General features: G+C 37.5%; 2 protein-coding genes across 2 annotated transcripts; both read right to left on the bottom strand.

Moving 5' to 3' along the window:
* Positions 1–229: 229 nt before the first annotated feature.
* On the bottom strand, positions 230–15,000 carry C2H8orf88 (chromosome 2 C8orf88 homolog). Its single transcript, XM_062568362.1, has 5 exons — positions 14,922–15,000; positions 14,009–14,079; positions 5,852–5,936; positions 3,104–3,210; positions 230–362 (listed from the first exon to the last, which is right to left on the bottom strand). Exons 1-5 carry the CDS (start codon positions 14,998–15,000, stop codon positions 324–326), a joined length of 381 nt encoding a protein of 126 aa, XP_062424346.1. The 3' UTR covers positions 230–323.
* Positions 15,001–34,321: 19,321 nt separating this feature from the next.
* PIP4P2 (phosphatidylinositol-4,5-bisphosphate 4-phosphatase 2) lies at positions 34,322–58,371 on the bottom strand. The gene is made up of 7 exons (XM_062570526.1): positions 58,224–58,371; positions 52,170–52,318; positions 50,695–50,801; positions 48,823–48,946; positions 42,554–42,606; positions 36,956–37,046; positions 34,322–35,922 (listed from the first exon to the last, which is right to left on the bottom strand). Exons 1-7 carry the CDS (start codon positions 58,327–58,329, stop codon positions 35,779–35,781), a joined length of 774 nt encoding a protein of 257 aa, XP_062426510.1. The 5' UTR covers positions 58,330–58,371; the 3' UTR covers positions 34,322–35,778.
* Positions 58,372–60,948: the final 2,577 nt, after the last annotated feature.

Raw genomic sequence — 60,948 nt, 5'->3', positions numbered from 1 at the left:
AAGTTAATTCAAGTACTGGTTTAAAGTTTACAGGCAAACAAACTATATGTTTAGATAACACAGCTGATTCAAGGAAAAGTCTGTCACAGAAAAGAGTAAAATTATTTACTTTTACTATAATTGCATTACTATCTCAGAGATTACAAATTAAAGCTTTGACTTTCAAAACATTCAGGCTATTACAGATAGAAATAGGCATTTCCGTAGATTTCGTGAAGTTGTATGTTCATCTGTAGGCATTCAAGTACCTTCAAAAATCTTCTGTAAAAATGTTTCATGTGTAGGTCCTTCACTGATGGATCACTCATCTTCCAAACAACCTATCACTTCTTGCATAAATCAATGAAATTGTTGCTGTTCTCCTGCAAGATAAACAAACCCTCAAATCACTTCAGTTATACGGTCATTTAAACAAAGTTTCCACACATCTCCTTATAAAACTCCATGTAAATTTAGTGATTTGATGTATTTCAGATTAATCCAAACAGTTAGTGAACACACTGAGTGAGCACAACAGCAACAGCTTAGTACAAATGCTGAGCTACTCCCCATATCTCCCCCCCTAAAAGACAACATCATATGGGACAAATGCAACCCACAGGTCACTAACTGTAACAACTTCTCTCATGTTAAAAGCACTTATTACTCCTAGAAGCTTTCTCCATCTGAAAATACGGTTTTCAGCAATGGATGGGCATAAAAATTTTATTATTCACTTCAAAACTTTGGTACTAGGGAATTCTTAAAAACAGAAAAGAACTTTTTTTAATAATCCACTCAGCAAATTGGTAACAACCACCTATTCCTGAAATACAACATCACTGCAAGTTTGCATGCTTCCCATTAGACACTGAGAGCGGGTTTTTTTGATGTGTTTTTTAAGCACCATTTATTATAGGTGCATCTCATTGACTCCTCTGGCTTGTATGTGTGGGTGGCACAGGATCAGGTAACTCTGGAATTTTCTGGTATAACTATAGGATCTACATCATGAAAGAAACTAAAGTGCAGAGGAAAGAGGGTGGAAAATGAAATAATAGATGACCACTTAACACTTGTTCAGGTAAGTGAATTAAGTTCTTTTGCATACTCCATGAAAAATCCTGAATAAGGATATAATCTGGATACAAACATTCCACTAGCAATTTAGCAGTACTCTACCAGAGAGCATCTTCTGTAGAACACTTACCAGGATGTCATAAGCAAGGAAACCCACCTCAACAGTTATATTGAAAAATCTTACAATAGTAATATTCATTCATATACACTCCCACAATGGGCAAGACCTCAAAAACTGTGCTTGAACCAAAACTAAAGCTATGTAATTGTCCTACAGGCTTTCTGCTATTAGTTATGTTCTCTATTTCACTGAAGAATACTCAAACTCTGGACATTTGATCTCAATACCAAGGCATCACAATAGTAGACTGCTGCAGCATTCTGATGTCTGTGCATTGCCCCAGAAGGAGCCTGAAGTCATTACCTTCTCCAGTGAAATTAGTTTTGAACCTACTTTGCTTTTTCTTGTTTGATTCTAGGTACATTATCAGGTTGCATCATCAAGAATTACGAAATGCTTTTCCTTCTGTCTATGTATTTTAAGAATTAAGAACAGAACAGTAACAGGCTACAACTTTTTACAGGGCATTATGCTCGAACAACTATTCTCGTTTGGCTCTCTGCTGGATAGAGAATTTGCTTATTCAGTGCCAGTGTTTTAAGACGACTTGTACACTGATAAGTTCTGCATTCTGAACAAAAGTACCTTCTTTATGTTGACTCATGTGTTCTGTATTTAATTAAAATCTCACCATCAGCCTTTTCAAGAGAGACAGTTATCTCAGAAAAGGAAGTTATTGTCTTTGTCTATCCTATGAAGTGTCTGCAGTTACTGGGTTCCCCCCCACCACCATTTCAAAACATGTTTATCACTCCTCTTGAAATTCACCAAATATATTTTCATACTAATGCATGAGCCCTGAAAGCAGCAGGTATCAGTTGCCAGGTCAAGTCAAGCTTAAGAAATTCCTAGGACCAGATTCAGCTTCTATTCTATTTACAGAGTCTTTTAGCTGGATTCCCATATAGAATAACTTAACATCTCAAGGTTTTTTTTCAATGCTTTCTCTAGGAAATGACTGGTTGGGTAGCATACACATGTCCCCTGAATAAAAATTTTGTTTCAGAGTATGACAACAGGAATTCTAACAAGGAATTCAATCCTCAGACTGCTTCCTTAACTCAAATTGTAGCAAAATAGTTTTTTATCCAGATTAATTGAACACAATATAAAATGCATTTAGAAAAACTGCCTCAAATTGCAGCTAACACAGTACTCATTTGGAAATACTTGTCTTGATAGAGATGCTATTTCTAGAAGGAATATACCATGACCTCAAAAGCAGGCTAGTATAAAGCCCGATCTGATACTGTAACATTTATACCCTGGAATGATTCCCCATATGTGACCTATGAACTATAATAATTTTCTTCCTAGCACATAAAGTATTTTCAGATTATTTCGCCTCCATGTTTAAGGTACCACTCCTAGACTTCCAGCAAAATCATCATTCATTTCTCCCCAACAAATACAGAAATGCATTTTGCAGAAACACTGACTACAGACAACAGTAACGCTAAATTGCATTAACATGTCCTTTACAGTGGACACTAACCACAGGCAACTAATAAAGTAAAATACAAAACAAACCACAATACACTGGGATTAAGCTTTTACTAAACCTGAAATTTATCAAGATTGTAGATTTGACATTCTATGTTAACTCCAGCTCTGTTCCTTTAAAGTAAACAACATACTGTCATTTCATACAGATCCTAGACTTGGGAACACATAACTCTTTTTTCTTGACAACAAAGAAAAACACCCTTTTTCCTTTGTGTAATTCTTTACCACAGTAAAATCCCAAATAATGCTTGGGGAAGCTATGTACAACAGCAACAGAGCTACAACTACACAGTAAGTCTTTTCAAGGTTATATCAACTTGGCAGACTGGTTTGAAGAAATATTTTTCTTATCAAATGTGTAGTCAAAACCTCCATGATCACTTTCACAATGTAATTTCATATGTAAAATTCACTCACTGGTTTTTCAAGTACAATTGGATGATCAGGAAGAAACTTTGGCTTCTCTTGAGAGAGTGAAACACTTGAAAGCTTTAAAAGGAAGTCTCTGCTATATTTGATTCTTTCTGCAAATACATAAAATCAGTTATTTCAACATAAATGCTTAAAGCACTCAAGCCAGAAATAAGAGATTTGATTTCTTATAACAGGGTAGAACTGCATATGAAAACAGCAGGTATTCATGTCAGCTTCAAACAGGGTACATGCAGTAAATTACATATTTTAATTTTATTCTATAAAACTAGCTCAGCAAATATGCAGGACTATTCTAAACTAAAAGAGTTTTGTTGTTTTAATACAAATGAACACAACCAAAAGTGAATCCCACCTTATACCACACATAGACTCCCTGCACCTTGCTCTAATAAACAGAAACATCACAAACTGGTCTTGAAATCCTAAAAGGAATTCCCTCTGAATTAGTAATAATTCACACCATCAAGGTGGCATATGTTTATGGGAAAGGTAATATGAACACAAATTGAGTCTCTTTTCTTGGTGCTGTTGATGTCTTCCAATCACTAAAAATAATCAAGTCTGTTACACATAAACTGGCAAACACTAATACCAATGAACTAACTTGAAAGGTTTTACATGGATTTAACAAAAGTTGAGGTCTATGCTTGGAATGTGCATGTCAGAACATCTATCTCTTCTACTCTAGCCTCAAATATAACATATCCACTCAATACAGGATCAGATATGCTAAAAAGAAGAACAAAAACAAAACAAAACAACACACACACATCCCACACCTCCCCCCCAAACCAGATCAAAACAAAAACACATGCAGATGCAAGAAGAAATGAATGGGGCAAGAAGGGACAAACCTTATTTCTTTACGAACTGTAATTTAGTTACTTGTTTCCTTCTTAGCTGTATTCTGTTGATAGGCAAGGCCTTGAAATCAAGTATGAGTGGGATTTTTCCTGCCTTTGACCACAAGTGATTGCAATAATTGCTGAACCTAAGTGAGGGAAATAGTTAACCTTAACAATAGTTTAAAGAAAGTGAGTAAATATGAGAAATCATGGATTGGTGGTTTTCCCCTTGTTCCATGAAATGTGAACAGCAGAAACAAAATGCAAAGATATAACTAAGGTAGCAACAGAAAGCCTTTAAGAAAAACGGCAGAATACGTGTAATTGGAGGCATACGTATATCACCACTGAATTGACATCAAATGGAGATTATTAGCTAGCATGAGAAGTACAGCTGCAGATAAAATGAAGTTTGAAAGGAAATTTCACAATATGACAAAAGAGGAAAAGAGATTATGATTTATAGGCAGCAGCTGAACAAGGACCTCTGAAGTTGTTTTACTGTGAAACAAACAACTACAATAATTAGCAAACAAGCAGAAAACCTTTGAAAGCATGCATAGGAACAAGTCTGCCCTATCGACAAACGTAGAGGAGACTCAGGAAGGCGTCACAAAGCAGTTAAGCATGACAGAAGGTCCAAAGTGGTAACTAATACAAGAGATCAGAACCTGACGAGGAAAAGCAAATTCAGATTTTGTAGAACAGAACAGGTTCTACACAGCAAAAGCAGAGTAGATGAGAAAGGATCAGAAAGCCATCACCAACAGAGACAGAAATTGACAAGCCTGCCACAAACTGCAGCCAGAGAAGGTGGTCTGTCCACCGGGATCAAGAACAAGAGGCAGGAACCCGACCCTAAAAAGGGAATACAAAAAAAGACTCACCTTCCAAGTCAGTAATGAATGACAGCATAAGACGATAGCATCCTCAAAAACCTGGGGATGGTAACCTCTCAGGCTGAGGAAAAATAAGGAAGTCTCAAATAAAATTTAACAGAATTCTTTCGATTCTTAGGTGGTAAGAGCAACAAAACAAACTATCTCCAGAAATTGATTGCAGATTACAGAAAAGTATCTCAGATGCCTGATTACAGGAATAAATTCATAAAAAAACCTATCTCTGAATGAACAAATCAACTAATCTGGAGTACTGTCACAGTTCCTATGACACAGTTAAGGATGAAGAACTAGGCAGGAATTGATGCAGAGAAGGATTTTAAAATAATTTTGGAAACTGAGAACGTACATTAATGAAAAAATTAGTAAAAGTTCGGTTGATTTAACCTATCAAAGAATGACAGAAAATATGATTGTACTTTATGACTGAATTATGAGCACTACAGAAACGATCCCTGTAAGTGATCCATGTCAAAAAACACGAGGAACAAACCTTATAAACAATGCTGGCACAAGAACAACTGTCCTGCAAGTATGCTGTAACTAAAGTAAAGGATTGACTTAGAATGGACTAGAGGATGCAACTCAGACCTGTATTCCCACACACAGAAGCAACATGCATATGTATACAGAAGTAGGATTGTATGAAGGAAGCGCTCATTCTTGAGTTCTACCACTACAAGACAAGTACACAAAAAACACTGCCCAAACACATCCTTACACAAAAACAATGTTACCAGTGGACGTTTCCCACCTCAGTTAAGGCCAAATTTTACACTTACTCTGCAATGTTAATTTGGGGGGAGAGGGGGAAGACCACAGTGGTTTCATTTCCCTCACAAACTATGGTTTAGAAGGTTGCAACTTCTAAAAACAAGGGCTAATTAGGAGGAAAAAAAAAAAAAAAAAAAAAACAGTAGTCCCCATGTCAACCATCTTCCACCAGAAGATACAATTCTGACATAGATCCGCATGCAACATGTTACCTTTCTTTACTTCTAGTTCATTCGGTTTTGGTTGACTGGGTATCACAGTTTGAGTTAAGATCTTCATTCCAGTCATTTCGGACCACTAAAACAAGGAGAAAAATATTATTTAAACAGTATTTTATATATTTCACAAAATTAAGTGATGAAACTTGCAATTTCCTTTAAACAATGAGATATATTTCTGAGGGTTTTGTTTGTATGCTTGTTTTTTAAATAACCGCTATTAGCAGAGCTTCAACAGTCAATTTTGTTTTCAAAGCCACCAAGATAACAGGAAACTTACCCTTCTTGCACACAATTTGGTATTTTTTCTGCTCTTTTTAAGTTAAATCACTACCTTCCTTACCCTACAAGAACAATCTGAAAAGAAACAGACTTGCACAAGTCAAAATATTGATGGTCAAAATGGTAGCTATGTATAGTAGTTGATGCATCTCTAACTTAGAAGATGAAGGCCCTGCCCATATACACAAAAGAACAACTGAAAAAATATTTATATAGGTGATGTAAAATGCCTGAAAGATTTAATCTGATCATGTAAAAAATTTTGTTACTACTGATTATGCATAACAAGGCAACAACTCAACTATCTACAAAGCAGCACAAGCCAAGTATTAGAAGGAATGATCACGTTTTAGACACTAATCTTTTAGATGGATTTTTTACAGTGCTGTTGCTACTTTTAAAAAGAGAAGTACAGTTACCCTCCCCCTTTTCATTTTTACGCCAAAACACAGCTAGAAACAGTTATACTGGTGAACAATAATAATTGTACACACACACAGACTTCTGTTAAGAACAGGAGAGAGACTTGGATTCAACAAAGCAAAAAGTTGCAGAGGTATCAAGACCCAGCATCTGCAGTTGGGCTCCTTATAGGCCCTATAAAAACCTTGAAATGAGTGTTTTGGAAAGGAGGGAAGCAGCTTTCCCCTCAGCAGTTTATCTTGGCTCCTGAAAGGAAAGGCTCTGCAGGTCTGGCTGAGGAATTTTAACCTCATTCTGAGACACATGGGGAATGGGGCTGGTGGGAGCAAAGAGTCTGGAAAGCGAAGGGTTTTTTTTTGTTTGTTTTTTAAAAAAAGTCTTTAATACTTAACAGGTTGTATGTCTTATACTTCATCACACTGGCTATGCATCCTCAAATAGACAATCAATGACTCTTTCATCTTCTCTCAGACAACTGAAACTGTCAAATGTAGAAAAGATCCTATTTCCTGAACAAAGACAACCGACAACCCTAGCTGAGGTAGCTTTACTAGTATGCTGAGCATGATGCAGTCAGAGAATAGGAATTGAGAAACTGTGGAACATTTATAGCATATTTCTCATCTCACTCCTACTTCTATTCTTTGTGGCTGAAATTTAGTTATCTTGATTTGTTTAAAGTTTCTGGAGGAAGAAAAAAAAAAAAAAAAAAAAAAAAGAAGAAAACCCCCAAACCATCTTGAGATTTCTGATGATTAAATTAACGGTAAGTCACACTGCTAATTCTAACTCCTTTATGATGTTTGACTAGTCTTCATAAATCTTAGCTATTCAAAGGCTCTTTCACAGTAGGGACTAGGAAGAAGACAGTATTGACACTTTTCAAGCCCATGAGAAAGAGGCACACACAACAATGTAGAATTTAAGTGTAGTAAGTCAGGCAATATCACAACACTTGCATTTTTTCCTGCACCACCTCCCATTACACCATCCTTTCAATTGCTTGATGTCAAGAGCTCTGGTAGGCTTGGTTTTAATCCAAAATTCAACATTGGAGTATCACTGTCCACAGGGCTACTGCATTTTCGAGTCTGAAATCCTCTTACAAAAGAAGTTGTGCTAGAACTGGACAGGTATTTCTGAAGCTCAACAACACTTTTAAATGGTGGTTAACTGCTTGTAAATTAAAACTGATACTGACTGATGGAAACTTTTCAAGTGAAGTCTACAATAGATCTGAGGTAGTTGATCCAATACTCTGATATTTTCTCTGGAAAATTCATATCATCGAAGAGTAGGAATTAAGGATTTTGCTTGCTTTAAACTAGTCACTGTGCAAAATCCAGTAGAACCCCAATCTGCATGCTTGGGAACTTACACTCACTGAACTCCAATTTGGCTGACAAAACTAACCAAGGGAAAAATACTTCCACAGCTAGTATTTTTTTGTAAGTACCACCTGTAGAGAAGGCTCGGATTTCTATATTACCATGTGCCTTTTGACTCATGAACTCCTGGAAATTTTCCATAGGAGATATACCTCATTGAAAACCAGTTTAATTGTTGTTAGATTTAAATCAACTTGTTCATAACTATTTGTTCTGGACTCCTCGAAAAGCAGACTATAGGGTCCCAGGTAAAAAAATGCGGGCATACTAGAACCCAGCCACCTACCGTAGTTTGACTCTCTTACTCCTGGCAAAGGATCACAGAATCAGTAAGGTTGGAAGAGACCTCTGGAGATCATCTAGTCCAAACTCCCTGTTCAAGAAGGGTCACCTAGAGCATGTTAGACAGGGTTGCATCCAGGTGGGTCTTGAAGATCTCCAGAGGAGGAGACTCCACAACCTCTCTGGGCAACCTGTTCCAGTGCTCTGTCACTGTCACAGGGAAGAAACTCCCCCTCACATTCAGGTGAAACTTCCTGTGGTTCAGTTTCTGCCCATTGCCTCTTGTCCTGTCACATGGCACTACTGAAAAGAGTTTAGCCCCATCCCCTTGACACCCTCCCTTCAGGTACTTGTAGACATTGATAAGATCCCCTCTCAGTCTTCTCCTCTCCCGGCTAGACAGGTCTAACTCTCACAGCTGTTCCTCACAGGGCAAATGCTCCAGCCCTCTGATCATCTTGGTAGCCTTACACTGGACCCTCTCCAGCAGCTCCATGTCTCCCCTGTACTCGACACAGTACTTGAGATGTGGCCTCACCAGGGCTGAGTAGAGCAGCAGGATCACCCCCCTTGACCTGCTGGCAATACACTTCCTAATGCACCCTAAGCAGAAAGATTATTTATTTCCTGTGAATAAAGGTCCTCCAGTGCTAAGAGAGTGACTGGAACCGCGGCTAACATTTCAGATACGACTGCTATCGCTATGCTCTTTATTATAAGCAAATCTTTTCTGCCTCCTCCAAAATATAGACTATTTTAGACTGTAATTTAGACTATAGTCTAGAACTACAGTCTAAGAACTTGCTACGATTTACTGGTTCTTTCTCAGTGTTAAATTTAACACATCGCAGCTCTCCTGCACTCTCTCTGAAGTGCCGTAAGGATACTTCTTTCTCCTTGCAGAAGTCTTAGATGCTTTATCTGTGCATATCTAGATATCCTAAGGTAAAGCCACTTGGAGAACTTTGTTACTAAATTCTTCTTCAATTCCTTTACTGCTTTAAAAACTTGGTGAGGTTCTCAATAATTGCCTTGTACTAGAAGGCTCTGTAATATCTGTTGCTATTCATCTTCACCAGGTCATTCCCATACTTATAACATCTTTCTAATAAAGATATTTAGTTGATGTTTATATCCTTAAAACATAATACCTTGAGCACTTAGGGTACTAAACAACAATCTCCTTATGAAGACCTGTAAAATTACATTTCTGATGATTCTACACAATCAGCTCTTGGTCAGTTATGCACAGACATATCTCATCCATATTCCTTTCTCTTTGCCTAAGAGACAACCCCTTTCCCATTACTGGGCTTGTTGTTCTAAGCTCATGTTTTAATCTGTTTTAGTGATAGTGATTCAATTATAGTAATGTCCCACAAACTTTTATAGCTAGAGAGGACACAGCAGAGGTAACAAACATCCTAAGATGGCAGGAGAGGAGTGAAAGAGGTAGGGCTCACTTAAGCAATCTTTGCAACCAAGAAGTACACAGAAGTTCACCATCAGATATACAAACCTACTTTATTCACATGCTCTTACATGACCCATAGCAACTTCCTACAGAGATGCTGTTAGTCCACTGCAGAAAGCCAGATGCCTTTTATTACTTAGGAACTTATTAACAGAAAACTATTACCGAAAATCTAAAGCTCAGTATCTTACTCCTCTATGACAGCCTGTTTATAGGCAAGTATGTTTGCTCTTCATACACTGGGCTGAATGCAGTATTTAAGTTAGTGACAGCTTTCACTAAATTCATACTTGCTATAGTTTCGGTTCCACTTCCCAGACTACTGTAAAGACAACTCATGTCCAAAGCAGGAATGGAATTTTTAATGACACACAAATTTCCACATATATCAGCTGCAAAGAATGTCATCCTTCCATCCTAAAATCCACATTCTTAGTAACTTGCTTGTAATTGCCAGTACAGGTCAGTATGTGCATGTGTAAGTCAAGTTCATTTTTCTCATTCAACACAAGATGTACAGAATGAATTACTGCATAGTTAAGATCAGCTATATTAAGAAGTGCCAACTGACAGACAAGTAAATGTTTTGATGCATCTGTCTTTCATACACAATACAGCTTATTACTTCACAGAATAGTATTATCTATTTTCTTTGCTAAAATAGCTTTTACATTGTGTTGCTCAGCTCAAAATGTGCTAATGAATAGTCTACTGCTACTTCTACAGGATCAATTAAATGATAGAAGTTCCAGTGTCTACTATGAGCGAGTATGAAACAAAATTCAGAAGTTAGTTCACAACATACCTGCCACTGTTTTGTTAGTTCCATGATTCTGAGTTACTCATCTCATTCAGTGCAATTTTGCTGGCACTTGAACTCCTGTTGAAAAATAGATTAAGACACAGGAAATGCATCTCAAAACTGAAGAGCCAGAGAAATGGAAATTCAGAGTTTGTATCAGGTTTGGATTGGTTGGTTGGGGCTTTTATTTTTGTTGTTTTTATAAAAATTTTTTTTTTTAAAAAAAGAATTACTTATAAGTTAGTGGCATATACAATCTGTTTTAATTTTAAAAATCTTTATTCACTAGTTTTCCAAAAAGCAACTTGCATTTCCTGTATCCTAACCTATATCAACTTCAATATTTATTCTCTCTTTGATCTTCAATATATCATCACCACATGAGACCCTGACAGATATAAAGCTGTAACATGCCAATTTTATTTTAGTGGTATTAAGTGTTATGTCAATGACTATTCCTCTTTTTCACCTTCTAGCGTGCTTAGTATTGTTCTCATTTATCTTCTGTAGAAGAAAAATGTATTGCAGAGGGAAGAAAGAGGAACAGGACAACTGAAGATTTACGATTGTATATACAAAGCACCATTACGGTCCTACCAAAAGAGGTGATATGATTTAGAACATCTGAAATATGATTACCATTTTGACAGACAGATTCTTGAAGTAAAATACATGTTTTTTTCTTCCTATGAATGGCAACTGTATTCCACCATGTCAGGGAACAAAGAGTAAACAGATAACAACGTACAACTTTCTCAAATAATCACTGACATTCTTTAAAAGTAGCTACTAATGTTCCTGGTTAGAAAAACACTCTGTGAAGTTGCTATGCACACCTCTTGGCCAATGTCATCAATCAACTAAAACAGACAAGTTCACAGTGTACAAATCAGCTGATATTTGGAAGTATTCATGAAACACCTGACAGTGAGAACATTAAAAAGTCTCACTATCGTACACCAAAGAAAAGTTTAAAAAAGAATACAGCTATACTAACATCAAAGAAATGCAGTATGTAGCCACCTATAGCCAAGTACTGATGAAATTCAGAGTATTACAGCATTGCTGCCTACAGGACTATTCCAAAAAGAAATACAGACTTTGTTCTCCTAAATTGTATTTCCTTACATGTTAGTTAAAATAAATACGTTGCAGTAGTCATCATCTTACAGCTGGTAGGACAGGCTGCTGACAGCTCTACTCATCTAATCCTTCCCTCCCTTTTTTTTTTTTTTTTTTAATAGTTAAAGGTAAAAATAGTGTTCTGTAAGCTTCATACAATAAATGAAGACCTACAGGATTATTAGACTGATACATTAGAAAGATGAAGAAACAGATATTTGATACTTGTCCTAAAATTTCTATAAATACTTTTTTTTCCCCCTCTCTTTTCAGTCTGAAAAGTTTGACCAAGGAAGCTAGCCAAACTTGGTTGTGGAATAGTCATGCCACAACAAGATGGAGTAGCTCACTTTCCTCTTCAAGGTGTGCGTGCAAGGAAAGGCAACAGCAGATTACCCATCTATACACATAGGGTTAGTTCCTTTTTGCTGTTGGCAACATTATCCCACCATACTTTACCACTGCTGTTTGTTACTGATTAAAAAAAAAAAATCCCCAAACAGTCATGAAATACTGTAAAAAGAATATTTAAAAATATATAGGAGCATTTTTAGGTAATGTGCAGGTGAATCTACCTGCACACTTGCACAATTACACAGATCTACTGCAAAGAAACTAAAGCAATTGATCTCAGGTACAGACCCTATCAAGAAAAGAATTAAATATTTACTTTGTTTTTTGAGAATAGACTATAAATATGGATTCTTAAGTATTACATGAAGACGCATTTCCTCAGCCATAAAAAAAGTAAATGAATTTAGTTCATGTTAAACAAAAAGAGCAGATGATCTAGAAACAAATAAAAGAAACCTGAGTATGTGAAGGGAAAGTAAAGATTATTGATCAATCTATCTTTAAAATACTTACAAACTGGAAATAACTGTCAACAATACTTCTCCCTGCTACACTCTTCCAATTTTTAACATCATTTTCTTGAAAAGATAAGTTCACCAATGTTAAGAAGAGGTATAAAGAGAAATCCTCAAGACTTAAAAAAAAAAAAAAAAAAAAACAAAACAACACCTGTGGAAACAGAAGTCAAGCCTTCACACTCAAAAATGTATGTACAAATAATTAACTGTTCATCTGCAAGCTTATTAGGCCTTAACTATTTAAAATTCAAGCCAAACCAGAAAACCACATTTGATCAAATTACAAATTCTGAAATCAAGTTTGATATAAGGGATCAAAATCATTTACACTTATGGGAAGTCCTACCAACTAAAGGCATTTGTAGCACTCATTGCAGTCTGCTTGGGTACATGACAGCAGCACAGCTGACCCTGCAAGCCTTCTCAATGGGAAGGTTCTCCTTTAATAATGAAAATCTTTCAATATGCTTTGAACGCCTTACGTTAGAGATAATGTGAATATAGTCACATACTACTAAAGAGACGACGAAGAGAACGAAAATGACCAGAGCCTTGACAATAATCATTGTTTACTGAAATCCAAAGGACAGTCAAATCAGTATCAACAGAAAATCAAATTCAGATTAGAAAAAAAAAATAAGCATTCCAGCTGAAACACTACAAACTTCCATTTGCAATAAACATCAGTAACTAAATTCAAGTTTGAGAGAGAGACGGCAATGCAACCAAGTATTTTGTTCACTAAGGCTTGATACTAGAGCATTTCTGTTTTTTGAATGCTAAGCCCCATGTACTGCCTGCTCCAGCATACTGAACAAAACAGAGCTTCAGAATACAGACATACTGAAGAGTAACCGGAGGCATTTTGGTGATTTTATGTTATATAATGTATGTATGTAATTTATGTTTTATTTATATGTGTGTGTGTGATTGTGTATATATACACACACATGCACATACAAACATACAGACCCATACACATACACACACAATCACCTAAAATATCTGGAAAAGTTTTTAAAAAATCTAGTTTTGTGAAGTTTGCTGCCTCAAAAGTATTTTGTGTCCACGTTAACAAAGCTTAACCCCCACACACACTCCTAACACTACTCACTAAACATTGTAAGCGAAGACTGAATATTTATGTGTAAATAGCTAAAGCGTAAACTCAATGAAGACTGGAAAAAGCCACACAGAGTTTCATGACTCTCTCTCTCCCCTCCCCCTCTTTTAAAAAAAAAAACTCACAAGATATACTTTTCAGCTACTGGTGCGCACACTTATCAAAAAAGGCAGCTTGAAGCTTAAGCTTCTTTTTAACATTCCTAAAACTTCTCTGTTTTGTAACATACAAGTTCAAGAACACTGCTAACTGGAAACACCATACACTTTTCACTGGTAATACAAGGGGTTAGCTGACTTCCAATTCATGGCACTCTAAAATTCACTCCTCTGTCAGCTTAGTCATTACCATCCTTGTTCTTATTGTATTTACTTAATACTCACCCAGCCAACCTCACTCTGCAAGCATACTTCAGAGTTGCTAGGCAATTCAGTCTGAAAGTTGAAAGCAATCACTGATGCTGGTAGGGGGAAAAAAAAGCAAATATTAAGAAAAAACAGCATAGACTTTATTTTTTGATGTCTGGCTTGCCACCAGAACAGCAATGGAATCAGATTGCAAAGAGATGATCCTGACACCTTTTAACATCTTAAATGGAAAATTGGTCCTACAGTAATTTAGAGCTTTTCTTTCATGAGTTCTTAATACAAGTTTGTGGTGTTACTTAATTTTTGCCCACACCAGTGCTGCCATCATTGTTTCTCTGGCTATCAAAAACTTGTAACTTAATAATGACAACAATAACAGCTATACTTCTGCAGTATCTAGAAGACATAAACAGTGATTAAAAACAAAATGAACACAAAAAAGCACCTGATTATGCAAATGCTGCATAATCTCCTGTAAGGCCTTTCTTAACTGTTACCAAGACACAATAAGAACGGTATGGTGCAGTGTACTGTACCTACCATAAAACCTAAATAATAATCCATTTGTTAAATTGCTTATGTTTTCAAAAGTAGGAGTCAACTAACAACTAACCCAAGTCCCAGATTAATAGAAATAACTGAATCGGCTTCCTAAGGCAAGCCAGAATTTCAGGTGACCCAACTAGAATACTGAAAAGAATTCTGCATAGACCTGAAGTAGTTTAAATTCAGATTTTAATCAGAGATGATGTAAAGATGAATGAAAAAATGAAAAAGATTTTACATATAAACACATATATACACATACATATACACATATGCATATATATACACACACACACATATATACAGGGCACATTCTTTTTACTTCCCTTAAAAGTAACTGAAGTTTTGGCTAAATTAATTGCATCGTAATCACAATACTCACCATTTTGCGAAGACAAATGACGCACAGGTCGTGCTGGCTGAAGGGATTTACCAATCAGCTTTTTAGTTTCCTCTAACATTTTGAAGCGTCACACTAAAAAAAAAAAAAAAAAAATCAACAGAAAGCATTCAGCTTCACATATGAACATTAAATAAAAAGACTAATTTATCATTCATTAGTTGCATTTGACAACAGAATATACTATCTGTTAAATATTTGGGGGGGGGGGGGAGAGCCCTAACACAAGAGCCTTCTTAGGAGATTATGCTGTGGGGGGGGGGGGGAAAGTCACACAGAAACAGAATCAGACATTTCCATCATTTCTTGTTCCACTCAAGCCACCCTAATTTCTTCTCAAAAACATTTTTTTCAGTAGGCATGTCTGGAAGGCTGGAGAAAGAAGACAGGGCAGGTGATGAAAATTAAGGTATTTTCTAACAGAGTTAGCTTAATTCATAAAAAGTTTAACAGTCTACTGCTTACAATCTGCTAGCGGCATTAGAGCTCAGCATGTATCTACGTATAGTTGCATAGTTGCTTTTTAATATCTACTTTAGTTAAATTAATAGTTTTGCATCTTTCCCAGTCAGATTTGCTGCTAAAGAAATAGAAAAACTGAAAACTGCTGCGGTGCTGCTGGGCTGAAAAGTCTCCCACTGTCGTAACTGAACTGCCAGTTTTAACTCCTGACTTCATTCTTCTTCCTCCACACCCTTTGTGAATCAGGTATTTCACGGCTAAAAGGAACTTCTAATACTCTTAGAGAAAAACAGCATCAGAAACAAGAACTAAGGCTACTAATTAATAATAGTACTGAAATTCTGTTTTCTCCAAGAGACTTTTTAACACAGATGAAGAACTGTAAAAGTCAAAGGAAATCATCATGAGTTTGAGAGTTGAAACTACATAATCTGATTCTGATATGTAACAGGATTGAGAAAAAATACACTATTTAAAATAGAATCCGGTATATCACTTACCACTTTAATTGGTCTTTGGATTATAGAAAAAAATATCTGAAGATTTATGTTATATAGTCTTTCGAATTTTAACATGGAACTGCTGCCATTCAAACAGCTATTCTCAAACACAGCCAATTTGAACTGATTCAGGTCTACAGTTATGCCTAAACCAGGAGAGAAAATCCATTTTATCTTTTCCCCCTACCTTGACTTAGAAAAAAAGAAAAATCAAGAAATTCTGCCCCAGAATTTAACTTATTTCTGTAGTCAAAGGCAACAATGAAGGTTCTTGCAGGCAAACAAGTTGAGATTACTGACCTGGAATAAAAATTTCATTTTATTCAGATTAGGAATGCTTATTTAAGCTGTATACCACATGCTTCAAATATTTTTGGAGAAAGACTTTCTACTAAGCCTCTACACCTGTCTTAATATCCAAAGAGTCTAAAAACAAACTATTTAATATACATTTCTTTGTATTTCTTATTTTTTGTGACTACTCAATGTACAAGAAATTAACCCTCAAAGCCAACAATGACATTACCAATACTACATGCAAATCATGTAGCTTTCCTTTATCAGTGTGGCTTTCTTATATCAGACTACAGTTATTCTTTTTTCAGACATTACAAGTTTAAGCTCCCGACTACTAGGATCAGATAGGCCCAGGATAAGTAAACCACAAACAGCACTGGAAAGTAAGGAGTCTTTGGATAAAGACGGGGGGAAGTGGTATTAGCATGTTTTCCCTTTTTAAATGAACCATGTAGAATTTCTCTGCAAATGTAGAATGCTCTACATTTCTAAAGCAATGCAATGAAGCTATCTACTACATTAGAAAATCATAAAAGGGAATTTTTCCTCCATACCCTGACTGCAGATGACACTACATGTTTTTTTAAAAAGCAGGCACTGTTGTCTAAGAGGTTCGTTAGCTCCTAGAACCTAGCACACCCTTACTCTTTCAAGTGTTTTCCTCTCAAGTAACAAATTTTTGCCTTTTTCCATCCTGTTGATGCAAAGCATTAGTCTTCTCAAAAATAACTGAAAATAAGGCATACCTCCCCCTCCCCCTGGCTTTCCCAAGAAGAACTTGCTTAAGGAGTCACATACTGCCAAAGCAAGCAAAAAAATAAGACAGACAAGGTGGGAGAACAGAGTTTGGGGAGGAGGGAAATCAAGCAAAGCATTACAGCAGCTCTACTTCTCCCTTTCCAAGTCCTTTAGGCAGAAAAAGGAAAGTTGGAAGAGATCTCCACAAGTCATCAGTGCCTAACCAGCACCTGCGTTTCCAGTGCGAGCCCCCAACGCTACCATCCCCACCTCGTCCCTGCAAAACAACGCCGTTCCCTGTGCCTCCCGCGGCCCGCCGGGCCAGGCCGAGGGGCCCCGCTGCCGCTGCCCCAGCCCGCCTCCCCCGCCTCCGGCACCGCCCGCTGCCCCCGCAGCCTGCACGGGCCTCGGCGCCGCGAAGCACCGCTCTCCCTCAGCGGCGGGCCGGGGCCGGGGCCGGGGCCGCTCCCTCGGCGCGGCCGCGTGCTGGGCGGGGCCTGGGCGCCGCCGGCCGTTTAACGGTCGCCAGCCGGCAGGTTTGAGCCTTCTTTGTGGGAGTTTGCTGTGGAGTTTTTGTTATACTTTTTCTTTTTTTTCTCTTTTTGCCTGTGAGGAGGGGAGAAGTACGTGTGAGGGGTGCTTTCAGCCTCAGTGTGGCAGGGTTTGGTGCTCCTGCGGAGGGGGCAGGAAAGCCAACATGAGGTGCTGTTGCCCAGCCTCTTGTGCCAGGACCTCTCCTGCATGAGAGAGACTGGAAAGCAGGGTGGGATTGCTCATGAAGTATGCTATAGTTGCTTCTTTTCCACTTGCCTTCTAAGTTTTGCCTTTTCAGGGTGCTGAGTAGTATTTCTTTAATAATAAAGTGTATCTATCTCTTAGTCCAAAAGTAATTATGCTAATGCAGCAGCTCTGTGGCACATTGTCCCTGCTGTGCGTCAGGGACAGAGCTCATTGCCGTAAAACACTACCCATACAAAGTGCAGTGTTGAAGTCAGATTGTGTCTGGGCGACTTCCTAGCTGAGCAGAAAGCACTCCACATCTGCTTTGAGAACTGAGTGGGAAAGATTAACCACTTTCTTTGGTAGTTAATCAAATTTACACTTCTTTCAGAAAGTTAGTCTATTTATCTTTTGAATTACTCATCCATTCTACAAAGTGTAGTTGCTTTTCTTCAGTGCCTTATAGTAGCAATTAGGAGAAACAGGTGATTTTTTGCATACAGCTGTGAGGCCTCCAAAACTAGAGTCATCCAGAAAGAAGAGGAAAGTCCCTAGGACTGAGAAAAAAATTAAGGCATGTTTTGCAAACCAAACAGTGCTTACCAACCAGCAAAACTAAATTATTTGAGAAACAAGGTGGTTAATTACAGAGGTATGAGGGGCCAGAGAATGGCCATGGCTTTTAAATTTTATAAGTCACACTGTCTTGCATGTTTTTGAATTTAAAATCGTTTTTGTTACAACATGTGATGAACGAAGCAATGGATAAACCTTGTTGACTCCCAGGGAAGCAAATTAAAACTCCCTCATGTTAATATGCCACATTCTAGGCAGTAATTTTATTTATGTTACTTAAGCATGCAATATTAATGAAAGTCTTCAGCTTTTTTGGTTTTTGTTTTTCATAGCACTTAATATCTGCCTCCAGAGGTTCATGATAGATAAATGAAGTATGTAATTTAGTTATATAAATATCTGATATGTAAATAATAGCTATTTATTAATATCCAATGTTAAGATTTACAATCCTAGTTTGTTTTATATGAAGACATTTTTATTCCACCAAACATGTTGTTTTTTCTTTGCTGTAATCTCTTAATTTTTCTTCAACAAAAAAAGATACACAGAGTTGGGTACTCTGCAGTAGGAGTATAGAGGTATGTAGATGCAGGTGCTCCTGAAGTCATTCTCCTATAGCCTTCCAGCTCTTCTAACATATATCACTTTTCTGTTAGTTTCTGAGCTCACAGTGCATCATCACATTCTTTTTGAATACACTGATTTGGTACATTTGCATACTAGGTAATCCACTTGATGCCATTTAAAGTATGCTTTGAAGTCTTACGTTTCCCAGGAGGTATACATGTTTCTTCTGACCCATGTCATACATTCTTGCCAGATTATTTTGTAAAACAGTTGCTTCCTTACTCAGGTCAACCATTTCCCTTAGCTAAATCAGCTCTAATCATCAATTATTTATATGTAAGTACACATAAATATTAAATGTCTGCTGCTACTCCAGTACAGTTCCTGACAGAAAAGTCAGTGGGGCAACCAAGATAAAGATGCAGTTTGTTACAAGGCTGTGATTTTGATGGAATTATCAGGTGTTGCAAACTAGATTTGAACAAGATCAGCACAATGTTTTCATTTGGCTGACATATTGAAATGATGTCATGGATCATGATACCGCATCCTTCCAATATTTGGGCAGGTTTAAACATGCTAAGGATAAATTAAACAGTAAGACACTTGCCTCTATGCTTTGTTGTGGTTATAGACTGGCCTACTGCTTTTACTACATAAGGGAAGGGGCAGGGGCAGAGCTAGGGGAGAAAGAAGAAAGGAATCGAGTGTGTCTGTTAAGGAAGCTTGCTGCTCCTGGAACTGCGGGGAAGATGTGAATATTAAGGTTGGTAATGGCTGGTTTTGTGAGGCACTGAGGATCCCAGCAGGAATAGTTAGCACCTCACACACTGCCACTCCTGACTTGGCAATACCAGCAATACCAGCAAGACTAGCTTTCCAGCCTCCTGGCGTGGGCAGAGGAAGCACTGGACCACAGCCATTTTGTAGATCCCAGCAAATCTACTGTAACTTCTTACTTAACTGTGCTTAGGGAGAATCCTGCCCCTGGTTGTAATAAGTGAAAACAGTTGACATTTTTCCACGTGATTGATTGCCGCCCATTTTTTCCTGATACTGGAATGAACCTAGTGCTGCAATGGTCTATTTGTACTTCATTTGATCTGTTCTTACATTGCATAGTGATAATCTAGAGTTCCCTTAAATAGCTATTATATGCAATAATTAGTTTTTAAGAGCCAATGATAGGTCTAATCAAGAGAGATTGATCATATAAAGCATAACATTATGAAAATTAAAGCCTTTTTGGATGTGTGAATAAAATGTATTTCTATAGAAAAAAAAATACTGACTTTCTCTACTTGGCAGACTAATCAGATTATTTATTTCTGTTTTAAAATACTTGTTTGTGCAGCCAAAGTCTATAGATTGGAGGGAGAGAGCCACACAGTCACACTTACACCCTGTACTAGATATGATTCAGCAAAGCATAAAGCATTTATGAAAGAGGGTTCCCATATTGCACATGTAAAAATGAGCAATTGCGCATCTAAATGAGCATGTAATTGCACATGATTTTAGTTTTCAAGTGGATGGGTTAATAGCAAAGTAATGGCTTTATGCTGGAATGAAAGGACTCTTGGGTCAGTCTGCGGCACACTTGTCTTTTTATGCTTGCAACAACATTTTCAGTGTAATTTGTTATTCAGTTATGCAGCCAAATCAGTTTATTTTCATATGTCACTGATGTATTTAACACTACTTTTTTTGGAAGAGGGGTCTTTTTCTCTAAAATCCCTTTCAAAGTAATTTAGCCACAAAGTAAAAAAAAAAAATACTATTTTTAATATATGTTTTATTATTCTGTCACTGAAACAAACACTGAGAGACAAAAATCTGTATACATATGCACATGCATACAGAATAGTTATTTCAGTTTTGTCTGTGAAATGGCTACTTGAACTGAACTAGTGACTTCAAGCCTTGCCAGTTTTGTGAAAGCAGTAGAGCGAAAGGATGCAAAAACTTTTTTATCCTCTGCCTGTTTCTGAAGTTGACTTATTTGCCATACTGTTGTCATTCTTACGTTTTCTGAGATTTGAGAGTTCAGCATAAAATAATGATTATTAATGTTGTGCTAACTAGAGAAATTGTTTAATTAAAAGGAGCAAAGCTATTGCACTAATCAGTGTGTACAAAACTTTCATGTAACTAGAAGCAAATATTGTTTCTAAACATTCAGATCTTTTCATTTTGTCAATCTCATGCTTCTGTTGGATTGTGATTTTTTTTATTTTTCTTTAAAATTTTCTGGGATCATGTAATTATAAGAGAATCTCAGTATTTTTCCCTGAAATTTCTAGTTGCTGCAAATATGGAGAAATATCTTGAAAACATGAATCAAATGCACCATCGGGGTACAAAAAAAAAAAAAAAAAAAAAAAGTCCCTAAATGGCAAAAAAAAATCTATGTAAGATACTTGAAAATTATGTCTTTTTTAAAAAACTATTGTTTTCAAAATTATTTTTAAATCTCAGATCCTCTTTTTGGAGGATTGTCTGGCTCATTTTTAACACAGAGAGATGGTCTAACTGAGTTACAGAGGTTAATTACAGCACCCAAACTGAATAGTGTATTAGCTCAGGATTTGTGAACTGAACAGTCTCTGTAGCTGCAGGCACTGAACATCAAAATTTCAACTAACCTTATTTTGTAGGCTCTGAAATTCCCAAGAGAGGGTCCCAGAAACTACTAGCAGGACAGGAGGCTGAGGAGCCAGAAATGCCACTGGAACCTGCTGGATTTGTTACCTCACAGAGGTTTCATCTCAGTGGCAGCGTCTGCACTTGCTGCCTTCTAGCAGCATTGACAGCATTTCTCAAGGTTGCCCTTTTGGTTTTGGTATGCTCTCCTTTGCCACAAGGAACTACCTTGTGGAGGGCACGTCTCAGATGTGGAAAGTTTTGTTTTGATATGTTTGCATCAAATACCATGGAAGAAGATACCATGGGACTGTTGTTCCTTAGAGAAGAAAAACTGCTAGACTGCTGCTAATAGGGCTCCCTTAACCGTGATGAATTGTGTACAAAAGAGGATGTACACAAGTAAAGTGGCAGAAATTATCAAGATAGCTATTGTTTGCTTATTTTTATTATTAACAAAAGCAAGAGAAAAGAAAGTTAGAAAACACATGTCCTACAAACCTTTTACAGAGAATGAATGAAAAAAAAGTTCATCCACATCTGTGATCACCTTTCAGAACAGTTCTGTAATCCATACACACGTATACTTGGTAGTAGATAGGCAGAAAAGAAGGAAAGAAATATAGTAAATATATTCCAATTGCATGTTTTTCTGTAATGTTTTTCTATCTACCACAAAACATATTTAATAGGTGATAATACTATCCTGGAAGAGTTCACTTTGTTTTGGGAGAACAGAATTTTGGAACTGTGGCTGAATGAATTTAGTGTAAGTTTTGCTTTTATTTTCTTTGTTTGAGCCAGAATTACACCTGGTGTTTTTATAGGTTCTCTTTCTTTGAATTCTGATATCTGTTGTATTTATCATAGCTGAACTAAGTGAAAACCTAAAATTCTTTAATGATGGTGGAGTTACCCACTGAATCTTAAGCAAAATGGTGAGAGAAATCTGCTTATGTTGCAGTAGGATGCAGAATTTTGCTTTTCTGTATTTCAGTCATGATGGGAATTAGTTTTGTTTTCATACTAATCTAAATTTCTGCCACAGCTTTACTGTTAGTGGGTAAGACTTTGCCACTTTTAGATTTGCAGTATACAACATCATTCAGCAAATGCCACCAAAACCTTTACTGATAAAAAGAGATACAAAAAAGTGATGACAGGAGAGCCAGGACCAAGAGAAAATCAGAAAAAGATGACCAAAGTTTGGAATGTGATACGAGGAAACAAATATTAGCTGTGCAAAAGAGTAGCAGTTATAAAAATCACACACATTAAAGCTATATATTCCATGTTTCTCTAGATTATGATTCTAATTATCTGTTTATATGACAAGTGTGGGGTAAGGTGGTTAGCACAGTTGTTTAAAAATTAATTTACATACTAAATAAGAAGTATAACTACTAAGTGTTCAGATGTGTAAATATATGTATGTAAGGGTAAGAATCACTAAACTGAAAATTAATCTCTTGTGCACCCTGGGAAATCAGACTTATTTTGTCATCTTAGAATACATTATTGTAAAATGAGTAAATGCAAATTATTAGAATACGCAAAATATTAGAATGAAAGAACTCTGATGCCATTTAGCTTTTTCTAGATATGAGGTGAGGCTGATTTATCAAGAATCAGAATAAAGTTTGTAATTTATATTGCCATTTAAATTTTAATTTACTACAGGAGAAAAATTCATATTTCTATAGCTTTAAAGTATTTGTCGTAAGTCAGTCAACCTTGTTCTTCTGGGTGGTGGTGCATATTTCATAGCTTGTAATGAAAAACTATTAGCATCCAAGTATCACTTCAGGATATACTGATCTTTCTCCATTAGGCAATATATCATCTCAACTTCTGTATTCTATATATGTATGCATATCAGAGTTTGAAAAGCATTATACCTTTCCAGTCAGTTCTGTCTTTGCATCTTTATCTGTATCACAGGACAGATAATGCTTCATATAATATCCAGCAGATACGTTCTGATCTTGGGAAAGGACAGGGAGAACTACTGCAGCACCCTGCAGCTTCTTTACAGTTCACAGCCGACTGGTGCTGGAAGTAATGAAAGGCAGAGGAGAGGGAGCCTGAGATTTGTCCTAAATTGGAGTCTAGGCATAGTACACCTACAGTATAGACGTAATTTGCCTATTCTGTGTACTGATACAGTGAAAATTTAATACCACCATTCCGTAACTAACTATATGGAACTGATTTCTTGCAGTGCCAATTAACATGAGAGAACCAAGTAAATGCAGTAAAGCGATTGGAGAAATAACAACAAAGAGGAATACAGAAGTCTAATAATTAAAAGTGTTGAATATCCACCTACTGGCCGCCTTCATTCTGCCAGAATTAACACTTTGATAGTGTTCATGAAACAGCTCCTGGCATTGGTAGTTACTTAGCTGCTTGACAGTAGAAAGTTTCTGGTAAGTGAAGAGTGTATTAAGGGCAAGTGAATGCATTGCAGGTCTTGGCATTCTCTACTGGAGATTACCCTGCTATTAGAAGCCACAAACAGTACTGTCTATACTCCAATACGCCTTTCATTTACTTATTCTCAGTCATCTAATCTACTCCATTGTAGTAATGGACCCACCAAATTTGGTCTGCTTACATAACTCAGAACAGTGGGTTGTTCTGGCCAAGAAAGTTGTTTTTCCTCTCCCAAATGCTCTCGGTCTTGTTCTGTAACTTACTGTGCTCATTTTAAATACTCACAAAGATAGAGAAAAAGCAAGGGTCACTGAACAGCAGATGAGAATAAGGACCAGGGGCAGTAGTGAAACAAAATCATTGTTGATGCCATTAACCAAACATAGGGTTAATTAAAGAAAAATAAAACAGAAACAGTGCCTAGACACTTTATCTGGAATTGAAGCCCTATAATCGTAACTGGAATCAAAATTAATTTGATCTTTTGAATAGGCAAAAGTCTTTAGCATATGATTTAGAGAAGGAAGTTCACCATCTCCAAAATGAACAGGTGAAGTTACTGACATAATTGAGAATGAGCATAAAATTTTTGTGGTCTTTTAGCTGGGATAAACTAAAGGATTTTAGACTTCTTACTAAAAATAAGAAGGAAACATTAAAAAAAATCAGATCACATTTTTATTTCTAAGTAGAAAATGCTATTTGTTAGTCAGTCTTTCTGTTTCTCTGAACATATACTCAGAGAAACATTTGGCAGCATAAGGTAGCTACAGATACTCTTTTGTTTTCATTTTAAATCTTATAGTAATATATCTATGGCTTGAACAAATTTATACCTGGACATCATATCTCTCATTTTATCTTATTCTGCTACTGTTAATATACACTATTTAAAAAAATGTATTTTGGGATAAATATTTGCAAGAGTAGCTTTAATTCAGATTTAATAATGTTTAGCCTACAAATACAGTGAAAAAAATTACCAAAAGTACCTGTGTATGCAAGGTGTAATAAAAAGTACCATTATTTTTCCTCAGAGATTGCAAATCTAAAAATGATTTTTAGGTAAGTGCTTTATTTTTTGTGTAGTCCTTTAGCTTTTATTAAAACCAAGCGTTTTGTTAAAACCTGAACTTTTTAACAACTTGTTAGCTGTAATTCAGTCAACAGATACAACCGATCTTTTTTTTGTCCAAAACTTCTAATTAAGCACAAAAGACATTTAGCAAGTTGAGATCATGATTCAAGCTGTGTCATCTCAGCCATCCTTCACAGAAGTTTATTGTTACTCTTTAGAAATCATTTTTGCAAGAAATCATCTAGTGAGTTATTATGACCCTCTCTCCATCCCTCACATCTCTATCCCCTATGTGGATAGACATATTTTGAAAGTTAGTTAAACACTAATGTCACTTTCACATTCTTGAAATTAAGCATATGTTCGTGTAGCAGGAGTTTGTTGTTCAGAGTCAGATCTTGCTCCTGGAAAGTGATTTCCAGGGACTACAGTGGCATAGGTCTCTTATAAACAGTACCATTCTTTCATGTGTTGTATGAGAAGTAAATCCTAGCTTCTGATGTCTTGATTCAAAAAAAACCTTGGCAATATAATAATCATAGAAACTATATTATAGATATTTGTATTAAACAGAAAACATTTCATTGTATTTAAAGTGTATCAAAACTGAAAAAAATAGTTCATTCAAGCATATGTCCCTCATCCATTTAAACACGGTGATAAACTTAGATGACAGATTCCTAGAAGAATTACATGTTCAGGTAGCCACCAGAATACCGAAACGCAGCTCATTAAATCAGCTTACAAGACTTTTCTTCAAAACACAGGATCTGCTGTTTGAAAAATCTATTCAAGCTTGCTAGTTCAGATAGCAAACCTATGCAGTTGCAAGTGTGAATCTAAAAGCAAATAATCTTGATATAGATGTAAATTAAATTTCATAAATGTAAACATTAAATTGTAAATTTTGTCATTCTCTTCTTCCTCTGTCTACTCTCAAAATGCAAGTGAATATTAGCAATAGTCCAATATACTTATTGCTATGTTAAAAATACATGAGGGATTATTAATTTTATTGTGGTAAACATAATCTTTTCTGTCAATGCTAAAAGTTTTTGCTGATATCACTGTACTGCTTGTACTGTTACAGGCCCAGGTTATTTTCTCTGTAGAAAAGGGCAGGCTGTCACACACAACACACACTACTTTTCCCATATTCAGTGACGCATAACATAACAGTTCTCTACACTCTTGACCTGTTCTGTCTTCATATTGCTAAAAGTTGGTGAAATAGAGTAGCTTATTTGGCAAAGCCTGAATTAGAGGAGACAACAATATTTTTCTATAATTCATCACATAGGAAGCTGAGTTGAAAAGCTTTCACTGGCTTTTTCCCGGAATGAAATCTGCCTCAACCTTTCCATTTGGGTTTCTTTAAATATGGATATATTTACTTAAATTTCATCTAGCCAGTTGCACTAAATTTGTTTTAGTTGTAGCCTATTTTTAAGGTATATTAAAACAAAAGGGCTGCAGAGTATTTTTGTTCTGGTTCAATAAAATTGGTTTAGAATTTGATTATCTTTTCTGCTTTTTACTGAAAAACAAATATGAATAAAAAAAAGGTTTATTCTCATTGATTTTTACTTGGTAATTTGGAAAAAAAGTTATTTTAAATAAACTTCCTGCATAGATTTAATGCCAGAACTAGATAGTGTCTTGTGACAATGACATTACTGCCTTTGCAAAGTAAAGAGTATGTTTATACATATAAGTAGATGTGCTTTTTTCCAAAATATGAAAGAAAAAACACATTTTGGGAGGTTGTATTCTGTTTTTCACTAACTGTTGCAGAATGTGCTGATTTGCTGCAAGCCTACCAGTCAGTGAAGTCTATTGTGTATTGCTTCTGATACTCGTGACAGGGCATTTTAAACAAAACTGGAAGTATTTTGAATAGAAATGCAGATTCTAAGGATTTTTCAGGAAACCTATAGCATCTGTTCTGTTCAGCAATATGTAAATGAGACTACTTTAATGTTTTTCTAATCAGAATAAAATACAAGAATACTTCTCATATTGGCATCATATAAGGCAGTATGTACAAAGATGATCTCAGTGGTGTTTCATTAACCTTGTTGACATAGTTAAGAGGACTGACTGCACACAAACTGAGGAAGAAATTAATGCATGATGGTTTCTTTGTGATAGCCAGATCTCTGAGTAAAACTTAAGCTATTTCATAATGGGCTTTGATTTTTTTTCTTTCCTTTTTTTGTACCATGCGTGCACTTCTAACAGTTTTACTTAGTTCTGTTATCATCCTTATGTCCAGCTTAGACAATCTAAACGTATCATTGCATACAAAAGCTTTGCAGAGTAAGATTTGATAATTTATAATGTAAGAAATGCAAAATTAAGATTGCCCTTAATACTTTTTTCCTGCTTGTTTTGGCCCTTGAGATTTAACTCCAAAATTTACACTGGCTCCCACCTCTCCTGGGATTTGTACTGTGTGTACCTGGGTGCTGTCAAGTTCAAATCATTTCTGCCAGGAATTGCAAGGTCCCTTGGTCACACAGCAAGGAAGTGATTAAGAGGTGAACTTGTGGAGCACACAGGTATACTCTAATCACAGAGGGGGAAGTCCTGCTTCCTCCAGGTGTTCCAGTCCCCATTGCATGCTAGGGCATAGATTGATGCAGACAGCCACAGCATGGGAGATAAAGACTAGAAGTCAAGCTCTTAACCCCTGTTCTTTCCGCTGTTATCCTTTTGCTATGAAATCAGGTGGCAATGATTTTGAGTGCTACAAGATTTTGTCAGGGATGATGATGTACTCTGTGTATTAGATACTGTGCCAAAAGGAATTCCACACAAAAGAAGTAGCAGCTTGCATAAAGGCTGGTTTAAGCAGAGTTTAATGTTCCTAAGAAGTGGTTAGGCATTTCTTCCTCCTTTTCTCTAGCTTCATTTCCTATATTCATGTTCTTGGCTTAGCGCTCTCAGACTCTGCTTTCTGTTTCTGTATTATTATCCTCATCCAAGCTACTACTTTGTTATGATATTCTTTGCACAATGTGAAAAAGAGAAAAAAAATAACGATTGCCAACAGAGTACTCCACAATACAAGACAGCCTTTTTCTTCCTTTAGGTATGGCAGGAATTAAAAGAAAACCAGGTATATGTCCTGTACCTCTGCAATGAATCACATAAAGACTCTTTGACCAATCCTGAAGAAACAGGAAATGCCCAACATAAAACAGATCATCTGAGATTTTTGCTGACAAAGTTAACAAATGTCTACTGAGAACATAGGTGAAACTTTCTGAGTCTCAACTCAGTCATCTTTCTGCTTGCTTTAACAGAAGAGTTGAAAACATGCCCAAAATAATGCCAGCGGATCCTGCCAAATTGCTCCAAAGCACGGAATAGGGACAGCTGGAGTTTTCTGGCTATGTAGTTTTAAGCATGAACAAATAAACAGCTTTTTTTCAGCTCTCCTTCCTGGAAAAACAGTACTACTTAAGCTGCAACTGCACAGAAAATCTGCCTGAGGCAGACACCTGGAATGGAAAATTTTGATCTAAAAGGTTAATATTTGACAGTGTTGTAAGCATTAAAACAGAGATGAGACAATTAGACCTCAGAGAATGAAAATATTACATAAATTAAGTATAACTTTTTAAAGCATACTTTCTAATCCTTTGATGCTTCACTCAAAATAGCAGTAATCCATACTTACGTTAAAGGGAAGGTAGAGCGATACTTTCTTACTCCTCGATAACAAGGGTACTCAAACTATAATTAGCGCTGTAGGTTCTTACTGTCCTCTTCAGCACTGATTAGAGCTAGTTGAGCATTTTCTGATGGGGTGGAGGGGGACAAAAAAAAAAAAAAAAAACCACCAGGTTATCAAACTCAAATTTTTAAATGGCAGGTTCCTAGAGTGATTGCATTTTCAATGAAACTCAGACACAGAACTCGCAAAAACCTGCACGCTTTCTGTCAGTCTCTCGGTGGGCATTTGGGCTGCCTTGCCATGCAGCCTGCTCAGGGCAAGAGTGTCCATACTCACAGCTTTCTGGGAAGTGCATTATACCCTTCAAATTGATATTCAATAGATAGATTTTTAATAAGAAGCTATTTAGTCAAGGTGCTTTGTGCTTTACCTCTGAAATGGTTGGATGGTATGTTCAATATGCTATAAAAGTATCCTCTAAATAGGCAAAAATTCAAAGTATTTTAAAAGAATAACTTAAGAAAGCAGCAGATGCTAAAGGTTATGGTTAGTTTCAGATATAAAGTCAGTCATATCACAACAAAAATGATATTTGCATTACAAAAATAAAAAAGACCAAGAACACTTCAAAAAAATGAGGCAAAAGTTTGGGGCAAATAATTTTTTAAACAAATTATTTAAAATATGCTAGGAAAAATTATACCTTTGTTTACTTCATTAAATATCACTTTACGTTTAAAGATGTTGCTTTGGAAATACTGAAAAATTCAGTGGGATCTTATTATGGAAGGTAATGGGCCATATGTCATTTGGCCTGGACCTGTAAGCCTAATTAGCAACCTCTTTCTCACAGAGTTCTTGCTCAAATTAGTCTTGAAATTCCACCAGCCACATTTTTTTCTAGTAAATATTTCAAGAGAAACAAGATTCACACCCTCAAACGTCTTTTCTTGACCTCAGTCTCTTTGTACAGCCTCCTTTTTAGAAAAGGAATATTAAGCAACACACTTAAGTTGGAACTATAACCATGTAATTTCAAACTGATACAAAGCTATGCAAAATAGTACTATATTTACTTTGAAATAAGTAGTTGTTTCTCCATTACAAAATACATGTTTTTGATAAAGCCATGCATGTTTTGATAAGCTGTCCTTATGAGCCTATGCTTCTCATCTAGTTCTATTTTTTAGCCACTGTTAATAATAACTAATGTTGACAAAACCATTTAGTAATCTTTTTATGCTCATGATTGCAATGATACACAACCCTTCATCAGGATCAGCAGTTTCCAGGCCATACTTTATCATACTTTTGTTCACAAGATTTAGCTGAACATACTTCTTGCTAATAATCTGTTAAAAAAATCTGTAAAAACAGCCATACAAGTTCAGATCAAAGACCTGTTCATCCCAGTGTCCTGTTTTCAAAAGCAGCCGCAAGGAAACACTTACAGAAGAATATAAGAGCAGAGAAAGCAATACCGCAACACCTCCCTGGCAGATTTTTTTCAGCTTCCAATGAAGTGTAACATACGATGATTTGTTAGCTAGTCAAGCTAGCAAGTAGGTTTATTGTTCTGAAATAAAAGCTCTCTGTGACTATATCCGTAAGAAATAGTGAGCCTAGATACTCTTTTCTTGCTGGGTCAAATGACCATAACGACATTTTGCAAATGTCTTAAATTGGATTAAGTTCCTCTCTCCCTTCATCTTCACCACCCCACAGCCTTTTGTTCCACCACCTTCATGCAATCTGCTGCTTGTCAAATGTGCCAATAAAAATCACTGGAAAATAGCTCAATTAAGGGGGCACTTTTTTTCCCTCTTTTCTTCTTAGAGGCTATTTTTAACTAGGTTTTTTTCAGTGATCTGTGTACGAGGCAATTCCTAGACTGCTCTGGGGCAGTGCCATGTTGCTGCTGACCATGCGAGTAATAAAGGATACTCACTTTTTCAGCACTGACCTATTTCTCCACAACATACTCTTTGAAAGGGAGACCTTAGTTCCTGGCATTGTAAGTCTAAGTCACGCATCAGAAGTGGGAAAGAAGGCAGCTTAACTGAAACATTGGAAAGCATAAAGAATTGGCCAGTTTGCCTCACAAACAGTTAAATGGATGGAGTTGCTTTCACACAAACTCGCATTCTTTTTTCTGTGGTGCTGTCCTGCCCCAACCTTACGCTGCGCTTCCCTCCGTAGCCCAGTCGTGCACCCGCTGTCAACCTCCACGATGGTTCCTGAAGGCTGATGGCAGCAGTCCCGAGCTGTGCTGCTGCCTAGCTGGCACCTATTTGCTTGCCAGGCCACAAGCCATCAGGAGCTGCTGAGCTTGCTCGGTAACTGGTCACTCAGCAGGTGCACCAAGCTGCAGCTCTCTTCTACAGAGCTGCCATTCCTCACGGTTTCTTTAGTTCTTCTATGCTCAAAATTGTTAAGGGCTTCAAAAAGCTGTTACAAAGTATGGCTGCACAGACAAGGCAATTGTGCATTACTTTTTGAATAAAAATGTGAAACAGTAAAATAACTTTCAAAATTTGCCACTTTTGTAACTCTGAAGTTTAAAAAAATACAGATTCATGAAAACCAAGCAAAAGTCATTACTCATCGTTGTCGCATTTGTACATTTTTCATGCAAAATATCAGTGAAATCCTCATTGACCTTCAGTGCCTCTGAAAAACAAGGTTTATGAGCATTACAAACCAAAACTCTACAGGTTTTTGTTTTACTGCTTTTTGTTTTAACTTCTGATATGATCTAAGGGAAGAATACTGTTTCAATGTTGCATTACTGCTACAGTAAGATCTTTACAGAGGAAAAGACTTTGCAGTTCTAAATGGCAAGTAATTGTACATATTCTGTCTTCTAGAATTTGGTTCCATAGCTGGGCATCTATCTTGTTCAAAAATGCTTTTTGATCAACATTGTCTCAGAGAAATATTGTTAAATATGTGATGGCCTAAAAAAAAAAAAAAAAAAAAAAAAAAAAACCACCTCCCAGAATCTTTAGTGCATCTGCAAATTATTCTAGTAATTGTTTCAAAACTTTGCATTAATGTTTGAGACTTCAAAAGCTAGCAGAGAGGGCCTCAAAAATCAATATAATAGAAAATAAGGTTGTGTGAGACAATTTTTCCTCTCCTGACACAGCCTTGGATAGCTAGACCTATCCCATTCCCAGCAGATGTTGTTCCAACCTCGTGTCAAACTATTTTAGCATTTTAACTCTTTAGTGTTACAAAGTTTTGCCTAAGTTTCCAGTCTAATCTAAGTCTCCTTTATAATTTATGTCTTCCTTCTTTTCCATGTCTACTTTTATTCTCTGGTTATTTCCTGCAGCCTTTCCCTATTTAAACATGTCCCTGTCAGTCCCAGTTCTCAGCCTTTCCTTGCACTTAATACTTCTGACATCTTCAGTGATTTTTTGCTGTCTTCCAGATTAGTAAGAATCAGTTCATATTTTACTTGAAATTCATCACCCAAACCTGGAGACAGCAACCCAACTAAGGCTTTCCTAACAAAACAGAGGAACAGAAAAATTATTTCATCTTTTCTAGCCAGTGCTCCCATCCCAGAATGATACTGGCATAGAGAGGATAAGCATTACATTGTTAGTCCAGGCTTCTTTTGTAATGCATTAGTTAATTATTCCTTCCTAGCTATGGAATTTTGCTGTTGATTACACTTAATTGTATTTTCTCCTCAATTTAAGAACTTAATCTGACTTTTTATCCCGTCATTCAGAATGCTGATAGAAACTAAGAGCAAGCTATCAGCTGCATATAGAATAGATGTAAAGAGCACACTAATATTACAAAAATATTAAATAGTTCCAAATAGCTGACATGAGTTTATTATATCCTTCTAGTTTAATAAACAGACTATTTTTGAATTCTGCATTCCCTGGAGTAATTTTACTGAGGTATGTTTTTCAAGATTGCTTAGAGTAACATTTCACAAATATTTTTAGAAGCCTTACTAATAATTAGAGGCCACGTTGCATGAAGTACAGTAGTTTGCCCTGTCAGAAAAGGCAGTTAAAGTGATCTAACATGACATCATATTTGCTTCTACTCATTTACTAATGAGTAAATGTATGTTAGTCAAATCCTTATGGTTAGTTACAGGGTTTTTCCTCACAACAGATACTAAAGCTGCTGCCTCGTCTTTCCCTCTATCTGTAAAGAGATGCATTGTTTTTGAAATAAGAGGAAAAGGTACATTTTGCTCATCATTGATTTCTCAACAATAAGCATGAATGGCTCAAAGGTTGCTTCAGTAACTTCTCTTAAGTGCTTCATGGTGAATTTCATATCTAGTTGATTTGAAATCTCTAGCTTTTTTTTTTAAAAAAAAAATGCTACTTGTGACAAAGACCTCCTGATAATCAAATAGCATACACTTTCTTTCTTTTTAGAATAAAAGATAGCATTTGAGTAGAGGATATCTATGTATAATAAATAGAAACAAAAACATTAAGATACTTATCAGTATGCTCATATTAAAAAATAAATGTTTTTAGGGTCTGAAGTATTTCCTAGTCAGCAACATTGAGTGTGTGTGTGTGTGTGTGTGTGTGTGTGTGTATAGATATTGGTGAAAGGGAGAGAAGGGAAAGCAGGAAAGTGAAAACAGAAAACCTGGAAGTGCAAAAGCCCTTCCTTATGAATTTCAAAAGCTCTGTCTCCCACCCACAACAAAATAATAGGTCAAGCAAAAGACCATTAACAGTCAACAAAATAAATTAGTGATTAATAAAGCTACAAGTTTTTAGCTGACAGTATGCACTGTGAGGGATTCTTCTTTAAAAGTAAAGCTTATAGAAAACTTAGTGGACTAAGTTGTAGTCCATCACAGAATGTCATGATAGCCTCCAAACAAGCCTGCTCCAAAAATTCAGATCCAAGTCTTTTGTAGAATCTCAGCAAGTTCTACTGATCCTGATAAAGTATCACGATTCTTAAGTACCAAAAAATTAATTGAGTGTGATAATAAAATGCATCATGTTTTACAGAAATTGTTATAATGGTCACTCTGCAAAAGGAAACAGTAGCCAGTACTGTGCAATTATCCTCATCCACACAAAACAGATTGTTGTCCACTTATTTTCCCAACTATTCAAAAAGATGAGAAAAATAAGAAACATGATATACGAAATGTAGTTTCAAGCAGGCAAAAAAAGTGTCTGAATTTCTTTGCTTCACTGATCTAACATTATACCCAGGCTTCCCCCCCAACACCCCTTAAGCCACAGAAGCAGTGGATGATTTTCTGCACAGCACCAGCATGCTTTGTCAGGATGCAGAAGGCAAGCAGTGTTTTGAAAAGCAAGACAGCTAGAAGAAGTATCCCAACGTTTAAGATACAAATGAGCAGTAATCCTCTACAATTTGGTGGTGGGGGGGAAGAGGGTAAGGAGAAGAGAGAAATATATATATTAATTCCTTCAATAAGCCATTGCTACAGAGAGCACATTCCCAACAGCAATCTCACCCTTTATTTACTTTCTCCTCATTCTTCCTAAACATCAAGAAATCAATTTGTTTTTGTCTCTTATATTCCTGAGGCTGCCATTTAGCAAGAAGGGCAGAGCTGACATCTGTTGTGCAATACCTATGTTGTTTCTACAACATTTTGGTAATTCTTCTACTTATTTTATACATATGCATAAATAACAAAATATTAACTTTGAATAATAATCTTTATTTATTAGTTTACTTGTAAAAGGTACATTGTAATCCTGAGCTACTGCTTTTATACATTTATCATCATACAAAGACAGATCATTTACAGTTTGTTCATTTACATTTATTGTGCTCAAAAATCCTTATCTTAATATCATTTTGTCCTTGCAGGAACATAGATAATTTAAATTACATGTATCCCTGAAACATCCACATTAATTTACCCATCTGACCCCATTTTCTAAATTACTACTGTCATCTAAACCACTCAGGACATTCCTTCTGAATTTAGCAAAAACTTGTTTAAAACTATAAAGATGGGCAGTGCAAGAACTGGTCCCTCAATCCTTTGTGAATACATCATTAGAAAAATCTTTCTGTTTCCGTATTCTTTTACTAAGTCAGAACTAAATTGACTAGGTGTACTTTGATGGAATGATCCAAGTAATAGTTTACTCATTTTCTCATTACAGCTGTTAATGTGAAGTTACAGTGTCTCCCTTTGCAGTGACCAGTGCATCTCTCCTAAACAGGGAAAAATCTGACATGATCAGAGGAAAGTAAGAGGCAACCCATCACCACCTTATTGTCAGCTAACGACACTGAAGTATTACAAAACAAGTCATATGAAATGCTTCCCTTAGACCCTGTAAAGGAACTTGTACAAATAACCAGTGTTAAGTTCCATAATCCAAGCATGGCTTTTAGGATTTGCCAGTTAAACAGAAAGAAAAGAGGAAGGGGAGGAAAAAAAAAGAAAGAAAAAAAAGGAAGTCCCAAGATTCTTGAGGAGAAAGCATTTATTCTAACTGAAAACCATCCTGGATAAATGGAAATTTAACTGGACTACCAAAATATTGCATTTTTCTACCTGAAAAATCTCAGAGCATACAGTGTTTACAAATGTCTCTCTAGCAACAGTGTCAGTCTTTTAAAATACACTCATAAATTTCACTTCCTGAATAAGGTCACTAGGATCTTAGGCAAAAAGATACAGTAAGCAGTTCAAGCAAAATGCTTATTGCTTAGGTTTTAAAGCAAGCCACTTTGATATAGTTTTAGTTAAAATGTTAAGTACAAATGTGAAGCTATTTAGAAACACTTATAAACACTCTTGCTTTTGAATTCTTACTGATCACCAAAAAAACGGCAGACTGATTTTAACATAACTAAGGAAATGTAAAACTTAATACTGTCTCTTGGAATGAAGTTCAACACCTATAAAGACAGAGTTATGAACATGTAAACAAAGCTTTAGTATTCAGAGCTAGGGAATCTAGCAGCAAAACAAACTATTTGCATATTATGTAGTGCAATGAACATTTGTTCTTAAAGACCCCCAGTCTTAAAACTATTTTGAACTGAATGGAATCCTTACAGGAAAGGTTTTAAAAGTGTCCAGGATGCAGTATCCAGAATTACTAGATGTTCCTCAGCTATAATCTACCAATTTCTCTATGCAAAACTATGCTCTGGATAACTGACTTTTATGGCTCCCCAGTAGCAAGCTCGAATGAGGCAGATTAAACCTAGGAGATAAGCAATAGCCCAGGAAACATATGTTGCATGATATCGTCTGGCAAAATCTTGTGTCCCAACCTAAAAAGAAAGAAAAAAAAATAACTATACAGCAGTACCTGCTCTTCATGAAAAGCAAATTTTATTGACAAGCATTTCAGCACCATTTTCATCCAAGTAAAGATAGATCAGATAGATCAGATATTTTATTTGCTTAATTTCAAACAATCACAGAATAATTGAGCTTTGAAGGGGACATCAGGAGGTTTCTAGCTTTAAGCTCAGACAAGGTGGCTCAGTCCAGTCAGGACCTGGGCAACCTGCTCCAATGCCTCACAGGAAAAAAAATTCAGTAAGGGTGTTTAAACAAAAAACAAGAAGTAAGAGCCAGAAATAGTTTCTATTAGCAAAATGGAAAAATCTTTTGTAATTCATGTAACTTGCACTAAAGCCCAGATAATTTTTTATATTTAAACATAGTGAGAATCACATATATGAACATGTTTTCCCACACCTAGTTTTGGAACTGCAGGGTAACAAATTAGTTCTAATGACCACGTGGTTCAAGTGGAAAGGAAGCCAGAGTCCACTATTCATAATAGGCTAATGCAACTTGAGGATTTTAATTTGTAAATAGTGTATTACCTGGTTTTATTCATTAAAGTTTTTATGCATTGTAAAGCTATATCCGTATTTTTAACTCTTTGAAACCCACTCCCCACAGTGTAACAAGACCTATTTTCACAACTATATAACAATGTGTATTTCTGGAAACCTGGAAGTTTTGAAAGCCCTAGCAAGAACCAGATGTTCTGGTATTTCTAAAACAATGTTAAATCATTTTTCATAAGACTGAAGTTTAAGAGATAGAGAGCCAGATTTAGTGTCAGGAAAATGAGAATCTCAAAGTGTCAGAACATTTTTCAAAAACAAAATTTATTTTTCTAGTTAACTGTGATAATTAAACCTATGGTTTTAATAGGGAAGGAAAAAATACGTAAGCTTAAGGCCTTTGCTCAGATGCTGGGGAAAGAAGAGATGGTAATTCAGGGTAGCTTCTTCAAACATGCACATCCCCTACAAAACTGCAAGTACATCACAGTACATCACTCACAGTTAATCCAACTCCAATGAAGATGCATATCATTCCAATTGTAATGTATGCACAGCAGCGTCTCCGTGGCAGTGCACTTCCAACAGAAGAACTGCAAGAAAATAATTAAGGTAAAATAATAATAATAATAAAAAAACTATTCAGTCTAAATGGGGAAAAAACAGAATGAGAATACAGGTCATCTTCAGTTATTAAAGTAGTAGGTAAAGTCAACAATTATACCAAAAAGAAAGTAAAAGACAGTCCACATATTTGTTTAAATTTGTTTATAGATGAAGATTAACAGAAATTTTAGTATTTGAAAATCTAGATACTTGCAAAGAGACCAGCGCCTGACCTACAGTTTGGGTTGCTTCATAACTTCAACAATTTATTAAAAGACCAAGGAGTGTTTCATAATATGTTCACAACATCTAAGAAACTGAAATTCTCAATGTCATAGCAATCACCTGCATAGTCTATTTCCTGGAATAATTCATCCAAAACTATTGAATCGCCAAACTCTGCCTAATTTCTTGATGATATAACCTTCCCCCCTCCCACCCAAAAAAGAAAGTTAATTGTTTCCTCAGTCAGAAACATGAAAATCTTTCATGTCCATCATGCTTCTAAAGACTAAAACCCTTTAGACATTTACAGTCAGTTTTAGTAACTTCAAAGATGTTACAAGTATTTTTTACTTTCAGATTTTCTTTTAGAGCTCTACCACAAGTTACATTAACTGCACAAATCTGCTGACAACCAAGATAGATAGTGACAGAACTTCTGAGGAATTTATCTATAAACTCCAAGACAGACAACTATGTCTCTGTCAAATTAAACAAGCTACTACAGTGCTTCAGACAAACTGAATGTAAAATTTTAGTAAATTTAATAAAGTGAAATAAAAGGTTAGATTCTCCAGTACACATCAGGAAAACATTCCAAAAGCTTGGTATTGTTTGGCAAATATATCTTGAATCAGGCATTTTTAACCACATTTTAATCATGTATTTTAATCACCTACACTGGTGAGGAAAATATGAGTATGAATGGGTAGGTCAGCTGAAAAGGTCAGAGAAGTAGAAGTGCTTTCATACAACACCTACTGCTGTCCTAGAGGTAGTTCCAAAGCATCCTGAAGCATGCTATCATCAGAAAAGTACCTCCTCCCATTCCAGGGGCTCAGCACTCCTTTAGAAGTGCTGGGATGCTTCTCCTTTGTGTTCAAAGATGCAAGCGAAAGCCATTTACATCTCATGATAGTTCAACATATTTCAGATAAACAAATTACAGAAGAAAGGAATGCTGAACTGTTCATCTGGTCATACGACCAAGCAGATTTCTAGCTCCGGTTAATTAGCTGCATAGCAAGGCCTCATATGCTTAGCATGTGACTAGATTTTTTTTTTAAAATTCATCTTAGCTTTCAAACAGATTGACTTAAGCAGCTTTACTACAGTATTATTTCTTTATAAGGAATTTTTAAAATGCTTCAAGAAAGAGTCCTCAAGCTAACATGCACAAGTTGAGCTTCAACTTGCAGGACAAGGCTTGACTATTGTGTGACCATTAATGCCCCATCTGCTATATATTTTCAAAAGAAAAAGTCAAAAAACTGTTCTGCTTAATTTCCAGGAGAAGTTACTTCAAAATAAAAGCCTCACCATACACATTTGCAGTCGGTAGTGGATGGGAGATGGGAATTCCTTATTTGAGAAATAATGGTATCTTACCATGTACAGACAACCTGACCTACTACACAAGTAAAAATAATATTGGCTCCCCCAAATCCACCCTTAAAACTCCTGTGGCTATTCTAGAAGATATGAAGTGTCTTATTCCAGTAGCACAAGGGAAACAAACAAATCTGGAGCTGAATAAAAGGGGAAAGGGGAGAGACAGCTTCCAAAACTTGCATTGATGAGTACTGAGCTTGTCAAATTGAACTACGGTTCCTCCCCTTGCAAAATATCCTAGCTATATACTCAGCGGATTGATTTTATTATTACAGAGCTGAATACTTTAAAATAAGCATTAATCAGCTAACAAGCTGGTAGAAGTATCGTATCTAATTTATCTAAAACATGCATTACATTTACTGCACTGCATATTTCACAGAGACATAGTTCGTTTGGGGAAAGAGATCTTTACCTCCGAAGCTGTCTGACTTAGGACCTTGTTTTTGCAACTATAACATTGAAACTGCCATGTTTATTTTCCACCCATATTTCCCTCGAGGTCTGCCACCTTCTATCAAATAAAACAGGTAGGGGTGGGGGGAAGAAATGAAATTATCTCCCAAAATACTATAAAAAGGAAGAAAAATAGAATAGCTTTATTTAATTGTAACTGCTTTTTTCTCTCCACAGAGGGAGAAGTTGAAATAAAGATAGTAAGTTTTAAGACCTGTTGACATGCACATTCAGAAATATTAAACTGGAGTCAAAAGGAACGACATTAAAAAATGCCAAAAGATGCTGTTTTCATTTGTTGACTCACAACAAAGCCGTCTGGAAGGCAGTTCTTTTTTTCTGAGCTGCTGCTAAGGCACTTGCCAGACCTTTCGGCAGCAGCAGAAGATAGAAAAGATAAAGCCAATGCAGTTTGAGGTAGTAATTATAAAAGAAAAAAATCTCAAGAGAGGTTTTCCTTTATCATCCTATAGGCTTTACAGTGCAAAGGTGTTAAATGTTCATTAGAGGTCTTCATCATTATGACACACCTTAAAAAAAAAGGGTAAGTGCATTGTAAAAGAAAAGGAAAAGTTTATATACAGCTTGGGAAAGACAGCAGCAGACAAAACAGTGATTCTCCCTTCTCCCATCATTAAACAGGAGAGAGATTCTAGAAGCCCTCTCTAAAACACCCACATGTTTGGAAAGAGGGTGATAAATATCTGAGATTTTGTATTTTAAACACACAAAGATAATCCTCTATACTACCAAATAGAAGTGTTTTGCAACAACTTACTCATTAATTGCATTTGTTGTTTTGATGCGGTAGATAATGTGCAACTAACTGCCTGTGTCAGGCAGAACTAATACAAATCGTAGAGCTCTCAAACACCTTAAATATATTGGCATGAGCAGGCTTGTCTATTTCCAAAGACACCTGAACATTTACAGAGTAAGTTATTTTATTCTGTGCATCACAACTCATTTCCTGTTTCTTAATAAGTTTCTTTACAAATGAAGAATATGGAAAAAATAAAAGTTACAGTTGTGACCACATTGGTGGCAGGTAGATGGAATTTAAAAATAAACAAAATAAAAGGAAACTAAAGATACTGTTTCACCTAGCATCCAGATAGGTTGTTTTGTTTAATTTATGTATTCTAAGGCATAACTGCTTTATTTTCTTAGAACATTACTATTTCATTTTTGACTCTTGGGTGTAATGAAATTGTATTCTTTGAATCCTGACTTCCCCTTGCATTCTTATTAAGACCTAGTTTGTGACCACTTACTTGGCTAATGCAGACAATCTGTTTACAGAGATTTATTGCAGAATGTATTAGAGACTTCACACATGCTTATTCATACAGGTATACAAAATTTAATTTTACCAATATATATACACACCATTGAGTGTTATGTCCTAAAAAAGACTTTAAGATTTTATCTTTAGGTTCACAAGCAATTTTAAAACAAAGTTTTTGAGAGAAAAACCTTGAAAAGAATTTGGTATCTAGAAGTCTCAACAAATGTCTTCGGGGGAGGAGGGAGGTAGAAAAGGAAATCTAGTGTTGCCATGATTGACGGTGCCTTTTGCTTCAATCTATTCCATCCTTTCTTCAGACAGTGTTCGGCTGATTCAACATAAGGTATTTTCACATTCGACTACTCAGCTACTAATGAAGAAAGCTGTGTGATAATTTCCTGAAACTGAACAATACACATTCTCTTCTGACTACAGGTACAGTGACCTCTGAAAAAGGATTAGAAAAAGCAGTGGGTCACTGTAGTTGTTTATTCAATCATCACGAGTCAAAGTTCTGCCTCACCTACACTGTGCCCTAAATACTTGCATAAGAAGTCCTTAAGCATGTCAAAGTGCAGAACTCCTGACTGTCACCATCTCAAACACAGAAAGAGATCAAACCACCCATTCAAAGCTAAATTGTAATATTCAATAATTTGCATCCTAAGCCAGAGGACAAAAGTCTCTATTTATTAGAATTTGTTTTGTATTCTGCAACTCTTGCAGTTGCCAGTTAAGCTGTAATTTACACAAATTATACAGCAGGGATGCTCCAGTTTTACTGTGTACAGATAGTGCACTGTAGGCAAGCTTTGCACTTTGAAGAAGTTTCAAGTAGATTTTAAAATACAACCTACATAAATCAATAAAAGACAAACTAAAAGATCACATGGTATAACTTTTGGATAATTACTTGGTTGTTTTGTTTTGGTTAAACGGCAAATCATTTTGTACTTAAGGATATTCAAGTAAAAGGGATAAACTGGGGTCAGCTATCAACATTAATTGCAATTAGTTTTAAAAAGCTGAAAAATTAAAAATTAAAAAACAAAAAAACACTGAATAAGAAGGAAAGGAAATAAGAAACCCTGCCCGTAACCTGTAAAACAACATCTCGTCAAGATCCTTAGCTTATTTGATTTAAGCAAACAAGTCCACTATTCCATACCCATTTACACTCTTGAGGTTAAATGCATCAGCAGACTGACTTCTCTATCAAATACTTCAGTAACAGGTTTCAATCCTTTCACTCGAAGTTCAGTTTGTGCTGTGCTGACACTCAAAATACATTTATCCTAAGCATTCTTATTCCCAAGGGACCTGCCAGCTTTTCTTAGAACGTGCAATTCAGCTATGGTTCTCCCTTTTTCGTGTAAGTTATTTGCTCCTTTAACTGGAAAAAATATTTGCCTTTCAAGGGAAGGCAAATCTTCAAATAAACCAGTCAGTCCTATTTCACACCCTGTGGTTGAGATGCCAAGCAAAATTAAGGTAGCTTTTAATACTATTAATACTAAACAAATAAACCAACCCTGCTCTTCCGAGTCTTGTATTCCAGTTTAATTCTTCTCTGATGCAAGTAACATCTCCCTCTTGCTGAAGTAATGTCAAATGAGTAGACAAAGTATACCATAGTAACTCACAAACATTAAACAGGCTGATGCAGTAACATGCTTAATACAAATTAGTACAGTTTATGAAATGAAACCTCTTTCAAATTAACAAAAAATTATTTCCTTCCCTTCTTTCAAAACAAGGAGAATTGAACTCTATATTCAAACGTGACGTCTGATTAACTACATGAAGTGATAAGATTTCAAGGACATTAAAAAAAGTTTCCAAATTTTTAATTTTACCAACCCAGCTGTGTCAATTGTTAGCAGCTTACTTCTGCCTCTGACAAAAATCAATCAGAGCATTTTAATAAATGCAAGTTTAATATATCAAAGTTACAGATCTGTGCCTAACAAGGGGAGAATTCACATGTACATGAACATGCTCTTTAGTCATGAAATTCAGGTGAGCAAGGCAAAACAATACGCATGACAGACATCTCACACAAAAGACTTTTACAAAAGAAACTTTGGCAACATATTTAAAAGTTCATGTATGCAATTCTGTTCTCAGAAAACTTACATTTTTTTGCAGTGTGGGCATTTTGCCAGTGTGTTAAACCTCAGTTCCATCCACTGTAAAAAGAGAAGAAAAAAAAGTTGAGAACTGGCCTGAGAAAGCGTTTGCTTTACTTCATGCTAAATGTCACTGTGAAAACATTTTGCTTCTCAGGCTCTCTCTGATTTGTTTCTTGCTTTCTTTCGTAAATACGATGCCCTTTTGTCAGTGGCAATTTAGGATTGGGTTTTCCATGTGAAAATTTCCCATGACTTGTCTTATTATTACAAGACTTGCTTGACGCAATGCAATCCCATCCACAGGGACAGTATAGGCAATGTGATAATATTAACATTGTTTTTTCCTCTTATTTCCAAGACTATGAACATACCCTGAATCAAAATAAATGTTTTCTTTGGCACCATTAGACAGATGTATTTTCCCATCTTTCCCTAACTCTTGCATCACTTGCTAAAATTAAGTGTTCGCATAAAGGTTAAAGAATAAAGGTATTTACTTTCTAAAATATAAGTTTTATTTACATAAAGGTACAGTACTGACTACTTCGATAACATTTTAAAGAACTAACATGTAAGAAAACCTATATAGTATAGTCACAGACTTCCATGCAGAAGTGGGCATGGGGATCTGGGATAAAGCCTTAGCAAAAGTAACACTGTACAATGTTATCTTGAACAAATGAGAGTCATACACTGTTTTTAAAACAACAATATTTGTTAAATCTCATTCTGCGATGATACAAGTATTGAATACCTGATTTTAACATGTTTGCCTTAAACAGGGGTATAAGAATATTTCTCTTCTCTTTGCAAGTAGTTATACTGTAATGGGTTAAACTGTGATACAGTTTAAAAACAAACCAGCAATCCAATCAGCATTCCTTCAATCCAGTCACCTACTCCAAGAGGTGCAAGGAACCATTTAGACACTGAATATAGCTAGCACTACTGTCTCTGAGGACTACACTATTTTCTTTTTTCTTGTGAAATCTCCTTCCTCACATATACAGGTCAGGAAACTGCCATTGCCAATATAATACAGTACAGTTCTATGGTGGAAGTGTAGAAGTCTGGAAACTCTTCAGTTTCTGCTCATCTTTTAACAGACAAGTCCTACTCTGTCAATAGGTGTTGAGGGTAGGGAGAAGAGATATCACTACTTGCCCTAGACTAAAAAGTTTTCACTTTGTTAATTCTTGCTTATCATATCTGGAAACCAGTTACAGCTTTCTGGTCACATATTTACGTGGATCTTGCTGGTGTTCATATAAAGGACCCAGTCTAAACACAGGACCCTGGCTCTTCTCTGCTGCCTTTCAAAACTGGAGGGAGTTAGCACTGTTTCCTGGTTAAGTACACACACAATTCTCACATCCCCTCCCCTGATAAATTACAAAGAGTCATGACACAAATTATTTTCACAGGAACAAGCTACAGCACAGAATACTAATGCCTCCATTCAGATTCTCCTTATCTGAAGGAGAAATCAGAAGTCAGTCTACTGAAATGAGCTGTATTATTGTATCTGCTATAAACAAGCAGATAGGCAATTGTAATGAATAAGACCTAGACACATCACAACATCATTTAAACCCTGAGAATGAATTCATGATTTTACATACAAACCTAAAATCACAGGCTTATAGAGCTAAGCCAATAGAATCTTACTTTCATCAAAAAGCTTGTCTCGTAGTATTCAGAGTATGACAGAGACCTTCAAAAGGCTGGCAAACAATGTTATTTATTTCTAATGGGATTAATTCTCCACTACAAACAACTCCTTTAGTTTTCTCTGTTTCTAAAGTATCAGTTTACACTACAAGTTTTATTGGAGGGGAGACAGGGAAAGCATTTGCTTACAGAGACTCAGTCAAACTGTTTTCCCATAATTCTAACTTCTATTTGACAAACTAAACACCTGAAATGAAAACTTCTGTAATAATCCCCACCCAAGTGACGCATTTTATGGGCATTGATTCTACCTCTATATTCTTGACACAGAAATACATTAACTATTCACATGCATCCATGCAAAGCACTAATCAGTTTCCCTTGGTTTTACAATAGGGATAAATGAGATAACACACAGTTGGGGGATGGAGACAGACCTCTTCAGAAGTATTCTTTCAGCTATTTAGAAAACAGTTCTAGAAATAGACAGAAACCTAACTCCAGGATTTAAATTTAACATCTTTGTAATTCAATTTCATTTCTGCACACTAGACTTATCCCAGGGTAGGCAATTCCTCTTACAACAATCATTAATGAGTAACTTTGGATGGATTTTAAGATTCCTGATGAATTACTATCTGTATTTTTACTTGATATAAAAATATACTCAAATGCCTAAAAGCTCCAATTTTTGTGGGAGCTAACAGAAGCACTGATAATCTGTTTTCATTGCAAGTTACCTGGAAGTCACAGAAGCATTCTGTTATGACTTCTGCAGACACAGGAAATATTATCAACAAGAAATAAAGCCACCTTGACAAGTTATTCAAACTACACTAATTCAGATCATGTTTGCAACACAAAACGCCCTACAAAAAAAAGCTTACTTTAAAAAAAATTATAATTCTTGGAGTTTTGGTGGATTTAACAAGTAGTTTAACCTCAGGTTTGAGGTGAGTATTTTCATTTATAGTCCAGGATGCTTTAAAGTACTTAATCTTGTTTCAAGCTACTAATAAAACTCGAGGCTACAGTTATGGGACATTTAGCCTCCCAATAACAACGGGAGATTTTTCTAACTGAAATAATACAATGAAATAGAACAATAATCCAAGTCACTGATTAGATGTACTGAAACACTGATTTGAAATTTGGAGAAGTCCTAAAACGTCTCAGCGCTGAGCGGAGAAATCGCTGAACGAACGCAGCAAGCTTTCTTCCTTCCGAGGGTAGGCCTGTTACTAGCCCATTCAGTACGGGAGTACGGGGGAGGGCAGGAAGAACGCGCACACGTGTACACACGCACACACACACGTACGTACGCATGTTTAGGCAGCTATACACAGCTGTGTCTGCCAAGCAGAGCTTTCCCCCACCCCCCCGGCCTTCTGGAAAGCAAAATGCCTACATAAATTAAAGCATTTCCCAGTTTCTGGGAGTTTCTGAAGAATCTCGGGTATTTCTCTTAAGATAATACTAAAAATCCACCTATGCTTGAAATTGATGAGTCCGGAGCAAGGAAACTGACACAGTACAATCGATGAAGTAGCTTACCGCAGCCTTGCCTTCCTCGAGGGTCTCTTCGAAAGCAAGGCAGCAGCAGGAAGATGAGGGGGGAGCTGGGATCACCCCTCTCCTGCCTGTCATCGTTCCCAAAGGCAGCTCAGTCTCATCCCTCTCTCAGCCACAAATCACAGGCAGAGGCCTCTGCGAGTGGGGGTAGGGGAATGACTTACTACAAGCTGAAACATTAACTCAGCCACAGTCCAAATCCATGGTCTTAAAAAAGCCAAGACCAGATCAGATTGTAGTTTATCAGGACAGTCAAATTATCACCTCAGCCTCCTTTTCTGTTCTACTACTTTTTTGCATTTGTCTGAACTCCAAATCTGCCAGAAACAATAGAAACGTAAACATAAGAAAGGCTATCAGGTTATCCAAGATAAAAATCTAATGAATAAAAACGCCAGTAATTACTGATAGTTCACCTATAGCATCAACTCAGTCCTAAGTTACTTCTACATTTGCTTGTATCTTCTGTCTACTATTTATAAATAAACAGAACATTCCAGCATAAAACCTGTCCAAAAGACCATACATTTAAGTTGTTATTTAATTAGTACTTGATGATGCTCCATAGCAATGAGTGAGCTTTGGATAATTTACAAAGAACATGTATCAGGGGATAATACTAAGTTGTCTTTCAGAACAAGGGCATTAAAAAAAAAAAAAAAAAAAAAGAAAAAAAAATCTGCAGAAGCTGGGATAGCCCAGCCCATAATTATGCTTTTATACGGCATGAAGTAACTTCAGAGCAGGTGGACAAAGAGATACTCTTAGGAGACAACATAGAACAAGCAATAGACAATTTTAAGTTTTCCTCCCCAGTTCTTTTTTCTCCCCCCTCCCCCTCCTTCTCCTTCAAACTGCCAAGTGAAGTAAAAAATCTTATCTGGCTGTTGAGAGATATCTAGCATTGTATTTTTTCTTTACAAAGCAAGATACTAAACTGCAGACATATCTTCAGAAAACTTGAGTTTCTAGACTGGCTAAAGCACTTCCTCTATTTTTTGCTGCTTCTCTGCCTACTCCCAAACCCAAGCAATTTGCTGATTTTTCTTAGTAAAATTTGTATTTGTAGAATCTAATACATTTTCTAGCTTTTTCTGTTACTAAGATTGGTGGTAAAGGTCTATCAAATGAAAGTGAGAAAGAGGTCTCTTTTCTTAATTGCTCAGTATAAGAGAATACAACTTTGAGTTTTCTGAAGATACTGAAGATTTTTAATGTACTATGAAACTGTACATCAGTCTTACTGGCAGATAGGTCTGTGAAGTTCCAAGTGATGCATTTCCCAACATGTAGCTGTCAGATCTGAAGTCACATGTACAATACCAATTAGAAAACTTAGGTTTTTTTTAGGGCACAATCTGGTAGTTAAGGGTTAAAAAAAAAAAAAAAAGTAGCCTTTAAATATTTTTTCTTACATTATCCTAACTTTTCAGAGCAGAATGCCACCTAAGGAAGTTCATACTGTAAACTGCAGTATTAACTTGGTCTACACTTACAGAAATAGAATAGAGGAACTAAGATTCAAAAACATCCATGCTTATGAGAGTACTCAAAGACAGATGAAGAGTTTAGTGAAAAGAATTTGGTTCTGTGATGCTGACTTTTCCTAATAAAACATTTTGGGATTAAATCATGTAGTAGAGATGCTCTTTTGTGTTAAGAGAACAGATTAGAACTTTATACCATAACTGTCTACAGTACTGCTTTTGCCTGTGCAGTTTTAAAGCACTTCTAAAACACTAATTGTGTTATAAAATTAAATTACAACTCAGTACCAGACTACAGTGTTTATCCAGGTGCCTAAGTTTCTAACACACGATAAAACAAACAAACCACATGCATATACTCCACTCCAGCTCTATTTATGTAGTTACAGACTTCTGTTCTTCAACAAGCTTCAGCAAGGGTATTTTTATATATTTTATATATAATATACATTGTGTGTGTGTGTGTGTATACATATAAATATATATATATATAGTCTGAATTAATAGAGAGTGTTCCTCAAGCATCTCTAATATTTTTTTCAGATGCTAAATGTAAATTCACAAATCAAGTTGCTATTCTCCTTAAAAACGTGTTAAAGTCACCTTTTGCTCCCTACATTCTTCATCTACTATAGTAGTTAAGCCATTATTACTCACTTCACCGATCCTCAAAAATGATGTAAGATATCGAGGAACAAGTCTATTCCATTATAAAACTCACCACAAGCAAACCCTTGTCTCACTATGGATATTTTATCTAAGCTAACATGGAGCACAACCTCTGCCTCCTTTCACGAGATGCACTTGAGTCATCACGGGCCCTTACCTATCTTACAAGCCTTGTTCCAGGAACGTAACAACACTAAAGACTATGTAGGCATTCAGTTGTACCACTTATGTTAGCCACTTCTTAGAACTAAGAAACCCAACAAACTCACTCTAGTGCTGCTGAATGGTGAAGTTAAAGCTAATATACTTACTTATGTATTGCAAAATTCAAATATGTCAGTCCGTTATTTATGTAAAATGTTGCAAAAATGGCTTACAGTAAAATAGTACTTTTGCATTCTTTGCTACAAAAGGGGAAGAAACTTTCAGTCTCAGATATAAACCAAAAACTCCAGTCCCATAACAACTGACCGACAGGCTAATGGGACGAGCTATGATAAGAGCTTCCAGGGGTCCACATGGCAATGGCAGAACCTGTATCATCTTAGCCGCTGCAAAACACGACTACCATTGCAAGTCAAAACAGAACCTAAAAGTACAAATTCCTTTTCCAATACTGTCCACTCACATCTTTAAGGAATAACTCTGACTTTGAGCTTCATCCATCAATATAATGGAACAAACACTGAAAGTTTCCTTGAAAGTATTTGTGTAGATAATAAAATACAGACTATACATCCATGGCAATATGCACACAGATGGAACCTTAGTGTCTTGACAAGAGTAGAGTGAGGCAATATGCTCTTAGAAGTGCTTACAATAGTTTGAGCGATAGCACATTTAGGTGAGAAGGAGAATCTGATACTTTACTTACAAGGAACGTATTTCCACAGTGCCCACACACCACTCTTGTTCCGTCTGGTTGAACTGGCAAGGCAGGCTGAGCTGGCTGCTCTTCTGGAATCAGCATTACTGGACCAAGAGTAATGATGCGTCTACTGTGTTAAGAACATTACATGTAATTAAACTAGCAAAGGGGAAGGATGATGTATTTAGGCAGTTAGCTCAGTCAGTCACTACCAAATATGTTACACTTCTAAATTATAATCTAATTTTTAAGCAGATGATGCATCCAGTTTTGGTCTCTCTCATTGTTTTTTTGTTTTCCATTTTGAAAACATCTTCTTTCATTATAAGATCATCCATGCATGCCAGATCCCTGTAGAGATCAGAGACTTGCAATCATATGGCAGAAACACCTAAGGAAAAATCTTGATATCCATGCTGAGCAAGCCTGTGAATTGAAATGCACATATCTATATGGAAACAAATAGGAGTAAGGATTCTGTCATAACCTAGTCCTCCTTCCCAAGTCAGATATTCCTTCTTCCCACAGTACTAAGAAGTCAATGTAAGTAGCCTCTCTGCATTTTTATAGTAAAAGTTCCATTCAAATGGAGTGAATTAAAGAAAAACACCTAAGTTTGAATAAACACAAGCAATCAATTTACCTTAAGAAAAAAAATAAGTATGTTTAATGTGTTTCCAATTTAATTATATAATTTGTCCATCAAAAAAAGTGACAGTACACAAATTAAGCAATTCAGAGCAGGGTGAGGATCAGACTTCCTGGTATGAAAGAAGTGAAGGGAAAACTAGAAGTATTGTTTAATTTGCACTGCATCTCTCCTTATAAACAACAAAAAAAAACGTGGCCTATGTGGCTTCCTTTCAGGCTAAAGCCATCCCTTTAGAGCATATTCCTCAACTCTGCTTCAAAGTACTGTGATTTTGCTCATCTTCCACTAAAACAGATACATAAGCTATCTTAGGAAAGCTGCTGAAGAGACATACACTTTCAGAAAACATTTTAATAAAACTAAGGAGTTTCAGATTCAGCCTTGTTACCAACCATATCATGTATTACAATTGAAGTATCCCATGAACACTTTGAAAAGGTATTTGCAATTTTTTGATGTTTTCCCCATACTGCATTAGTTAAAAAATCTTCCTCATTCTCTAGCCCCAAATCTCTCATGATTCAAAACTAGAAGAGTCAGCAGGCTGGTGGCTATGGCACACAATGTGATAGAACTTCCACTTAAGTATCTGCAGATCCAGCTTTCACTTCAGTTTCTCCCATTAGTGCTACACCACTTCAAACCAACTTCTAGCTCTGTGGGATCTTTAATACTATAAGCCCAATGGTAAGAACGCTCACTGCGGCAGTTGTAGACAATGTGTAAGCTAAAGTAGAAGAGTTGAGAGGAGAGATGGTACCTCAGGGTAATAAAGAAGGGAAGACAAGAATGAAGCCGACCTATTTCTCCTTTTCTGATTTCATTCTGAAATCCTTACTCAGAATGAGGCAGAGTAACCTGTGTATTTACAGTAATCAGGACTACAGGAAATTATGAATGCTACTCCCCAAAAGCGAGAAGTGGTTTTCTTCTCTGTTGTTCTTTACATTGTATGTTCCTTATGCAAGATCTAATAAATAGGAAATACATGATTGAGACTATCATTAAATACAACAGAAGAACAGTTAAGTTTTTCTCTTTGAGTAAGTTAATCTAAAAATCAAGATGACACTACCACTGTCTATGCAGTAATTCCCTTATACTCTTAAGTGTCTGTACAAGCTCTGCCTGGGCTTGAATGTCTTCTAGTTTTAAATACTCAATGCATGGTATGTCACTGCTTTAAAGAAAATGATATAAAGCATTTATAGTTTGTTTACTCTTACCAGTTTGGTCGCGGACAGCCTATTTTCCGAGATGTATCCTTACAGATAAGCAGACAATTACATTGACATCTAACATACTTCTTCCCTGAAGGAGGATTTTTGATTGGCTAAATGAAAAACCACACAACACACATGAAAAGTTACAGCAATTCATTTTTTCCATACATCCCCCCCATAAATTATTTTGTTTTGTTTATACTTTTACACAACAAGTTTATATTAACAGAGAAATACAGTTCTTACAGAAGGAAACCTGAGAGTCAGGACAAAATTGAAAGTTTTCTCTCTCCCCAAAGAAAGAGAAAAAAAAAGATGCGTATTTTCTCACCAGAACATATTTGGCAACAGACTAATTCTGCAAACGAACTGAAATCCGTATTTTAGCAATAAAGAATTCAAGTCTTCAGTATAGTTCTTTTTTCAAGTGTAAGCTTAAGCAGTTGTATATTTTTTTTAAAAAATAGACAAAATATCAAGAAAGCCTCCGTGCCTGGTACAGTGACTTTATTTAGAAATAAGGGACTCAAAGCCTGGCTCACAGTTACTAAGAGACTATGCAGATATTGCTGAGCTGTCATCTTATTTTAAACTGTACTGCAGTTATCTTCCTTAAAGCTGGGAATCAAGTTTCCGGGTTTCTTTCAAACAGAAATTCACAGGTCTCAAAAGCTGTACAATCCTTGAAACTGAAACATTATAGTTTCAGAATCAGTATAGGCAAGAAAAGTTCTCCACTCTTACTCCTAAGTGAAAGACATTTTCCTAAGGATTTAAGGTTTCCTGTTCTTTGGATAAGGCTAAAAGTTATTCCCTCCCCATCCCACCCCGTATACATTACAATCCACAATTTTCCATGTAAATGTCTCCAAATAGCTGTGGACCAGTGCAGTATCAGATCCCAAAACTGTCAGACAGAAGAACTACAAGGATCTCAAGAGCTAAAGATTTGCGCTAAGAAAGGGTGGAGGGAGGCAGGGACATAAGAGCCAGCAACCACTGCAGTAGGTGGAAAAGAACCCACAATTCCTATGTTTTAAAATTATCATGCTATGGTTTGTTAGCTACCTGACATATTGACTGAATTATTTCAGGGAGAAAGAACAGCTCCAGGAGAACATGCATGGATCAGGCACTTTTCTTCTACTCTTAAAATTATTAAATTCTTTATTCTTTCACCATTCTTTACATATAAGTAATTACTTAAAACCTTTACCTTTTATTCTCTGCCTCAGAAAGAAACATTTCAACCAGTAAACTCCATAATACAAAGATTTATTCCAACTGCTTATGATCATCCTTGTGCTAGCAATCCTTGAATGCGCTAGCACACTAACAGTTGTACTGACAGATCTTTTGTAGGGATGTCAGTGAGTGACTCACCCTTTGCAGGCAAGGACATGAATTCCAACAGCTGTACAGTTCTACCTTTCCCCCCTTCCCTCTACAAAAAGAAAATGTTAAAAATCCATTTTTACCGTAGCTTCATTGCAAACTGTGCACTTAACAACATGTTGGTGTAGCTTGCCATCCAAATTGATTAGTGATTGGCACACGCGGCAGTTTATTACAGGAACACCACTGGCATCTGGACTTGCAATTGCAGTATATGGAGGAGGAAGCTCTGCTGCAAGAGATCATGAAACCTCAGTTGAGAAACCAAACAGGGTCTCCTAGAACACCATAAGCAAATACTGTCTCCAAAAGCCACAACCTTAGAGAAAAAAAAGTTAGTGATTAGTATAAACATAAGACAAGTTTAAGCTTACTTTCCCCTCCCCCACAGCCCCTATGCAATGGTACATCAATTCTAGTTCTACATGAAGCATATCAGCAATAGTCCACATACTTCATCAACTGATCTGCCCTTCTGGGGCAGTTTAGAGGCTCATCTCTGCAACAATATTTATTCATTCAAATATTTATTTTTAAACCAACGTTTAAGGAATTTATGAAGAAGGAGGAAAGAAAAAAAGCCACACACAGATTAACAGAAACCAGAAATTGGCTCTGAGAAAAATGGCAGATTAAACAAGATATACATAGTCTAGGTTGACAGAAAAGCCATAATCAACTAAGCCATAATCACTGATACAAACATCTGGAGAGACTGATACAGAGACAAGTATGTATAGCATGGCAGCAAACAGTAACGTAAGAATACAGAAAAGTCCTGTGAAGTTAAGGAGGAAATGAATGGAAATGAACAGATCCAGAAGACTAAGATATTAAGCCTCAACTAGCATTTGTGCATTATCGCATAGTTAACAGAAGTCAAGACCCTCTGAATTTAGAAGAGCAGAGATGAGTTCACATGCAGCAGATTCTGAAGCAATCCAAGTCAGATCTTTGCTTGAAAGTGATAAAAAAATGCTGGTATTTTGAGGTGCAACAAATTTATGTTATCATGAAGAAAGAAGCTGAGCTGAACCTTTAGAGCTTCTGCTTTTAAGACTTCCAAATATTTTAGTTGACCAAAAGCCTAAACATGAATGCACAAGGAGGTTTTCAGTCATTTAACACAGATCAACACAATGGAGAAATGTAATGCCCTACTGCCCCTGTGGAAGGGCAGATTCCATCTTCACCAGTCGCGAGTCCACGAAAGGACGAGAAGGAAACATTCAAAATCTTTCTAAGTTTAAGAATCCATGGAACATAAATGTATTATAAATGTATTATAAATGAGCTGTCCAAAGGAAGAAAGACCCCATGAACAATTCAAACTATTTTGTAATTACATCCAAAAAGCCAATAAAAACTTCAGACAAATAATGCAATTAGCCTTCCTTCGTTTTTATTAACAGCACTGAAAAAAAGCTAAATCTGGTGGAAAAAATTCACAAGGTGCTATCAAAGCTAACAAGCTCAACCATTATATTTATCTCTATAAAGAAACACCAATCAGTACTTAACTCTATTTTAATGAGAATACTGGAGAGATGCAAGAAACCCGGTCTCTTCTTCGGATCCAAAAAATCATGGCAAGACTTTTAAAGCAGCAGCACTGTTCAACGTTCTCTCGCTTTGTTGCATGCCGTATAAACTATCCAGATCATTACTTGGGTTTAGCTCACCAAGGCAGAAGCAAAAAGCTGGGCACCTTGAAGAAGTCTGGCAGCTGGAAACATTCCCAAGCCTATTAGATCGCTATAACTGCAGAAAACAGTTTTTGAATTTGGACAGTTGACACAGCAGTTCTTAACTGTGAGCTTCGAAGTTAAGGTTGCTACAAGGGTTTTTTCATTTTGGCCATTAGCAGGCTGCTTAACTGTTCTGGTCTGAGCAAACAGTAAAATCTCTGACAACAGAACAGGTAGCCATAACATAAAAAGCGTACCCAGCAGCTTAACTACCAAATTCTGTGTCAGGAAATTCCTACAGTTCAAACCCAGCTCTGAGGCCTCTTCCCAAAGGCTGCTATTCTGTAATTGAACTTTGCTTTGCTCTCTCTACTTAAAGGGCAATTTTTCAAATCCTATCAGCTGGGCACAGGGCAACTATATTATAATAAAAATAAATAAATAAAAAGCAGGCAATAAATATCTTGAAGGGTACTAGAATACAAGAAAAATTCCAAGATCATGCAAAGCTAAAAGGCTCAGAAGTTTGGACTACTTTAAGTATTGGCAAGCATACATAGATTTCTATATATGCAAAAGATTCTACTTCTGTTTGCAAGCGGCAACTCTTACATTTCTCAAAATTGGTCAAAAAGGGTGTATGAGCACACACATACATTCAGTCTCTTCTTCGGCCTCATTGTGAAGCTGCTTGGCTCCCAGGTAAGCAAACTCTCTATTCCTGTCCTGCTGTCTCAGCAAGTTTAAGACACCAAGCAAATAATGGCTGCTTTTCAGAGTGGTGCTGCAGCAAGCAACACTTGCTACAGCACAGAAAGTCTGAGGTCTCTTGATGTGCAACCTTCCAACTTAAAAACTCACATTTGGAGAAGTCCCAAGAATCAAACCAGCAAAAATCCCTAATGTTAAGTAAAATTATACTGGGAGGTGAAGAGGAGAATGAAAGTATTCCCTCACCGTTTGCTGGTCATTAAATACAACGTTAAAAAGAAAAAAAAAACATTGATAGCTTTCAAAGTACCCTAATATACAAACTTTGTTATGTCCTGACAGCTTAAATCTCAGGCTAAAGACAGTATCCACAATACAGTTCATAAAGATCCATCATGTTGGATGTGACTGACGGTAGGCAAGTCACTTACACTTCGTTTCTTCTTCTCAAGAAATATAATAGTAACCAGATCAGCAGGAGTAGTGCAAAGCCCCCACGCACAGTACATCTGACACATGCAATTTCACACACCCCAAAAGCCCTCGTAGGATAGAAATGCTGTGGAAGAGATCACATATTCAACCACAGAACACTCTTCTGGAGCTCATACTTCCCTCCTCTCCAACATGCAAAAATGCAAAAACCACAGGAAACTACATCCGGCTTGCCTTGGTCAAAGAGAAACTAAGTGACACAGGACCTAAACAGAAGATAGTTTCGTTTTTGTTTAAAAGGAAGAAGAAAAAAAATCTTGGTCCTCTCCTGGGGCAGGGGGGAGGGGAGAAGGAGGTGGCAAGGAAGGGAAGTTACTGATCTATTTCAGTGCCTCTCTTAGCCCACATTAATACTGTTTTATGGAGTCCACAGGCAGAGGGCTATCAGAAGCTGTTAGGTAAAGAATAGAAATTGCTGAGAAAGCTTGTTGTATAATGTAGAACAAGAAAACTGAAAAATCACCCTATACTGGAAGCAGAGTCAATGGTCCCACCCTTTGTTTGCATGAGGTTTCTTAAGCATTGTGCTCTGGGACAACATCCAAGCCACCTTCCCTCTTCTTGGCTCCACTGTTAGAAACACTAAGCAACTATCAGTATTCAAGAGCATCCAAGCATCCACCACCTCACATCGAAAAAGGATCAACCGGATCTCAACTGCAGCCCAACAAGTGAAGAGGAGATGACCTCTTCCAAACCACGGCCTCCCCAATTTAAAGCTCAGGATTACGTATTGGGCAAGGTAGATAATTGTAAGCATGGAGATAAATCTGTTAACATACATTCAGGTGGCAGTTTTGAGTGCAGAGGATTTCTTTCTCCTTCCTCTACCCCTCCAGCTACCCCAACGTTAGCTAATGATAAACAGGGAAGTGCTATGGAAAGGAGTTTTAGAAGTAAACTTCTTTTCCCCTTGAGAATTCTTCTTCTCCCTAGACCTGACACGGGCTGGGGAAAGAGATAAAGACTGTCAGCTAGAAAGACCCTCTAGCTTGCACAGACAGGAAGCTGCTAGGGATAACTGACAGATACAGAGCAATGAACCTAGAGCTATGTACTCTCTATAATATCTTTACAAAGCAGGATTTTGAAAAATTAGGGGGAGGGAATTTTTAGGCTGACATACACGAAGTGCTACTTCATACAACTGCTTAAGGACTGATCAAGCAAGAGACTCTAAACTTCCAAAAGTATGTTTGACATTTAAGAAAGCGCTCAAGGGAGGTTCCTCCTCCCTTCTGAATACAAGGCCACTTCTCATCTCAAGTACTTCCCTTCCTCACTTCTCTGAGGGAGAAGGTACCATCTGTGCCAAATTAGTTAACATGAGTTACAGATATTCACTAGAGACACAACAGGATACAACCATTAAGTGAAGTGAGCATTTGGGCCAAACATTAGTCACTGATCTAATGTATTTTCATTACTTATTAATTGCATAATGACTTTTAAAATACATGGAAATGTACACAACAGTAACAGTTACAGAGTAAGGATTCTTAAGAATAAAAATGTTGAACAGGAGAATTTCAATTAAGGCAGATTATTGATTAAAAAAAAAAAAAAAAAAACACATACACCCTTAAGGAGTGAAAGCAATCTTACACAATTTGATGGGACCAAACAAGAAAAGTCTAATCTCTGCTATTTTTCACTCTGATACTGGTTTGTGCAATTCAGAAGTAAGTTAACAGTCAATATCAGCTACAGCACTAGAAGTACATTTTTATATTAAGGCATAGAGACCCAGTTTTCTATTGGTTTTAACATTTGCGTGTTCAAAAAACACGCAAAAAGCTCACTTGTAGCACTTCCATTAGCAATCACATCTAGAACGTTTTCATGTTGAAGTAACTTATTTTGAAATTATGTAGGAACAGTGCACATATACATATCTATTTACATACATATGTAATAGATCTATACACGTACATAAAAATCCTTATGTGCCATCCCATACACTAGAGCCAGTAAGAGCAGGACTGTAATCTTGCATTCAAAAGGCTACTGCTAGCAAAGCTACAATAATCTTATTTAGTCTCAACTCTCAGTCCTGCCTCTCCCCCCCCCCTTTTTTTTCCCTCTCCTCTCCATTCTGCTTTGTTTAAGGAGTTTAGCTGGCTCAAAAGGAGGATTGTATCCATGTATTTTGTAAACTAGGGCTTCATAAACCTGGTCATTTTCACATACTCCTACCTCCTAATTTGCATTTTAAAGTATTTTTTTTTCTCTACTACTAGATGTTCAATATTAATCAAAAAGATGGTTTCTGTAAGGCTGGCAGCTTACTATCACCAAATGAAGTTGTTATTCCAGATTTGCAACTACTGCTTGCTTTTTAAAAAAAGCTGGAAAAACCCATGGCCTTCAAACCACTTTGCAAGGGCATCCTAGTATTTTGCACGTCAAGTAACATACCGCAGAGCTAGCTACTGCTCAAGTCCGATGGCCAGAAGAACGGATCAGCGGGTAGCCCGTACTGATGATCGCTAGGGAGGAAGCGGGGACGCGGGTACTTTGTTCTTCCTTCACATCGCGCCTCTACCGGTTAACATCCTATAGCTCACTGCACTGCATCTGGCAGCTCGTAGCTGAGTATCTTCTGCCTAAATCCTACTTCTAATTAATGGGGAGAACTGAGGTCCAACAATTACACTGCAAGCTCCAACATGCGAGTTAGTTATTATAACTACACTGGTTCAGACCTGTTCTGCAACTGCGAACAACTTTTTGTTTTTAAAAAAAAAAAAAAAAAAAAAAAAAAAAAAAAAGAGAGAGAGAAAGGAGGAGAGCGGGTTCATACGCGGGTCCGGAGGCCGGTGCCCGCTCCCCTGCGGCGCCCGGCCTGCCCTCGCCACCCGGCGCCGCGGCCCCGGCAGGCCGCTGCCCCCGCCGCGCCGGCGCCCCCGCCGCGCCGCGCCGCGCAGAGAAGGGAAAAGCCGAAGGTCCGAGACGCGCCCGGAGGCGGCCGCCAGCGAGCGCCGGGGCCCGCAGCGCCGGGAGGGGCGGACGGGGCGGCGCAGGCCCCGCGCCGCCTCCCGCCGCGGCGCCCCGCAGCGGCCCCGGGGCCGCGGCGACATGGCGCCCGCCGCCCCCCTCCCCGGTCTCCGCGCGCCCAACGGCCCGGCCCGGCCCCCCCGCCCGCCGGGCTGCGGCGGGCCCTCCGCGGCCTCCCCGCCCGCCGCCCCCGCGGCTGGAGCCGGGGCCGCCGCGGCGAGAAGGTGGCGGCGGCGGGCGCCTTACCGCGGGGGCTGCTGTCCGGCAGGTACGGCGGCGCCGTGGGGGTGACACTGCCGGAGCTGGGCGCCGACAGCAGCGGGGAGCGCTCGTCCGCCCCCTCGGCGGCCATGACTGCGGCGGGGCGCGCAGGGCCGCGGCGCTCCCTCGGCGGCGGGGCGGAGGCGGCGGCGGGCACCGGCAGCGCAGGCGAAGGAGCGGGGCGGGCGGAGGAGGCGGGGCGGCAGCGGCGGGGCGGGCCGGGCCGGGCCGGGTCGGGCCGCCTCTCTCCGCCGCTGCCCGCGCCGCCGGCTAATGAGCGGGGGAGGCCGCGCCGCCTCCGCCGCGTCCCCGGCGCGGCGGGAGCGGGGCCGCCCGCGGGGCTGCAGCTACTGGGCGCCCAGGGAGGGGCTCGGGGCGGCAGCGCGATGTCCTTCCCCCGCCCTTCGCGCCCCGGCAGCGACGTGAAAGGCTGCGGCGCGGGCAGCGTCCCTGCGCGCAGAGCGCCGCGAGCAGCCGGGCGGGGGCGACGGGGACGGGGACGGGGTGTGCAGCCAGGCGCTAGCGGGCTTTGGTGTTGGCGGCTGGCTTCCTCTGGAGCCGGAGGAGGCGGGCCGACAGGGACCTCGCTGAGGCTGCAGGCACCGCGGTGCAAAGAGTAATCCCGCCCTCCGCGGGAGGTGTGAGCCCGCACGGTACGCAGCCTGCGGTTCGTCCGAGGCGGATTGCGTCCTGCCGCCGCGCTGCGCCAGGCCATCGCGCTGAGCCCGCTCCTGCTGGACGGCGCGCCGGCCGCCCCTGCGAGGGGCGCGGCCTTCCCTGCGGGCGGCGCGGCGAGCGGGCCCCGCTCCCTGCCGGAACGCGGCGGGCGCCCGACCCCGCGCGCCCCGCAGGTCCGCGGCCCAGGCACGGCCGGATGCGACAGCGCAGCGCGATACTTATTCGGCATAAAAGCAAACCTTAGCCATGACTTTCAAGGGCTATCCAACAGCCCCAAAGCAGGGTTGCACAGAACTAGTCTGCTCTCTGAAAGGCATTACTTGGAAAATAGAGATTTTCTTAAGAAGTCGGTAGTGAGTCTTAACTGGAAAACTGTATCAGATGATAGCCTAGTCTGAGTTTTCACTAGCTGGTCATATTCCTTCCTAAGTATTATTTTATAAGATAAAACACTGTTATGTACATCACACTGAGAATTTTATGCGGGAGCATTTCTTCCCCCCCCCCCCAAAAAAAAAAAAAAAAAAAAAAAAAGAATCTGGGAAATCATCTCCATTACAAAAAATAGACCGGTGTATTTGAAAGTCTGTATGAGAAATAATTATATGAATTGTATGAAAAGGAGGCTGACGTATTTTCTTTCCGTAAGGCCAAAGCGATTCATTTTTACTTTAATAGCTATAATACGGAATGAGTATGCTATGATAAAATTGTAATTATAAAACATAGAATTTTCATAGGTTATTTTAATGTTTTAAAAAGGGAAAATATTTTTAATTTCATAGTAAATTTGCAAATATTCTTTAGTCTTTCTCATTTGGCTCAAAATTACATTTTAAAATGTTATTTCCTGCACAAATAAATTGAGTTTCAACTAGCTCTGAAACTGCCACATAAGGAATAATTCACTACAAAGCAGCTGGTTGTTAGGCCAGATATCTTTATCATGCAGGAAATGCAAATGCAGTCATGCCATGTCAAAATGGCTCTTCCCCTAGAAAATGCTGTGTGCGACTAACTTGGAAGATGCTTATTTGATTTAAATTGAATTGAACTTTCAGTTTGCAGTCATCTTAAAAAGAACTCTTTCTGGGTGAAATCAACACTTAAAAGCTTTTTCTGCAAGGATTTTTAGGGCTGAAGGTGTTTTATACCACCAAATCTTTCACGTTGCTGAGCTGCTGTTAGGTTGATACTGGCAGGAGAAGAATAGGTCTTTACTATTGCTAGTCAAGATGTATCTTGAGCCTGTATTTTTTATTCTTACTATCATATACCTGCTTTTCAACTGATAGACTCAGGCTTTCTTTTTGGAACTTTAATATAGGAATTGGCATTTGCAATCACGTTTCCTTATCATTTATAGTGGGAAAAAAATTATGACTTTTATAAAAGCCACATACTAAGCAACATTAAGTTCCACCAACACCCTGTAATTCCATTCTGCAATTACAGAACATTGAACTTGTGGGACCTATCCAGCAAACTGATGTTCCATGCCTCAGAGGAAGCCTAAAATCCCTAAGATCACTGTCAGCTGCCCACAGGGAAAGAAAGCTACGTCACAAATCAGTTCTGCTGAACAGCTTAAGCCTGCACTTACAGGCAAGAATTGTTATTAAGCATCCCAGCATGATGACTTATTATTGGAAATATGACTGTCATCTAAATAAGTATCTACTCAAGATTAAAAAAAATGCATTTCTCCAGCTCCTGTGATTTGATTTGTCAGAATTCTTTAAATATTTTAGTCACTGAAGCTGCTAAACATTCTAAAATAGCAGAAATCAGTTAATATCATTTGCCTCCATTTTTCAGTATTTTGAGTTCATGTATTTAAGGTAACCAAATGTCTACATTTCAGCTAAAACATTGCAGTCTGACATTGAGATCTGTTGTCATTGTCTGCACTATGCAAGTTAGGTGGACTCAGCTAGTAAGGGCAGAGGGTACCCAAAGGTGTGCAATCGAACGAGACTATCATTTGGCTAGTAAGAAATGCTCTGTGCGTGCTACCCAGGCTGCAAAGGGA

Source organism: Rhea pennata, chromosome 2 (genome assembly GCF_028389875.1).
Source record: "Rhea pennata isolate bPtePen1 chromosome 2, bPtePen1.pri, whole genome shotgun sequence".
Taxonomy (NCBI): Eukaryota; Metazoa; Chordata; class Aves; order Rheiformes; family Rheidae; genus Rhea; species Rhea pennata.
Note: the sequence above shows the minus strand (reverse complement) of the source record. Positions and strands in the feature narration are given on the sequence as shown.

Coding starts and splice junctions, on each gene's coding strand:
- C2H8orf88 (XM_062568362.1), bottom strand. CDS start 15,000: ATGTTAGAGGAAACTAAAAAGCTGATTGGTAAATCCCTTCAGCCAGCA. Junction 5,937..14,008: donor TGCAGAGTGAGGTTGGCTGG/GTGAGTATTAAG, acceptor TCCTTGTTTTAG/TGGTCCGAAATGACTGGAAT. Junction 363..3,103: donor CAATTGTACTTGAAAAACCA/GTGAGTGAATTT, acceptor TTTATCTTGCAG/GAGAACAGCAACAATTTCAT.
- PIP4P2 (XM_062570526.1), bottom strand. CDS start 58,329: ATGGCCGCCGAGGGGGCGGACGAGCGCTCCCCGCTGCTGTCGGCGCCC. Junction 52,319..58,223: donor GCCGGACAGCAGCCCCCGCG/GTAAGGCGCCCG, acceptor GATCTCTTGCAG/CAGAGCTTCCTCCTCCATAT. Junction 50,802..52,169: donor CAGTTTGCAATGAAGCTACG/GTAAAAATGGAT, acceptor TTTTTCATTTAG/CCAATCAAAAATCCTCCTTC.